General features: G+C 44.2%; 1 protein-coding gene across 1 annotated transcript; it reads right to left on the bottom strand.

Moving 5' to 3' along the window:
• Positions 1-28,114: 28,114 nt before the first annotated feature.
• On the bottom strand, positions 28,115-63,602 carry TEKT3 (tektin 3). The gene is made up of 8 exons (XM_057535361.1): positions 63,525-63,602; positions 55,044-55,651; positions 52,315-52,398; positions 47,439-47,509; positions 43,691-43,834; positions 41,094-41,316; positions 37,039-37,193; positions 28,115-28,438 (listed from the first exon to the last, which is right to left on the bottom strand). The coding sequence occupies exons 2-8, from the start codon at positions 55,620-55,622 to the stop codon at positions 28,225-28,227; spliced, it is 1,470 nt and encodes a 489-aa protein (XP_057391344.1). The 5' UTR covers positions 55,623-55,651; positions 63,525-63,602; the 3' UTR covers positions 28,115-28,224.
• Positions 63,603-64,561: the final 959 nt, after the last annotated feature.

Here is a 64,561-nt window from a genome sequence, read left to right as displayed (position 1 = left end):
CACGTGGCTGACAGTTTGGTTTCATAAGACCGTCACTCTTCTCTACGGGGAGGAGAATCTGAGCAGATTCTGAAAGTGAGAGAGGCAGCCCTTATTTTCTGCACTTACAGTGGCGAAAATGCTGTTTCATATAGTGTCTTATTTGAAGGGAATCATGACCATTTTTCTAGCTGGAAACTGAGGCTTGGAGAATTGACAGTGTTTCCTCCAGGGTCCAGCGAGTACCTGCCGGGGCTGGGACCTGCAACCAGCTCCTCCGATTTCCAAACCTGTGATTTTTTTTTTTTTCCATTATGCAGATTCCGCAAAGGAAAAACAGAGGTGAGTCTCAACTGGGCATTTGTCCAGTGGATGAAGTGGTTGTTGGAGCATCGGCCCGTCACCAGGCACTCGGTCAATGTCTGGGGAATGTTTACTCGACCAGGGAGGACTTTCCTGTCTCATGACAGCCAGCAGCCTGTGTGGGCGTTCCTGGCGAGGCCCGGACTCAGCTGGACTGAAAGGGTCCTCCAAAGGCCGGCTACTGCCCCGTCCAGACCCACCCAGACTCTTCTGAGCAGCTTATTATTAAGAGAGCAAGCAAAGGAGGGGAAAGAAGGCAGACCGGAGGGAAGGAAGGAAGGAAGGGAGGGAGGGAGGGGGGGTGAGGGAGGGATGGGGAGGAGGAGAGGGGAAAGGGGAAGGAACGAAGCCGGTGTGACTTCCGTGAGCAGATCCCGCTAGAACTGGACGTGTCTGAAATTATGTCATCTCCAAGTCCCTGGAAGATGTTCCCTATGAGCAACAGAGAAGCAGGTGAAAAGCAGAATACGAGACACAAACTCTGGTTGGCCCAAGACACAAACTCTGGCTGGCCCAAGGCCGTTCCCTAAATTACACAAATATACAACGTATCATGGGATAAATTGTACCTTTAGCTCCTTCACCTGTGGGAGAGAGAAAGCACAGACTTATCATGTGGAGCCACTGGCATGATACAAAGTACAAAGAATTCTTTGTTCCCAAATGCACTGTTGCTTAGGAAGGCCAGATTCCATAGATGCAAGCAGAGGGGGGAAGGCGGTCTTTTCTCTGACATCTCACGAGCTGGCAGAGAGAGGATGTGGAAACAACTCAAGCAAGAGAGGGTCTGGATGGATTTGTACTTGGGATTGAAAACTCTGAAGCTCTCCTAAAAACTCTTACTCCTAAGGGACATTTTTCTGCTCTGGGTGGGGAGAGGCTCCCGGAGGTGGGGAAGGGGACAATCTTGCCACATCACGATGACGGGCCAGGAGAGGCGTGGATGGACTTTCCAAGCCCCGTGGAGACCAGGTGCGACAATGCCAATGTTGGTAGTTTTTGAGGGAGGTGGGCAGGAAAGTCCACTAAAAGCCGAGGGAATGCTTGATTCAGGCAGACGGGACCACACCCGGCTGTGGGGCATTCATCACCAGCAAAACAAAAAAAAAAGCAAAACAAAACAAAAAAGGTACACCTGAAACTAACACAGTATTGTAAGTTAACTATAATCCAATAAAAAATTTTTTTTAAAGAAAGGGTGCACGCAGACCATCCCGCAGGGGACCTGGGGGGGCACACCCGCGAAGCCTCGCTGCCTCCACGGCGCTTGCTTCTGTTTCATGAGTGCCTCTGAGCTGGAGGAACGAGGTTGCACTTCAAGTGAACTTGAGAGCAGAGGTTTTCCTCTTCACGACTCCTCAAACCACTTACTCAGTGTGAAACCTCAGCGGAAGCCAAGGATGTTCACAGATCGAGGTCAAAACCTTTGCAGAGGTTCAGGGCAGGACCGGGCAAAGCTTCAAGTATTTTGACTCTTTATTGTTGAAGACTAGGAAATTTCTCTCCAGGGGACGTCGGTGATAAGGCCTGGGCTTCATGCGGCAACTACCTTAGAATTCTGATCTAGACATTAGAATTCTAGAAATGTGGATGTGCTACACAAAAACTGCAGCTATATGTTTCAGCACTTTTATAACGAAGGAAGACACGAATGTCCTAAATCTCGAACAATAGGGGGGTGACGGGACAAAAGTCGGTACAGTCCTCAGATGAAATGCTGTGTAGATATTAAACATAACGTTGAGGAAGATGATTTAATGACATGAGGAAAAGTCAACAATGCGTGGTTGGAGGGGGGAGTTACAAAATACCATCCTTATAATTGATCGGCACTCCCCAGGTGCTGTGCTAAAACCTCGCATTTAATACCTACAACGATCCCAGGATGGGTGGACCACCGTGACCCCTGCAGCCCCGCAAGGCTAACCGAGTGCCCAAGGGCACAGAGCTTGCAGATGGTGGAGCCCAAATGTAAACTTGGACCATACGTCACTAAATTCCATCAAATGTGCCACCTTAGACTCATCCCAGGTTCCACAGCGACAAAAATGAAAGACTGCAAATCTTGGAGAAGGACAGCCAACGTCTGTGTTTCCAACTTCTAACATAAAATGGGAAAAATAAGGTTGCATGCAACTGAGCATATCACAGGGTTATTCATGATTAATAATCACAGATCTTAGCCTCGTGCCTCCGTCAGGATGAGCCTCTGACTTTTCTGGTGTCAGTGGAGGAATTTGCACTCGGCCCACCCCAGGGAGGGGTCAGCAGGGCCTCGGGCCAGGCCTCGCGTCATCTTTTGTGCTGTCTCCAGATGGGACTAACACACCCAGGCACGGAGGTGGTAGGACACCGCTGAATTACAAATGAAATACGATGTGCATCTTACAACGTTGATGGTCAAATGGAAGCATTTACATGGACCATGAGTTGGCAACCTTATGTTGTTCATGTTTAAATACATCAGGAGACTCAGAAAAAAAGGGGGGGAGTGGCCTGGACTTCGGTTGCTCCTTAGGGACCCTGAATAAGCCAACAGTTCTTTAGTTTAGCATGTGACTTTGAATCTGAGAATCCCTACAACCCTCAGCAAAAGCAAGGTCAGACATGGTTCAGATGAAAACTGTGGTTCATTCAACCAAGGGGATTAAACTGACCCCCTTGTCTTATTATCTTATTTCTCAGAATCTCTCTCTCTCCCTCTCTCTCTCTCTTTCCCTCTCTCTCTCTCTCTCACCTCATCTGTCCTTTATGCCGTGCAACCATAATGAAATCAAAATACCCTTAATATCTGAATTTCAGTACCTTGTGAGTTCCTAAATCCTTGGAAGACCTCAGGACCCTTTTGAATTTTCCTCCCAAGTGATATATCTTCAAGAGTCTCCCCAAAGGATGCTCTACATGACATACTCACTTCTCTATAGTCTTGGATCACTGAACTTATAACCGTGTCTTGGGAATCCCTAGGAGGGAACTAGGTGATGAAGCATGTTCTAAATGTATGGTACCATGGAACATTTGTTCCCAGATTTCTTCCCGAGACTTAGATTCCCTGGAGCTCACTACTGGAAACTCTGCCCTGGAGCTCACTACTGGAAACTCTGGGCTACGTGACCCTCCCCAGCCCTGACGTTCTAGCCTCAATCAGTGGAGACAAATGGAAGAGATGACATTTCCTCAAACTGGCTCCAGGCATTTCAGGAAAGGAAGAGGCGATGTGAAGGTAGCAGGCATCGGCTAAGGCCGGCAGGCCAGCTAACTTCCCCCCAGCAGGGAAGAGACAGCTTCCACAGAGGCTGTGATCCTGAGTAAAGAATCGGCTGGATGTGGTCTGAGGTCAACGGAGCGACGTGGTTCCCAATCACCACGCAGGCTCTCCCCTGTCATACGTTTATTCTTTTAGGGGGACCACAGCATCTTAACTCGGGGTGGCCTCAGCATGGTCTTCAGAAGAACACCCCAGAACCCAGTTACGGGGTTATAGGAGTGATCCAAAGGTGGCCTCTGGGTATTGGCCCCTCAGTGGTTTATATCTTGAGCATAGGCTGAGACCCATTACCTGAAAGCTTGCTGGCATCTAACGCCAATTTTTACACAGCCAATCAGTTTAAAAATAGCCAGAATGAGTAAAGTTTTAGTTATTTAGAACCTGCCTGCTTTGCATACCCCATGAAACCTCACCTCACATCTGCAGGCTATTGATGAGAGCCTTGTGGTTGGTTGTAAGACCCCCAAACCGCTTCGGTCCTTCAGTCCTCTGACCCAGAGACACCCCACCGGGCAGCTGGGTGGCCTCAACGGGACCCCCCCTCCTGAGGAGTTCCTTTCCCTCTTCCTTTTCTGGATGGTGGTCCCTATGCAGAGTCTCATGCTGTGACGGACCTTGTCTCTCATGCAACCCTGTCCAAGAGCCACTAATGAAGCTTGCTGTGCGTTACAGCTTCTTGTGGTCATATCTTTTTTCCTAGATCAGCCCCAGGCCCCTCTGACGCACCCCAACATATAGAGAGAGGTGACGCACGGAGGAATATTGGAGCTGGTGCACGGAAGCCCAGCGATGACCGTAGGATGCAGGCTGCAGGGGAGGGCGGGAAATCCTCCAGAGAGACAGAAACATCCTGGTCGTATCATCACGCAGACCATCCCAGCTTCCTCAAATGACCCAGCTGAAGAGCTTCTTCCAGAGAATCCAGGGTGAGAGTGGTTGGCATGGGTTGCCAGTGATGGGCCCCCAACTGGAAGACCTTCTGACAAAGAAGCTTCACTCGATCCAGCTGAGGGAAAAGACCTGTTACGGGGCTGGATGCCCGGACCACTTAGCTATGGAGCTATGTAACGGAAAACCTGGTCCGTAAGCCTGTCCGTAAGCCTGGTGGCACCAGAGCCCCACTCTCAGCGCACCAGTGGGTGTGCGTCCACTCACATGACCGCTGGGGTCATTTTTCTTATTTCTTTTTTTCTGGAAACGTGAGGTTTATTAGAAAAGGCAAGAAAACTTTTTCTGCAAGCTCAAGTTTCTCTATTCTTTTTTTTTCTGTTTTTCTAAATTGAGGTATAGTTGATTTACAATGCTGTGTTAGTTTGAGGTGTGCAGCACAGTGATTCTGAAAAATCTTTTTCAGTTTTCTTTTCCTTTCTAGGTTATTACAAAATATTGAGTATAGTTCCGTGTGCTATACAGTAGGTCCTTGTTGTTTATCTATTTTATATATAGCAGTGCGTATCTGTTAATCCCTAATTCCTAATTTATCCTCCCCCCACTTTCCCCTTTGGGAACTATAAGTTTGTTTTCTATGTCTGTGGGTCTATTTCTGTTTTGTAAATAAGTTCACTTGTATCATTCTTTTAGATTCCACATATAAATGATATCTTATGATACTTGTCTTTCTCTGTCTAACTTACTTCACTTAGTATGATCATCTCTAGGTCCATCCATGTTGCTGCAGATGGCATTTTATTTCATTCCTTTTTATGGCTGAGTAGTATGCCATTGTATATATGCACCACATCTTCTTTATCCATTCATCTGTTGATGGACACTTAGGTTGCTTCCATGTCTTGTCTATTGTGAATAGTGTTGCTATGAACATTGGGGTGCATGTATCTTTTCAAATTAGAGTTTTCTCCAGATATATGCCTGATGGAGCCATTTTTCGCCCAACAATTTCACCGGCTGATCCCTACTCCCTATTCTTCATGCACAATGTTATGTGTGAATAGCTGAAACCAGCTGGTGTTGTCTTAACAACCACACAATGAATGAAGATCGAGTTCCCAGTCTACACCAGTGGTTGCTTCTATATAGGAAACAAAAGTCATACAGTTCCTCTTACTAAGGTCACTGGACTTTACTGGCTTCTTCCATGATGACAGAGTAAACAGATGACTAAGCGTTTTTGGCAAACAAGGCCATCGACAGTCAGAACCAGACTCTGGGAGCAGTGTATTTTGAACATCTTAACCTCAAATATGTGAAGAGAAGGAAAACTGAAGGCCTCTTAAAAACATATTCATTCAATAACTCTTTAGTGAGCAGTTACTATGGGCCAGGAGCAAACAATGTCATTTGGTCTCTTCAATCTTGATTAGATGCAAAAATAGCCAGGAAATCTTCCCGTCCCTGTATGCCCGCCTCTTTGCAATGAAGCTTTGCTGTTCCCTCCATGAATAGGTACAGTCTGTTTCTCCACTGTTTGAATCCGGAGCTGACCATGTGACCTGCTTTGGCCAATGGGACGTTAGCAGGATGACATCAGCAGAGGCTTAACCCCCACTTGTCCATTGGGGGTTACTCTCCTGCTGCTGGGCACTGTTCCCCATCATCCCAATAAGCCCAGGGAGGCCTGCTGGGTATCGAGAGACCATATGGAGCATGATCTCAACCATCCCTGCCACCACAGCAAAGGCCCCAGACATGTGAGCCACCCCAGGAAAGAACAGCTGATTCTGGCCCAGACCAGAAGGGATGCCAAACAAAGCCCAGCCAGCTCTCAGCATCGTGAAAACCAATAATGTGTCATTTTAAGCCACTGAGTTTGGGGATGATTTCTTACACAGCAGAAGCTAACTGATACATGAAGAATCACAGGGATGGCGTTTGGTATCAAACAGGTTGTATTCAGAAGCAGGACTCTCTGCCAGCAGAGCAGAGCCAATGTCCTCGGCGGTAGTGGATAGACTTCGTGGCGCTCCTGGTGCTCTGGGGCCTGGAAAATGGGCTTTCATTGCTGGCTCAGTTGCGTCTCTGAAGAAGGAGAGTGGTAAGGTCAGAGAGACTGAGAAGACTCCTGAGCCTCTGTGGGATCCTATAGACACGCCAGATGGACGTGTCCCCTGGTCACGCACTGGATGTCACGCCACGTAAAATTGCTCTGAAACCTTCTAAATTCTCACTCTCGATTTCTACTTACTCACAGCAGCCCTGTACTAGTCTGTGAGCCGGCACTGGTCCCATGTGTGCACAATACTTCCAGCAGCATTGCTGTGGAGAAGGCTGAGCCCGGCCCTGCAGCTGGTACAATCCCTGGCCTGGAACCATGAACTCTCATCTGTGGCATAAGCTTGACTATTAAAGTGTTTTCTTTGAACACCGAAACAAATGGCACTTTTTCAATCCCCAACGCAAGGCCTATGGAAAATCAAAAAACAGGAAAGCTTTTATGAAGAACAGAACCCTTACTTGGGAAGAGCGCTGAATAATGAAAATAATAACTCTCAACGTTCAGCACTTCCTTGGCTAGAAAAAGTAGTTGTACTGGGAAGCATTGTTCTACCACCTGTGAGCCACAGTTCTGATGGCAGCGCTGATCTGAGTGCCGGCCCTGCCCCGAGCGCTGGTACAAGCACTGCCCAGCGAGGGGCAGCTCTCAGGGCTGCAGGAACTGCACGCCAACCCGCAGAAGGCTGCAGCCTGCTTTCTGAGCGGCCACTCCCCTCCACGGAGTCACCACTTTCTTAACAACCTGCAGACACCAGGGCCATGAAGGGTGTCATCTCCAGAGAACTCTGCAAAGTACTTTAAAGAGCGTCCCTTGAAGCATCTTCCTGAGGGAGGGTCTCGCAGCCTTAAGATTTTCCCTTCATGGGTGGAAACGAAGTTTGACATCTGTTGAACTGTTCTTTGGAAGGGGGGAAGATAAGACTTGTCAAAGAGTCAGGGCTGCTGCAGCTCCTTGGCAACGAAACTGCATGGAGCCCCCGGACATTCTAGAGCCAGCTTTCCTTCATCTGGAGAGGATGGTTATCTCGGAGAGGTACCAGCATCCATCCATTGCCAAGGCCAGAAGCTGCAGCACCATCCCAGACTCTTCCCCTTCTCTCAACACCGGTTACCCACTGGCCGCCAAGCGTTAGCAGCTGCACCTTGGAAATGTTTCCACCACCTTCATTCTCACGACAACTACTCTGTTTTAGGCCCTGGTTTACTTTCTCTGAATTACTGCCAAAGCCAAATGCTCTCTCCACCTCCATTTTGTCACTATCTAATTACCATGAATAATAACAATCATCACCAACTTATTATGTTCTGGACATTGTGCTAAGTACTGAAATTTTGACCTGAGATAGAGTTACTATTACTTTTCACCAACATTTTATTATGAAAAAAATTACCAAAAAAATTTGAAAGAGTGGCCCAGTGTACACCCAAATTCCTACCACTTAGAGTCTCTATTTGCTACCTTTTAGCAGCATTTGCTTTGTCACAGAACTATCCATCTACCAACCCATTTAACTTTTATTCATTTAAAAGTAAGTTGCAGATGTCAGGGTATTTCACTCTTAGATAACATGGCATGAAAATCATTAAAGTGCAATACATGTTTAACCTTTTTGAGGTAAGATTTACATACAGTACAATGTGCACATCTCAAGGGCACCATGGATGGAATTTGATGATTGCATCCAACTGAGTAATACAGAACGTTATTGTCAACCCAGAAAATTCCATCAAGCCCCTTGCTAGTCAATCCCCAGCCCCTAGGGGCAACCACTGTTGACAAATATTATTTTTGGAACTATTATTTGTATTTTTTTTTTAACCAATGAGGGAAACAAAGCTAGAAAAAGTGAACAATTTGTTCATAGAATCAGTCAAAAAACCTGGGTCTTTCTATCTCCAGAGACCACTTTCTCAGCCCCGTTTTGTCCACGGAGCTTCAGCCAGGTGCCTCTACCGAGGTAGCACTGCCCACTGAGGGCTCCATGGAACACACTAAATATTTCTTGGGAAAAAAGTCCATTGGAGGATTTCCTGATGGACATGAGCATCTAGAAGAATTCTAAAGGTTCTGAGAAGTCCTGCAATTAAAAAAAATCAAAACAGAGCAAAATGAAAACCTGGTTATAGCCTATTTATTAGCTGACTTACATCCTTTCCTCCTGTAACAAAACGTGCTGTGATGGTGCTTTGAAATATCCTCGACATATTCCGTCCCAGGTGACAGGTGGGCTGCACTTTGCAGTGCCTCTAACGAACATGTGTGTTCTGTCCTGGCTTCCAAGCCCTGGCCTACCCCTTCTCACTGCCTGGAATTCTCTCGGCCTCCTTCTCCTCTCTGACTTGTGCTGTCCTCCAGCTCTCAGCTTATTATTTCTTGGAAAGTTCCCAAACGCCCTGAAAGGACCGGTTAGGAATCCATCCCCTGTGTTGCTACGGTCCCCCGTCACCACCCCCGCATCCCGCCCAAATAGCAGTCTTCTCCGTTGCCTTGGAGATCTCTTTTTATTTGTCCGTCTTCTGCACTGTCTCCGAGTTGGGCCAAAGCACCATTTCTGACTCACAGCAGGTGCTCCGTGGATGGCTGTAAATTTTAACCTTGCGGCTCGGAGCAGGGCTGACCTTGTTGGTGAGGCCCTAGTACATCACAGAAATGACTCTGTGACAAAGAGCTGTTGCTCGGGCTCCTGTCCCACAAAACCACAAATGTCACAGTCCTGCCACCAGCACACTGGGGACCGTGCACAGAGCTAGTCGCGGACTGTAATGGGGGCACCCAGGCTGGCTGCCGACCTCTGTCACGTCTGGCCCTGGAGGATGGGAAGTGAGTGAGATGCAGGGGCCATCGAGTCCCTGAGGCTGCCCGGGACCCTGGTCAGCTTTGATTTCAGCTCAAGTTCTCATATGTTCGTACAAGCAGCTCCTTTTGCTTCCTCTGTCTCTATTTCTGACAACCAAAATAACTACCTGCACATCGAGATTTTTAATACTTCTTGATTTCATTGCTGGAGAGTCCTTCTTTTAGGTTAGGAATGTTGAAACATGCATCAGTTTTATCAGATGCTTCCAAGGGTGGAATCTACTCCCTGGAGAGGACCCCGTGGACAGAGAAGGAGCAGTGCTGGGAGGAGGCGTGGCCTGGGAAGGGGGGAGGGGGAGGTGCAGGCTACTGAAGGGCGTCCAGACAGAGGAGAGCATCGGGCAGCATGTGCTTGGACCCGGGGTCCCGGGAGCGTGCGGGAGGAAGGTGCTAAGGACTTTCGGTGAGCACCAAAATGCACCAGGCTTAGGTGCCTAACACACTATTTCTGTGCTCTTCAGAGCACCCCCATCATCCCAAGCCAACTGAGGCTCAGAGAAATTAAACGAGGTCCCCAAAGTCACACAGTTGCCACGTGCTTACAAAGAACTACAATCACTACTACGTGAGCCCCCAACAAAATCACTCTTTTCCATTCACTAATGATGCAACTTTAGAGAATTCTTTTCCTTAAATCTTTTTTATGCCTAAAGTGGGCCATATCGATGCTCCGCCCAAATACCCTCACATCCCATTTTATCATTTCTCTGCACCTGCGCCCCCAGCTGCCCCCATCACTGTGTTTCCGATGGCCAGTACCTGCAGCTCTTTTTCGAAGGGCTGCCCTTGGGCTCCTGGACCACTGTACCTGCAGGCTCGGAGAGCTGGGGTGCCTGGCGCTCACACACCTGCCCTGCATCCCCACCTTGGTCATTGGCCAGACTGTCCGGTAGAGGAGAATGAAAGCACAGAGCCCTTGCTTTGGGTCGGGGCAACTCGGAGGTGTAACTAGCCCTCCAAGCTTCCCCATAGGGTCAGGACAAGTTACCTTCCGCTGGATTTTGCCTGAGATGGTGGCACCTTTGCTTCGCTCCTCCCTTTTCGCGCTCTGCTTTCTCCATCCCTTACCAACCTGCCCTGGGAGCATCTGCTTAGTAAATCACTTGCTCTTGAAGCCCCATCTCAGCATCTGCTTCTGGAGAACCTGACCTAACGCACGCCTCACATCCTTTCTGGAAGGTGGTGGGAAGGGCAGGGAAGAAGAGGAGGGGAGAGAGAAGAAGGAGAAGAACTTTCGCTTTGGGTTACCTCCCTTGGCTATGACCTCGTACGTTTTAGCTTGAAGTTTCTGAGACATTTATTTCCCCACCACTGATCCCCGTAATTGTTGCCTTTAAGTCTGAAATTAGAATGGTAACAGGACATTAAGTTTGTAAAATACTTAAATAGGCTGGAAGGACCTCAGAGATTGGAAAGTGGCCCCTGATAGGCTGAACTCAGCCCACCGACATGTTTGGTCTACACAGTGTAGAACCATGGTGTTTTCAAGTTGAATACGTCGCCAGCATTTCAAACCTGGAGTCACACGAAAATGTCCATTTCTGGCTTGTTTTGAAAAACTGGGATATTAGGCAACACCAATCCTGCATTATGTATGGCAGCAACCATTTGGCTCAGACTTAAATAGTATATTAGTCAAGGCAGAATGGGCTCTGATGACCTAACATATAAAACCCCAAATCTTAGCAGCTTAACCCAACGAAAGATTAGTGTCCATTCACTCCAAGTCCAGTGAGGGTTGGTGAGGGCTCTGCTCCAAGCAGCAACTAAGGGATCCAGGCTTCTTCCTTCCTGTGACCCATCATATAAATTAGTAGCATCCAAGATCACTGGGGGGAGGAAGGAGAGGTGTAGGAAGCACCTTGGCTGTTGACCACCCAGCTTGACATTTCGCTTCAGAATCCACTGACCAAAACTTATCAGGTGGACCCAACTCAGCTACGAGGGAGACAGGGCAACGTAAGAGCCGACAGAATACCTGGTGAGTATTTTCTCTGCCACACAGGAATGTGTGTTCTCTGTTTTGCTGAATATCCACAGACCCTATTACCTGCTGAACATTGACATTTATTTGCCATTTATCATCTCACAGCACTCCCTTCACTCATTACATTACCTGGGTTAAAAGGAACTGTATCAAGCTGGAGAGCCTCTGGGTCCATAAGAATTCCCCAGTTACCCTTTCAGGGCAGCCCAGAGCCTCAGACAGCCCTCCCCACGGAGGAGCGGGCCCTCAAGTGCTTAGACAAAACCTTCCTCCACTGACCAAAAGACACCTAACTGTTCCCAGAGGCCAGACCTGTCACCCACACCTCTCCATTTCCATTTCAGCAGGCACCTGGCAGCAGGTAAAAGGGCTTTTTGAATAAACATGGTTTCCTTGCTCTTGTCTCCCAAAATCTCCTCCAGGAAAAGTGTATAAAGTGGGGACTGTGTCTTCAAACCAGGCCACAAAACCTACTTAACAGAGAACACAGTTGAAATCCCCTCATGTGGAGGAAACAAGCTTTTGTGGGTTAGCCAGGAATGAAACTACCACTTAAAACTGATGCTATTGGAAACGATATTTCAAGGGCAAAAACAACCAGCTTATGAACTTTTCTTGCCGTGATCACTTTTGTTTGTTTCTGGTCAGCGGTTAAATTCCTATCACCCTCCTTGGCCAGCAACAGAAGTCCCTTTGTTTGGTTTTTGACCAGTATTTTCCAAACAGGCGAGGGTCTTTCTCATCTTTTGATCTTAGTCACATGGTCAGTACATGATTTATCTTCCAAGAATCTGCCCCAAGATCACTCCCTTCGTGAAGCTTAACCTGACACTTTCCCTCTACCACTACACACTTTGTATAGAATAGAGCCTTTCTATTCGTGAGGAATACACTCTGAGCACTTCATGAGTTCCTGCATCAGGGCCCACCGGTAAAGCACCCTTATTCTCTCTAAATGCTCTGTTTTCTGGACAAGAACAGTCGTGTCCTTGGAGGTCTTTCGTTTCTCCTCTTTTCCATCATTGTCACTAGCAACTGGATTTTTCTCAAGGTTGTTTCTCACTATACTGAGATAGTTTTTTATGACACTGTGAAGGTAACTGTGCCAGTCCCCCCATCACCCCCCCCAGAAACCAGCATCCGTTGGTGGTAAGTCAGCTGGTGTCCTCATTAATTTGGCGACTTGTTCTTGCCCGTACACTTCACACTGTGCCCTCAGCCAACCAGGTCATACTGCACCCAGAAAAATTAAAATCACTGCATGTGTGAATAAACTATGGTACATCCCAACAATGGAATATTATTGAACACACACAATGAGCTATCCAGCCATGAAATGATGTGGAGGAAATTTAAATGCATATATGACTTAGTGAAAGAAGCCAATCTGAAAAGTCTACATACTGTTTGACTTCAACGCTATGACATTCTGGAAAATGCAAAACTATGGAGTCAGTAGATCAGTGGTTGCCAGGAATTTGGGGAGCAGTTAGGAATGAATAAGCAAAGCACAGAAGGTTTTTAAGGCAGTGAAAATACTCTGTATGATATAATGATGGGTAGATGTCATTATACATTTGTCCAAACCCATAGCATGTACAACACCAAGTGAACCCTAAGGTAAACCATGGGCTTTGGATGGTGATACTGTGTCAGTGTAGATTCATCAGTTGTAAAAACTGTACCACTCTGGTGAGGCACGTTGATAATGGGGGAGGCTGTGTAAGTGTGGGGCAGAGGCTATATGGGAAATCCCTGTACCTTTCTCTCAATTTTTGCTATAAACCTAAAACTTCTCTTTAAAAATAGTCTTTAAAAAAAATCAATGTATGGCATAGACCTATGTAAGTACTCAGAGACTGCTGACACCATGAATACCAAGTCCATTGGTTGAGAATCTAATTATACTTTATTGCATTTATTTATTTATTTCCTTAGTGGCGTCTTCCTTCTAGGCTATAAGGCTTGGAAGGCTGGGACTTGTCTTATCATTTTCTGATTCCTATGGCTAACTACAGTCCCTGGCATAACATAGGCACTTTATTAATATTTGTTGAATGCATGCATGAAAGGGTTGTTGGAGAAACATACAAATCTCCAAACTTCCGTGTAGTACTAGAAAGCCTGCACATGAACATGGGGACCCCATGTTTATATATGCACCACACTTTGTTAAATATTGCTTTGAGTTGTTTTACAGCTCATTTATTTATGTTACTTCAAGCATTTTAAATTTCCAACCTAATGATTCATCAACTAACCATTCTGTCACTTGGACTTCAAGACAGGTTTAAGGAAAATAGAATCTGGTACAGTAGAATCATAGGGTGTCACAAGAATGCCTAGGGCAGTGATAAACGCTTCTTTGAAGGTCTTTATCATCTCACCATCATTCTCTGTGACGCTTCCTGAATGCTAATGCATATAGAAACTTTGAGAGCTTTCCTACAATAAAGTAGGAACCCTCTTTGCTTTTTAATCTGATTAAAAACTTAGAGCATGTGGGCTTCCCTGGTGGCGCAGTGGTTAAGAATCCGCCTGCCAATGCAGGGGACACGGGTTCAAGCCCTGGTCTGGGAAGATCCCACATGCCACGGAGCAGCTAAGCCCGTGTGCCACAACTACTGAGCCCGCACACCCTAGAGCCCGTGCTCCTCAATAAGAGAAGCCACCACAATGAGACGCCTGCACACCACAGCCAAGAGTAGCCCCCGCTCGCCACAACTAGAGAAAGCCCTTGCACAGCAACAAAGACCCAATGCAGCTAAAAATAAATAAATAAATAAATTTTTTTTAAAAAACACGTTATAAAAAACAAACTTAGAGCATGTATGTGAAGACACACTATTATTATTATTCCCATTTTAAACATGAGGAAAATGGGGTTCCAAGTATAAAGAAACTTCTAAGTCCATTGGAGTTGGACTCTTCTGCCACCAGCAGAAGATCTCAAACTTCAGCTTTCTCCGGGTTCACATTATCTCCAAGGATAAATACTTCACGGCGTTGAGTGGCTCTAACAGTGGATCTGATAACTCTTGACGAGCCGCTCGCTGCCTGGAACAGGCTCAGGATTTTATGTGAACTATTTGGAGGCCTCTGATGAAAGGCCGTGCGGTATGAACATTCAGTCATGGTCAAAACATCTGAGGGACTGAGCTATGTTTATCCAGACCTGGCAGATCTTATGTTCAGAACTGTTTTCCTGGAGCACGCTGGAGGGGTTTGTCTTTGCCAGAGAATGTTCCTATATCGTTTCTCTCGAGTGAGAGGAGAGCATCGCCCCTGCTGTGCACGGCAGGGAGGCAGCTGCCTGCTCTGCGGCCCTCCTAGGGGTGTGGGAACACAGTTTTCAGCAGATGCTTATAAACACTTTGTTCACTACACAGCCCTCCCAGCGCATGCGTGCGGACACCACGGCCAGACAGATATGCGGGACGTCCATGCCAGCTTGTAGACAAGCCCGGGGGTTGTGACGCCAGGTTCAATTGCTCTTTTCTTGGCCACGAACTCCAGCCTCAGGCCACTTGTGGTCTGAGTCCTAACCCTGCTCTCAGCACGTGTGACCACATGGCTCCAGGACAAAATGACAGAGCTGTGCTGTTGGGGATCCCCCTCTGGAGGCAGGAGATGGCAGTAGGACCCAAAGGCATCATCAATCCCTGGACAGATCCTTTTGTGAACGGGATGACTCGTTAGCAGCTTTAAAAGCAAGCCATTTCTTACAAGCTTGATGACCTAGTTTTACCTTAGTTTGGGAGTTTGGTTCCTTTTTGCTGTCTCCCAGACTTTACAGAAGCCTGCCTTAAATGCCTCCTCTCAGCGGGGCTCTAAGACATCAAAGGAAGTCACTTTCCACTCCCACTGTATTAGTTAGCCAGGGTGGCCCCAACAAATTGCCCAGAGAAGACGGCCAACTTCTCCCTGTGCCTTCACCTGGCTTTCCCTCTGTGTGGGTCGGCGTCTAAGTACCCTCCTCTTGTAAGGACCCCAGTCCTATTGGATTAAGGCCCACCCACACGACCTCATTTTAACTTACCTCTTTAAGGATACTTTCTCTAAATACATCACATTCTGAGGTACTGAGGTTTAGAACTTGAACATAGGAATTTTAGGGGGACACACATAACACATCCCTACAGAGAACAGTGTGGTGGAGCCTTGGCGATTAATGAGGGATTCTTCAAAGGGAAGACAAATTTGAGAGGAGAGAATTGCAGCATCACATCTGAACTCCCTTCCCCCCCAGAAAAGAGCAGACTTGGAGTTTCTGGGTTTCTTCCTTTCTTTCTTCCTTTCTTTCTTCCTTTCTTTCCTTTCCTTTCTTTTTTTCTTTCTTTTTAAATTTTATTGGATTAGAGCTGATTTACAATGTTGGGTTAGTTTCAGGTGTACAGCAAAGTGATTCAGTTACACATATACATATATCCATTCTTTTTTAGATTCTTTTCCCATATAGGTTATTACAGAGTATTGAGCAGAGTTCTCTGTGCTAAGTAGGTCCTTATTAGTTATTTATTTTATATATAGTAGTGTGTATATGTCAATCCCAATCTTCCAATTTATCCCACTCTCCCTTGCCCCCTTGGTAACCATAAGTTTGTCCTCTACATCTGTGACTCTATTTCTGCTTTGCAAATAAGTTTCATCTGTACCATTTTTCTAGATTCCACATATAAGCGATATTATACAATATTTGTTTTTCTCTTTCTGACTTACCTCACTCTGTATGACTATCTCTAGGTCCATCCACGTCTCTGCAAATGGCACTATTTCATTCCTTTTTATGTCTGAGTAATATTCCATTGTGTACATGTACCACATCTTCTTTATCCATTCCTCCGTCAGTGGACAGTTAGGTTGCTTCCATGACCTGGCTGTTGGAAATAGTGTTGCAATGAACATCAGGGTGCATGCATCCTTTCGAATTCTGTTTTTTTCTGGTTACATGCCCAGGAGTGGGATTGCTGGATCATAGGTAGCTCTATTTTTAGTTTTTTAAGGAACCTCCATACTGTTCTCCATAGTGGCTGCACCAATTTACATTCCCACCAACAGTGTAGGAGGGTTCCCTTTTCTCCACACCCTCTCCAGCATTTATTGTTTGCAGATTTTTTGATGATGGCCATTCTGACCGGTGTGAGGTGATACCTCATTGTAGTTTGGATTTGCATTTCTCTAATGATTAGTGATGTTGAGCATCTTTTCATCTGTCTCCCACTTTAAATCTCACCCCCTGTATTAAGCTTTCCCAGATCCTAAAAAGAGCCCCCACCTCCATCCTTACCTCCTTACACCACTTCCTTCATGTTTCTTCAATGGCGCTTATCCTACCTTGTCTTCCAAGAACTGCCCCCCATGACCCTGCAAGCACGAGGGCAGCCCTGTCTCCTCTTCACTTCACTGTGAAGTGCCCCCTGCATCACCTGACCTTTGAGGATCCCACACAAGATTAACTGGATAGAGTTACCACCCCTTCTATGTGTGCCTTGACACCACATTCAAGTTCTTTATTGCTACCATCATCTTCTGAGTCAATGTCTTAGTTCGTTCAGGCTGGTATAACAAAATACTGCAGACTGGGGAGCTTATGTACAACAGAAATTTATTTCTCACAGTTCTGGAGGCTGGAAGTCCAAGATCAAGGTGCCAGCAGATCTGGTGTCTGGTGAGAGCCCGCTTCCTGGTTCACACACGGCCATCTTTTTGCTGTGTCCTCATGTGGCGGAAGGGCAGGGGAGCCCTCTACGGCCACATTCATAAAGACAAGAATCCCATTCATGAGGGCTCCGCCTCCCAAAGGCCCCGCCTCCTAATACCATCACCTGGTTGGGGGGGTAGGTTTCAACCCGTGAATTTTAGGGGGACACACAGTCAAACCATCACAGCCAATGAACACTAGTGCCTGAGAGAAGGAACATCTTCCTCTACCTTTTCATATTTTGGTTCACAGAAGAATGGACTTTCTCTCCCCTCCTTATGGAACACTTTTGAAGGGAGCATGGCTGGCCTTTCTCTACCCCCTTCCAGGGCCCTTTCCCAGGAAAGACTGGGGATCACTGACTCACTGCACCGTGAAAATCATCACAGCACTGGGGCCGCTAGGTTCAAGCCCCTGCTCAAGGGCCCAACACTCTTTTTGGTATTACTAGCGACGTAAAGCCAGCTAGCTATCCTTACTCTTGTGCGACTGTCAGTAGCTGAGTCAGGAATTCTCTTGGGGCACGATCTCTCTCCATTGCCATCTGAGAATGTGGTCCCCAGATTTCAATTCTGGGGTAAGAGCCAGGAAATAAGAGACCCCCGTCTTGTCCCAAACTTGAAAACCCTCTTCTAATTTCCCACACTTTGCACTGGGATATTGGGCTCTGAATTGGTAGACCCAATATCCCATTAAAAAGGAAGCATGCAAATGAAAATGCCTCTCTGTTGCTTAGTGAGACCTGTGTTTATAATCAAACAGCAGGAGGAGCGAATGTCCTTCTAAACCTCTATTCACACTGTGGCAATTAGTCAGAAGGTTAAAGGGGGATCAATTAAATAATTGGGGCATCTCTTGCAATAAAGGGAAAAAATAAACCCCATAATTGGTTGAGGGTATTTAGAGGGACATTGTCTGATAGAATGGGGGGATCACATTCTCTGGGGAATCACACACTTTGAACTTTTCAGATTATTCCCATTTCCTGAAAACCAAAGACGGAAGGTTTTCTACATTACCTGTCCCTAGGGATACTGAGTTTTGCTTATACTGCTTTCACAAGCCAACTTTTACTGAATATATATCCATCCTGTACAAGGACATCTATCTAATTCATTTAAGCACTTAGTTTTATTTTCTTTTTAAATTATCCTTTTTCTTAAATTTGTCATGTTTTGGTGTTGTCACTCTCTGTTGTTTTAAATCCCCAGTTCACAGAAAAGAATCAATGGCTCAAAAGTGGTTTGTTAAGAATAAGAGTGTAATGAAAATAGTAATATAAATAGTAGAGCTCAAAATAACATCATAAATATAAATAGGAAAGAGGAATTCAGTCTAGTTCAAATATAAACTATGAACCTGCATGTGCTAGAACAGTGATAGGCAAGTAGATTTCCCGCAAACAACTCCAACTGGAGAGTTGAATGAAAAGTCTGACAAATGAATTTTTAAATTGGATATCACAGTACTTACGAATTTCTTTCTTTCTACTCCAAATTGATTTGTCCTGTTCGGAAACTTTGTTAAATAGGAGTATGAAGATTTTGCATCATTTTCCAACAGTGACCTTTTCTAAATAAACCCACTGAGTATTTTTTTTCTAAATCAACCTCAAAATATTGCTTTCCAGTCTTCAATGGAATATTTTTCTCTAAGCAGTCTAAAACTTCAAAGCCAACATTCAAAAACTTCTCCAAAGCATAAACAGGTTTGAGTCAAAATATTTTCCCAAAGTTTGCAAAACCAATTTCATAGCTTTTGACACACTTATGCTCAGAGAAGAAGTCGAATGAGCATGTGGAAATCATTAGGACCATTCACTACCTATTTCCAGTTCTCTGCCTTCCGTGTGCCTGACAGCACTGCATCTCTCGGCTGCCTTTGAAATCAGGCAGGGCCACGTGACCTGCTTCAGTCTGAGAAATGAGGGTGGATAAACAACTTTCAGAGCTCTCGCTCCCTTGCTGCCATGACAACTTGTGCATGTTCCAACAGTGGCTTTTCCACAAGTCTGGATCCCAGAGTGAGGACGATGTGCAGCAGAGCCTTCAGCTGTCCTGTGTTGGACAGGAACTTTGCTGGGCTAGATCTGGGGGCCATTTGTTACTGCAGCATAACTTAGCCCAACCTGACTGATACATAGTGATGGAATTTATGACGCAGAGTATTAACAGCATATAATGTGGAAGAACAACGTCATGAGGGGTGGTGGTAAGGCTTGTGTTTGTTTTTGGTTTGCGGTTGGGTGAAACCACTGATGTACCGACTTTTGACCTCACTTGGAATATGAGTGACATATATTCAAAGAAGAAGAGGCTGGCCACTTTTTTCTGTTGGAAACTTACAGTACAGAAGAAGAGGTATTTATTTCAGTGAGTAATTATTGTGTGAGTCATGGTGAGGATTGGAAAATGTGCGTAGGGGACACTAGCTAAGTAGGCACTGGGGGAGGAGTTGCCATGAAAATAAACATCAGTCTTCTCAGGATCACACTGTGCATGTCAACTGTGATGCAATAAAGCAGGAAAGATGCTCAAATTGTAAATTACAACCGAGTGGTGTCCATTTGGCATATGTTTTTTCAACACATGGTGTGAAAGTATCTGCAGGAAGCATAAGATTTTATTCTCTACACAGACTGTATTGGGTAAAAGGCACTCAAATGAGCATTTGAATTTAAGAATGAATGAATATGGTTTTTTTTTAAAGCATTACTTGGTGGCACTGATAATATCACTTAAAGCCATTTCAGTGATGTCCAGTGCTTTGTGCGTGTGGGATACCTTAACTATATATTTGGCAATTTATGAAGATTCTTCAAGAGATGGACACTTGGTACAAATGACTTAATAGCAAAGAATTTGACTCTTTCCCGACACTTTATGATTTTTTTTTTCCATTATCAGAAGAAGAGATAGATGGCATTATGGGGTAGACAGTGTTTTAAAACTAGCCAAATGATGCCACAGAATTTGAAAAATTCAAAAGCTCAATGCAATCAAAAAGTGTGTGAGGGGGCTTCCCTGGTGGCGCAGTGGTTGAGAATCTGCCTGCCAATGCAGGGGACACGGGTTCGAGCCCTGGTCTGGGAAGATCCCACATGCCGCGGAGCAGCTGGGCCCGTGAGCCACAACTACTGAGCCTGAGCGTCTGGAGCCTGTGCTCCGCAACAAGAGAGGCCGCGATAGTGACAGGCCCGCGCACCGCGATGAAGAGTGGCCCCCACTCGCCGCAACTGGAGAAAGCCCTCACACAGAAACGAAGACCCAACACAGCCAAAAATAAACATAATAAATAAATAATAAATAAAAATTAAAAAAAAAAAAAGTGTGTGAGGAAACGTTCACTGCTCCTTCCCAGCTTTTAACTTTCATATACTTTTATTGTACTTCTGGATGTTTGAATAGACACAGAGAGTATGTACTTTCATGACTTTTAAAAATCTGTAATCATTTAGAGTTTATATTAGTATATCCTACCAAATTACAATCTAAATTAATTTTTTGGCAAATAGCCAATTATTGAATGCTCCCTCCTTCCTCCTACTATTATGAAGCATTGATTTTATTAGATCCATATATATATATATGGGCCTATTTTTGGACTTTCTATTTCATTGATCTGTCTGCCTATCCCAGTTTTAATTACTATAATTTTAAAATACTGCCTCTGGAATAATATGTAAGAATGGCTGAAAGATTTTTAAGGATATTGAGAGAAGTTTTACCTTACAGTAACTTTAAAATCATTATCAACTAATTCATCTCTTTAGAAGATAATACATGCAGTCTCATTCTTCCAATATGTTTAATTTCTCACTCTCATCACTGGCTTCTTTCCCTATACTTGCAAACATGAACAAGTTTTTTCTATCTCGAAGAAACTTGTATTGACTGCCTTGTGTTTTTCTGGGTGTCGCATTTCTGCCCTTCCTCTCACTGCTGGTCAACTCCTGTTCCCCATGGAACATAGCCCTGTTTCCCTTAAATTCCTGTGTTATCTGGTTACACTGTTCTCCCCAAAGAGAACTATTAAAAGTTATCAGCGATCTCCTTCATGCCCTTCAAGTCTCTTTCTGATCTTTGACCTTCTGTGACCCTTTACACGATGCTACACTGGTCCCCACACTGCCTGGACCCATCTCTGTTCTCTCTCCACTGCCCTATTCTGGACCTCCTCTGACTTTTCTGGAGGCAACTTCTCTGCCTGCACCCCCTACCCCCCGCCTCCTTGACTCCCAGAACAGTCCCTCTCCTTGATGTTCCAATACCACCATTGTTCCCAGCCCCTCTGGACATCTTCTGGGTGTGGGAGAAATGAGCCCCTAAGGGAAAAAACCTCGACACGTGGTTTTCCTTGAAGCCCTTCCGTCTTTCTGCTCTGGCCACCACGAGTCTATCCTTCCTACTTCTCTGGCTTCTTGCTGCCAATAGGTCAAATCTAAGTCTCTCAGCCTGGCACTCAGGACCACCAGTGTCAGTGCACAAACTTAGTTTGCAGCAACCATACCCACTGCCACCCTAAATTAACACTCGGGCCGAAAGGATCTGGATCTCAATCTGGACTCGGACGCTTAGTGGCTGTGTGGGCTTGGGCAGGTTACGTAGCCTCAGTCTCTGCAAACCCAAAGAGCAGGGAGTGGCGTAGGCAGTGGGGTTTACCACACGCAGCCTGTGTGTATCAGGCACTAAAGAACCTGCAGGGTTCAGGACCCTTTGCCTTGAGCACAGACGCAGAACAGGGCCCATTTGTACAACAGATGGCAACACCTCTGGACTTCTGGAGGTAAACACTGGGGCCCTCCCTTTCTCTTCTTTGCTCTTAGAGGTCAACCAAGTGATTCTCTTTTCTCATTGCTCACCCCTTTTTGACCCGATGGAACTATTTTATTTCTTGGCATCCCCCGCAATACTCATGGCATTTAATAGATGCTCTATAAAGCTTTGCAAATAAATGGTTGTTTGAGACCGCCGAGTCATAGCATAGAAAAAAGATCCCTGAGAGTCAGAAGATCTGAGATTCTGTCTGGATTTGCCCTATTCTGATTCTGTGACACTGAACGACCAAATAGCTTTCCTGAGCTTTAGTGCCCTAAGTTTTCATGTGGAACCCTGCTAATGTTCAGTGTTTAATAGCTACATGTGGCAGGTTGCTACCATTTTGGACAGAGAGGATGTAGAACACTTCCATCATTGCAGAAAGTTCTATTGGACAGCGCCGATAGCTAAAACAGCACAAGAAGATGATGACGTGGCTGGCAATAATGTCATGAAATAGTCTTTATGGGAAATGCCTAGAACAGAAGCTTCACCAACGGCAGAAACACAGCCGCCTTAAGTGGAAGAGACAGCAAGTGTCTGTGGGATGTACTCCAGGGCATCGAAGGAATTAGATTAGCAGAGATTCAGACAGGCAACTGAAAAACCTCATCGTAAGCATCTGGGTGTTATCTGAGCTCGCTGCGTCATAGGAAGGAAGAGGGGAAAGCAGCCCTACTTTATGTGAGTCTCCAGCGTTAAGCTAAAGCGACGAGGCAATTCCCCAAAACATTGCGAAGCTTCAAATGGGAAACAGTGGTTTTCAGATCTTTAAGCTTCTTAATCGATTAAAGAAATTGAGCTTGAGTTGAAGAAGCAAAACGATGGTATTTAGCTCAGAGAAAAGAAGACTGGGAGGACCCATGTAAGAGATGATACCTTTCCCAACCCGGAAATTTCACCTGATAACACTCTGCTCAATTCTCAGGATCTGCTTCAATATATTCCTATAATGTGTAACTTTTAAGAACACCCCTTGGCCAGGTTTTGCTGTACCTGCTGTACTATAAGTTCCTAAAGGGCAGTAGCCATATCCCTCCTTCCATACTTCACATCACAACCAGAGCACCTTTTAGGAATTGAGAGGATGTCTCTCCTTGCATCAAGCCCTCCAATGGCCACATATCACATGTAGGATCGAGATCAAACTTCCACAGCCAGGACCACCTACAGACTCTGAGGGACTCAGTGCAAAATGAAAATGCAGGGCTCCTTGTTCAAAAATTATTAAGAATTTCAAGAGGGTAACAGCACATCATTGAACCAAGCATGAGCTCCCCTGAGCCCAAGGCCCTGAGTGACTGCACAGGTCTCATGTCTGCGAAGCCAGTCCTGCCTGTATGTAACTCCTGTATGTAGCTCCTCACATGTTCAGGGTCTTTGAAAATGTGATTCTCTCCACCTAGAACACCTTTGCAGGCTCTCCCACCCCCAGCACGTTGCACATTGATTTTCTTACCATCCAGACAGTTGCTTAAGTGTCACAACTTCAAGAGAGCCTTCCAAGATGCAATTCCTCTCATAAATTCTCATAATTAGCTTAGTTCTTTGTATGATGATTTGTCAGTAGAATCCACTGGACTGCAAGCTCCATGAGGGCAGAGACCGTGTCCATCTTGTCCACTGTATTATCTCCAGAGTCCAATACGGCACAAACACCTGGAAGGGCCTCAGTAAAAATCTACTGATTGAGTCAATCAATAAAGAATGAATTGCAATTTTCCACATATTATATCTTCAAAGAATTGGCTGGTGGGGACAGCTGGGGGGTGACGTTGGAGGACAAGATATCACAGGTCCCAGGCCAGACCCCGGTTCCTAGCACGGTTTCACTCCGTACACCTTGCTCTGCTCTCCTCCAGGGATTCAACCAACCAGCAAACAGGCAGACAGAGTGAAGCTGAGGTTTGGATGACTTACCACTGAACCATCCTGCCATTCCTATTGGGCCACAATATATCCTCTTGCTTGCCACTGGATTTGATCTTCTATCGTGAAACTGACCAATAGTGATGGTCATTATTTCACCACTGGGGATAAGGTCTTTCTGCATTATCCCCGAACATCTGAGCTTTCCCCTCCCTAAGAGATAACCTTTATCATCCTCTTCTTGAAGCTTGAACAATAAACACATCTCAGAACTTCTCTATGAAGGTAAGTTATCCAACCAACCAGAACTCAAGTGACTCTTGAAATTCTCCCTAGATAGCTCTACGTCTGTAGCTTTGGGGTTTTCATTGACTCCTCATCTCTAAATTTCATAATTAGACTCCTTTCAACATTCCCTAACACTGTTACTCCACAATGCCTAGTACTCATCTTACTAATACATTCCTGTGTATCCTGGGCTCCACGCGAGCAAAGAAATGTGACCTGAGCTAAGGGTCTTAAAATCCACAAGATAAGAGGAACAGAATCCAAACCAAGGTAAGAAAAGGAGGCACTTAGTTCTAAATTCTTTTTTTCTCTCTAGAGGAAGTTAGCTATTTCTGTAGCTATAACTCCAGCTCAGAGACAACCCAGAATGCACACAAACGGGAAAGAACCTATTTTAGTTAACTCGCACCAAAATGCCGGTAAGTGACACAAAACACAATCGCTTCCCATTTGGGACTGAATGCTCTTTAGGAGAAATATGGTTCCAAAGACCCAGGCACATGGAGAGCAGACCTACAGTCCATCAGTACCAACGGTTATTGCCAACAGGATGCCAGAAGAGGTTGATTTCTAGAATTGCGTACATTCTGTCAAATCAGAGATTTTTTTCTTCTATCTGATGAAACAGAGTATACACACAGATATTAGCCTTAAATGCTATTTAAAGATAGAATCAAAGACGTTGAGATCTAGGACTTGGCAATACTTTGGTAAAATTAATTCATTGCATTGATGAGATTGATTGTTTGAAATATTATACCCTCACAGACGTCTCTTGGGAAAAATAACACTTTAGTTTTAAAATAATTTTCTTTAAAAAACCACAACCTTTGATAGTGTCTAATTTATTCTTTTTTTTTTTTTTTTGCCACGCCGCAGGGCATGTGGGATCTTAGTTCCCTGACCAGTGATCAAACCCAACCCCCTGCATTGGGAGTGCAGAGTCTTAACCATTGGACTGCCAGGGACATCCCATGATAATGTCTAATTTATTCTGGACAGTTAGATCCCTACCATGATGCCACCAGAGTTGCTTTTTGGTCCTGGTGAGCTCTTTAGAAGCTCCTTGCTAAAAGGAAAAAGTTGGCGGCAGAAAGGGTCTCCCATTAGCTCCCAGCAAAATAAGCAAACAGCAGGGGCCCCAGGGAATGAGCCATTAATCACAAAACAGAATGCTTCTGATGTTGGAAGGGAAAGATCTGGGCTGAGGGAGAATATAGAACTGTTTAGAGCAGAGATCGCAATGTTTGTGCCGCTTCTTCTCCATCCTGGACCCCTGCAGGTTAGATTAGCCTTCCGACGCCCAGATTCTTACCTGGGTGAACTCACACATGTCCTCAGACTCCTCCTCAACATTCCAAATAAGCACTGCTATGGCCTAGAGCTGGTCCTCAAGGTAAAATAGATTTTCCATCCTTGGAGAAGACATTAAGTATTGTCTCTGTTCCCCATGAACGCCCGACTATACAGGGTTCAGAAAATACCACCATGGCACCCTGCCTAGAAGGCTGGTCTTGGCAATCTCACCAATGGTGGGTCCAGCACTGCTGGGAGCAGCTGAAGGGCCAGGGCTAGAAGAGTGGAGACTGGCAGGGAAAATCGGGCGCACATCAGTGAGAACCAACTCCCCCTCCTCCTGAACTGGGTCAGCCCTGCATACAGAAGGAAGGACTCCATCCCCGTTTTCAGGGCAAAAATTATAACCAAGAACCGGACCCCACCACAGCTATTTACAGCATGAACTCAGGGCTCAAAAGTGCCCTGCGAGGTGTTTATGACAACACTCTCCAGGGATGTAAATGGAAATTGCTAAAATTATAGGTGACTTGGTTATTTAGGGGCAGTTACACACATTTCTAAATCTGAATGATGCTTGGGTGGGTGGAGGCCTTTGACATTCCAGCAGCCCTTCTTAAAGCCACATAATATTAAAGATAGTTTGAGCCTGAATATATAAAGCCAGATCACGTGCTGATATTTGCGGACCTGTGATTCTTATGCAAGATCACACTCTGAGTCTTGGCTGTTCATGGATCCCAGTGCTTGAATATCCACCCTCGGAAGTAGCTGTGACATTTTAGACCAGAAACCGAATGTTTATTTGTGGAACTTCGCTTTGCCCACAGTTTACCAAAATAACAAGAAAAGTAGCCTTTTCCTATGTCTGAACTACGTCTTCTTCCCATCACATTCTTGTAATGCTGGGAACATATGTTTAAGTAAAAGGACTCCACGCTCACATATTCCTCAAAAAAAATTATAATTCGTGGAAAAAGTCAGCAAGATTTTCCCTGAAACGTAACAAATAAGAGACACGTGGAATTTATGTTTATTCTAACTATTGTCTAAAAATGATGACCACCAACACTTGATTGCTCTAATTGCTAAGTGTCTTAGTGGCGCTTATATATCTTTGTTTCCATTAGAAGCAAAGGGAGAATGACGAAACCTACAATTTGATGTCTAAAATGATATACTGAGACCACAAAAATAACCCTAGTACAAGCTTATCATGTTTATGTCAACCCTACTAGCATTTTGAGATGTTTTGTGAAGTTGACTGACCAAGGTGTGCTGAAAAATAGCTTTTAAGAAACAGAGAGAGAGATGGATTTGGCCTTAACAGTGGTTAGGACAGAGCAAAGAGAACACAGGCAGAAAAAGATGCTTATAAGAGAAAGAGGTAGGCATACAAGATGCAAGCTGTGAGAAACAGGAGAGAAAAGAGAGAAACCCTTCCCTCCGGTAACTCATCTTCCCATTTCAGTATTTCCAGATCAAAGGATTCAAAGCTAGCATGCTCTCTACATCATATCAAATTGAATTCCAGACGGTTAAGGGTAATTTAAGAAGTCAGGAATGGAATCAGAGGAAATTATAGGTAAATAATCTTGGAATGAAGAAGAGCTTTTCTGGTGTAACTCCAAAGAAATAAATCATCACGGAAGTATTTACACATTTCAGCCTCTGAACATTAAAAACCATAAGCAAAATGTAAAGGCAAGTGGCATGCAAAGAATATATGCTCAGTACATAGGATGAAAGTGTCACATGATTGATATACAGAGAACTCTAAAAAACAAATGGGGCTTCCCTGGTGGCGCAGTGGTTGAGAATCCGCCTGCCAATGCAGGGGACATGGGTTCGAGCCCTGGTCTGGGAAGATCACACATGCCGTGGAGCAACTAAGCCTGTGAGCCACAACTACTGAGCCTGCGCGTCTGGAGCCTGTGCTCCGCAACAAGAGAGGCCGCGATAGTGAGAGGCCCGCGCACCGCGATGAAGAGTGGCCCCCACTTGCCACAACTAGAGAAAGCCCTGGCACAGAAACGAAGACCCAACACAACCATAAATAAATAAATAAATAAATAAATAAACCCAAAGTTTAAAAAAAAGAAAAAAATGAAAAAAGATAAATACTCGGGGGAAACAGGCAAATAACAAGGACAAGCAATTGACAGAAGAAATTCAAGGGTCCAGTGAACAATGTTCTACATCACTATTTACTCCAATACAAACTCCAATACAAACTTTCCTTACCCGGTCATTGCTTTCACAAGGCCATGTCCCTGCACAGACCTGTCCATCACTCCCCCTACCCTTGAACCCACCCACCCCCAACTTTCCAGGGGTCTCACCCATCCTGTTTCTTCATACACACCCTACGTTATGAATCACAGCCAAACTGGTCTACTTACTATTGTCCAAATGCACTCTCTATTTTTCCACCTTCGATTTTGCTCAAACTATCCCCGACTACTACCTTCCCAGAGGCCTTGCCCCTTCTCTCAGAACCCACCTGCTGGGATACCTGCCTCCACAGCCTCAGAAAAAAATACATTTCTCCTTTCCAGCCCATTCATGTTACACAGAGAATAACAAGAATAACACAAATAAGTGTTCTTACCTTGTCTATTACATCGATTGTTTTTCTCTGGCCCAGAAGCCTAGTAAAGCGTCGGGAATTAAGGTTTGGAGGCAAACGAAAGGTTTTCCAAGACAGGACCGCGGCACATATCTATAAATACGATCCTTTAATAAGTGAATATAGATCAGCCCTCGTGTAAGTGCGCGCGTGCGCGCGGCGCCCGGGTTCCGCCTTCCTTGGGGAGCGTCACACCTGGTCCAGGGGAGGGGGCCCTATCAGAAGCCCGCCAGCCGCCGGGCGCTGGGGAAGCTCCTGCGCATGCTCACGCACTTCTCCTGGTCGATGTACAGGGAGTTGGCTTTGACCGCCAGGTCGTGCTCCAGGGTGGCCTTGCTGTGGACCAGCGACTGCAGGGTGTCCTCCGCGTCCCTCAGGCGCTGCTGCAGCGTCTGGATGGTGTCGTCCACCTCGTACACCTCGTTAACCAGGCTGCGTGGGGAAGAGGCACCGGTTAGGTTAGCCGAAGTCACGCTGCTTATCAGCTCCACCGGGGCCGAGTGTGGTTACGGAATTCCCACCGGTCACACCAACCTCAGAACTACTTCACGTTGCAAAGCCGCAAAGCAAACAGGACGATCCAAGAGGCACACCAAGGATATTCGGGGGACACCAGCAAGTTTTCATACATGCATTGTGCATACACGCGAATATTAAACATTATAATATTTAAAAAGAAGGTAAACTTTTAAACATTTGATTTTTTTTAAAATAGTAAAGATGGGAAAAATGGAAACAGCTCAATTTTCATGCAATTACTTTATCATTGAAAGTTGTTTATATAGTGAGGAAGAGGGGAACACCCAACTTTATTCAGTGGCTAGAATTCAGCCCAACCTGTTAACTACAGTGGGGGAGGGGTTAGTTAATGGAGCACTCCTCCAATTATAATGCCCCTCCCCCCAGCAATGCCCCAAGGTTCCAGAGTAAATATCGAAACGTCAAAAACCTTATAGAACACGAAAATGATAATTCATGAAATGAGCTACGTAAACCATGAAACAAGTTGCAGTTCTGATTGCACTGATGATGAAAAACATGACACATTTTTCAAGACAGAAAGGAAAAAAGGCATCATTTCATGTAAAAAAATCTAGCATCTCCTTCTCAAATTATTTTAACCGATATCATTTTCATTTTCATTTCTTTATTAGTGAAACTTTCCTAAATGTCTATTGGGCATTTTGCAGTTTTTCCGTGAATTGCCTCTTCCTGTCTTTTGCTCATTTTTCTACTGGGGTATTACTAACTATCTTAAACTTTGGCAAAGAGCTCTTTAAGTTTTAGGCATATTACATTTTTTTTTTTTTTTTTTGGTCTGTTAAGCTTGTGGCAAATGTTTTCCCTAATTTGTTTTTTACCTTTTAATTTAGCTTATGTTTCGTTATACATAAGATTTCAATTTTTAGTTAGCTAAATCTTTCTTTTTCTTTGTGATTTCTTCTACTGTGTTTATATTTAGAAACTCTTTCTCCCCTCAAAGAGCAATTAAGCAAGGACTCCTTTACCCTCTGATTTGGCCAATAATATCCAAGAGATGGGACCACATGGTCAATCAAGAGAAAGAATATTAAACAGGTTATAAAAGACAACAATAAGGATAATAACTTATCTATTGACGACCTTACTTCATATGTATACATACATATATATATATATATATATATATATATATATATATATATATATATATATATATAATTCTACATATATAGTCAGTTGAAACCACCAACTCCAAATTCATCCAATTTTGCCCAGTGATTCAAAGCTAAAGTTTTCTTTGTTGGGGATGTTCATTTATCAGCAGACTGGGGGGGGAGGGAGGGTGGGTGTGTGCATGAAATTAACTAAAATGTACCATAATATAAAGAGAAGCGTGACAGTGAACGAATAGGGGTGTGGACGTCGCTGGAGACGGAAAAGGATTTCACGATCGTAGAAAAATATCCAGACCATGTGGAAATCATTCTACCAAGACCATTTTACAGCTTCACAGACTTTGCCACTGGAAGATAAATGGCAGAGGTCATCAAGCCCAGCTTCCTTGTTCTACAGACAAGGAAATTGAGCCCTAGGGATTGATGAACTGCCCTCCCCACAGGCAGACGGCCTGCATGTGTTTATACACCGCTCACAGTTATCCAGGAAGCTAAGAAGGAAATCAGGAGTCTCGGCGGCCATAATAAGGAACCCCATTTCCTGCCCCACCCACTCAGCTCCCAGAAGCAGAGACCTGGGAAGTTGGCCTCGGCCCTGGACCCTTTGGGTGAGACCATCTCATTTCTATTTGTCAACCCCACAGCGCAGGCCTCCCAGATGATACACAAGAGACCCAGTTAAATTTGAATTTCAGATAAACATGTATGTTTTTGGTACAAGTATTTTTTTCCCTGCGGGAAAATATAAACAACATAAAATTTTACCATCTGAGCCATTTTTAAGTGTGCAGTTTGGTGGCATCACGTGCATGCACACGGCCATCACCACCCTCCACCCACAGAACTCTTTTCATCTTGCAAAATGGCAGCTCTGTCCCCTTTCGACACTAATCCCTATTCCGCCCCCCGACACCCATCCCCCGGCAACCACCGTTCTTCTTTCTGTCTCTATGAATCTGACCACACTAGGTACCTCATACAAGTGGAATCGTCCAGTATTTGTCCTTCTGTGACTGGTTTGTTTCACTCAGCATAATGTCCTCAAGGTTCATCCATGTGGTAGCATGTGTCAGAATTTCCTTTCTTTTTAAGGCTGAATAATATTCACTACAAGTATTTTTACCTACCGTAAGTGTTCATCTGTGTAAAGATGCCTTGCGGTATTGGGGATATACTAATACTAAAAAATTATTCGTCGTTTATCTGAGATTCATATTTACCTGGCCGCTAATTTGCAAAATCTGGCAACCCTACCACAAGAACCAAAATAGTGTCAGGCCCAAAATTAGCTCTCACAGAATATTCATTTAAGATGGCGCCAAAGCCACAACCTCGCTACTCAAAACCCTCCGCCCCCTGCTTTTCGTAAAGGACAAATTGTAAATGTATTTAAGGAGATACACCAAATCAGCAGCTGCTGGTTGACGTTGGGGGTGGGCTGGGGGGGGGGGAGGAGAGGGCAGAAAAGAGGCTCTTGTTTTTTACTCCATATGGATCTGTACTGTTCGAATTTGTTTTAAAATCAGAGCGTGTCTCTCTCTTACTTGTGAATTTAAACAAAGTGAACAGTTTGACATAAAACGATAAAGGAACAACGTCTTCATTGTGTTATCTTGTATTGAGTATTATTATGAGAGAACAAGAGGAAACAACATCCTGATGATAACGGACACCGTAGCCGGATGATGGAATACTATGCAGGCAATACTTTTTAAAAAAGAATTTGTTGGGGGCTTCCCTGCTGGCGCAGTGGTTGAGAATCTGCCTGCCAATGCAGGGGACACGGGTTCAAGCCCTGGTCTGGGAAAGATCCCACATGCCGCGGAGCAACTAGGCCCGTGAGCCACAATTACTGAGCCTGTGTGTCTGTAGCCTGTGCTCCGCAACAAGAGAGGCCGCGATGAAGAGTGGCCCCCACTTGCCGCAACTAGAGAAAGCCCTCGCACAGAAACGAAGACCCAACACAGCCATAAATAAATAAATTAAAAAAGAATTTGTTTTTGCCTTGGGGAAGGAAACTCAGAATACAATGTTGGTTGAAAAAGTCAGGATATAGAACTCTACATGCAGCGTGATCACAATTTTGTTAATATGCCTGGTGGCAACCATGGTTACCCCTCAACGGTGAGGAGAATTGACGATGATTTTTATTTTTTATTTCATTTTCTGATTTTCTATCACGAACAAACAGATACAGCTCTTAAAGCCAGAAGGAAAACAATAAATAGTTTCCAAAAAGGAAACACAATTTTGAGGGAGTTGAACTCCCTTTGGCCTTGAACTCAGAGAGGTTACCCCAAGTGCCTCGGCTGGACCGACACCGAGACGGGGCAAACGTCACACCTCCATCCGAGGCCACAGCGGACAAATGAAGGGAGTCTGGAGACTCCCCAGGACCGCCCTGCAAGCCCACGTTCTGGACACACCCTCCCTGGTGGGTATGCCCACCAGGGGCTCACCCACGCCGAGGTGGGGTACAGAGCAGATGAATCACCAGCACCCCAGGCCACCTGCCTGTCCCATCTCAGGCCATGGTGACGTCATCCTTGCGGATGCTGAAACCAAAGGTCTTCTGATCATCCCTGACCCCGCCCCCTTCCTCACACCCCTACGTCCCTCAATGTAAAAATCTGGTGCGCCTGTCTCCCCGTGCCCCTGCACCCTTCCTCTCCACTCTGCAGGCAAGTCCTTGAATGTCCCTGCTCTGTGTCTGACCTCAGGGTCTCCACCCTTGCCGTCCCCTCAGCCCACGATGCTCTTACCTCACTCTTCATCCCGCTAATTCACGCCATCCTCAAAGCCCGGCTGGACAGACCCTTCTTAGGGAAGTCCCTCCCTCAGCCCTGGGACTAGTTCGCTGCCCGATGTCGTGTGTTTCAAGAGCACCAGCCCTTCTGTGGCCCTCGGGGTGCTTGTCGTAGCCTGTGTGCTACATCTCCCTGCCGGCCATCGGGTCCGGGAAAGTGACATCCACAGCCCCTCCGGCAGTTGACAGGGGCACAAAACATGCTTGATGGATGGGGACCAACTTCTGTGTCCTAGGAGATGCAGCCCATGATGGGAGGTAGGAAGTTGCCCGAAGTCCGAGTCAAGGGTCTCCCAAGCACGAGGAGCAGACCCCCGGTGATGAAGAAGCAGCGCCGGCCAGAAGGAGCACCTGCAGCCAGCCCGAGGCGGGGAGCACCGCAGAGCACCCCCAAAAGGCTCATGGATGCAACGACAAGCCGTGAAAACACACCCACACCGTGCATCTCCTTTCACCTTAGAGCCTGAACTGTCTTCTTACTTCCAATGGGGGAGGGAAGGAATTAAACTTAAGTGTGGAAGTTTCCTCTGGCCTGAGATCTGTAAACACAGCATCTGAGAACTGAGCTAAAAGCATATTTTGTTGTTGTTTAGGTCAGGTTGGATTTAAAAAGTAAGTTTCTTTTTTGAAGATCCCAGGGTATACAATAGCACTAGCAAAGAAACAGATCTTCAGAGAGGCTGTCGGACACGGCTGGTGATGGGATTTACGAGGGTGAGTTGTTTATAATCACACCGGCCTGCTTCTCGTCTCCCAGCCTTCCCTGAGCTGTTTTCACCGCTTCAAAAAGAACCCTGAATCCAAAGGTAGGGACGGAGCAGGGTGACGTCTGAGTCTTTCTTTACTCCTCACAGCCAAACGTTAGTCTAGTGGAAAATTTATCTGTGAGGGGTCTTCTGAAAAAAGACACATTAAAATACCAATTTTTTTAAAAAGGAATTCCAGATACTTAGAATGCAGGCAGCTAACATCCTGGTTTTCCCATCGCTGCGTGAAGGCAGCTCAGAGATACTACACCTCCCTCAACTTTCGCCGTTAGAAATACGTTTCTCCTCCTCTTTCAAGGCCACGTTCCACTCTCAGTTTCCTTATTCTTGGCAGATGGCAGACAGCCGTTCTGCTGAAACCACTCATTTTGGGGGAAATTACAGAACTGAAAAACAGTTTGCATTCAAATACAAATAAAACTACCGTCTCCTGAAAAAAATATATCAAGATTAAGCAAAGCAGAGCCTGGCCTGGCCTGCCCTCAAGGATGCCAAGAATGTTTAAGATTGCTCTTGAAAGCACCCATTTAGAAAAAGTTCAAATGCAAATCAAGGTCTTGAAATGCAAACAGCGCTTTTTCTCTGTCCTCACTCCCCTGAGTTTATGGTCCTTATGTTTTCTTCATCTAGACAGCCAAAGGGTTGCTTTCTGAATGATCAGTTGAATAAGAAAATAATCCCCTCCTCCCTCAATAACAATCCTAAATTCCACTGCTGTTCCTCTAGGACCATATTTTTGGCAACGCTATTTTAACAAGAAATCTTTACGGAAACAAAAGTAGGTTTTGTCCTGAAGTCAGTAAAGGAGCAGAGGAAATAGACACACTGCAGGGTCGACAGGAAGTCAAGGAAAAGCAAATTCTGTTTAGCCGTGAAGGGGGAGAAAAGAGGAAAAATCATTCAGCTTCTCAGAAGCAGCTGTGAATGCCTCATTGTCTGATAACTGCAAAGTCAAATTCGACCACAACTCAAAACCCTTCTAAAAAGCAACCCTGTGTTGGTCTGATGGCAGCCCGAACAATTCCTCTCTTCCCGTCTCTACTTTTTTTTTTTTTCTTTTAATATATTTATTTATTTATTTATTTTTGGCTGCGTTGAGTCTTCGTTGCTGCGTGTGGGCTTTCTCTAGTTGCGGCGAGCAGGGGCTACTCTTTGTTGCGGTGCGCGGGCTTCTCCTGCGGTGGCTTCTCTTGTTGCAGAGCACGGGCTCTAGGCGGACGGGCTTCAGCAGTTGTGGCGCGTGGGCTCAGTAGTTGCGGCTCGCGGGCTCTAGAGCGCAGGCTCAGTAGCTGTGGTACACGGGCTTAGTTGCTCCGCGGCATGTGGGATCTTCCTGGACCAGGGCTCGAACCCATGTCCCCTGCATTGGCAGGCGTATTCTTAACCACTGTGCCACCAGGGAAGTCCCCCGTCTCTACTTTTGATGACTCTGCAGAAATTGTCGGAGCATGAAACTTCAGCTTAGCTTCTCCCAATAATATTTGCATAAAACCACAATTCATGATCTAATCTAACTGGCCAAATGGGTGTGATCCCACTACCAGGTTCCTGTAATAAACAGATATTTCAGACTGGTTGCCTCCAGAGTGGCAGGCCGCTTCACCTCAATGATGGGCTGTGTGTGAGTAGGGGTTCTGTGGAACCCACTTGCAGAAACATGTGGCCTGGGTGACCCACTCCATGGTGATGGCCCGGATGACAGCTCCACTAGGAGAAACGCAGCTACTGCGGGAGATGACGGCCACCTTAATCTATTCTAGAGCTCACCTCTTAGCATCCAACACAGACAACACACGTGCTGTCCGTGGAGGGTGTTTTCCAGTAACGTCTCCTCTGTGACCCTCTGTTTTATCCTCTGTGAGAGTGAGATGAGGATACTGCTTTGCTGACCCATCCCATGTGGGCATTGAGAAGGCCAGATGAGCTTAGGTACAGGACGGGGGGTGGCAAGGCCCCATACAATGAAATTGCTGCTTTGCTTGAACGGAGCTCAGCAGGGAGATGGGCAAGGATTCTAATTATGTCTCTCCTTCCTCCCAGCAGTTGCCAGCTGGGTCACCGTCACTCAGCCCGCTTCTGCCTCCATTTACTTATTTGTAAATTGAAGATAATGCATGAGGTAAAGTATGCAGGACAGTGCCCGGCACAGAATAAGATCAATAAATGGCAACAGGGCTTCCCTGGTGGCGTAGTGGTTGAGAATCTGCCTGCTAATGCAGGGGACACGGGTTCGAGCCCTGGTCTGGGAAGATCCCACATGCCACGGAGCAGCTGGGCCCGTGAGCCACAACTACTGAGCCTGCGCGTCTGGAGCCTGTGCCCCGCAACGGGAGGGGCCGCGATAGTGAAAGGCCCGCGCACCGCGATGAAGAGCGGTCCCCGCACCGCGATGAAGAGTGGCCCCCACTTGCCGTAACCGGAGAAAGCCCTCGCACGAACCGAAGACCCAACACAGCCAAATAAATAAATAAATAAATAAATAAATAAATAAATAAATAAAGTAGCTAAAAAAAATAAAAAATAAAAAAAAAATAAATGGCAACAGCTATTGTGATTGTCACCATCACCACCTTTATCATCATCTTCCTCATTCTTGGCCTCACAAAGACCACCCTTTCCTTCCCTGCAGGGAATCCACAGCCTCACGCCACCGCTTGTTCCTTGGGTAAGAGCTCAAAGTCGCTTTGTCCCTAGGATATAAGGGAATTCAATCGTGGACCAGGCAGACTGCAAGGCTAGTGGTCTCTCCCACCACTCCAGTTCAAGTGCTGCCACTTCGTTCCTCCAGTTGCTATAAATTTGATTTGCTTCTGCACAAAGTGTTTCAAGCCCTAAGCACAGCAATGATGAAATCCAGAAAGAGGCAGATAGGCAGGTACTGAGAAATTGGAAATGAAGCCAGAAAGGGGGTGGGAGGGTGGCCAATTCCATTCAAGCCCATCCTGAAAGGAGTCTTCCAAGTTAAAACAAGAAGAATAAATACACCTAGTGTCCAGAAGATGAAGTGTAGGGTCAATCCCTCCCACCGTGTACACGTGGGAGATGCTTGATGATGACCAGCTGCTTTCAATTTCTACCATGAACAGAACAAACTGAAATGAGCTGAAACGAGCCATCGGGGTTTAGGGCCTCCTGAGGGTGCTCTTAACGATGAGAGCAGGAATGAAGCGCCCAAAGAGGCGGATGAGAGCAACGGTGAGAGCAAACAGATGGGGTCGGGGGAGGTGGTACCCAAAGACCCTTTTCCGATGAGTCAGGGGCACTCGGACACACACAGCGGCCAACCTCTGTACTGTTTCCGAGACAGGGGATCTGGAGACTCCGGACACTCCAGGGAGGTGCAAAGGAGCCCAACGCCACCTCCACCCCCTGAATGAGGCTAAATGTTAACACTATTCTTGTGTGTAGTGTTGATGTCATTTCCTTTCCGTTTTAGTCGCGGTAAAATAGACATAACACAAAATTTACCATCTCAGCTCTTAAGTTCCTGGCATTAAGTACATTCACAATCTTGGCAACCATCACCACCTTCCACCTCGAGAACTTTTTATCATCCCAAACTGAGACTCCGGGCTGTTAAACACTAACCCCATTACTGACACTTTAAAGAAGGTTCTAGCACCATGACCATCACTAGACCGCTCCACGTCCCCGTGTGCTGGTGGATGAGCCTTAGGAGCTCAGAGCTGCCGGCAGCCTGGGGGTTTCCCCAGAGGAGCCCGAGCTGGCCCTGAGGGCGCCCCCCTCCCCATCACCGTGACCCCCACCTGGTCCTCGCCCCCTCGCCTCTCCCCCGCTCACCGCAGCTGAGCCATGTCTCTGCAGAGCTCTATGTTGGGCCTCCGCGTACGCTCATCCAGCCTGGTCTGAGCCACCTTCAGGAAGGCAGACTTGTCCTTGATGGCCTTCTTGATGGATTCGATGGTCATCTCCGTCTGGAAAATCTCCTGCAGGGTCTGTACCAGGAGAAGCAAACGCGCGAGGCTTTGGTGCCGTGCCCTCAACAACCTGCTCCCCGACCCGTGCATTTGTGGCTGGGCCTCCCCCTCTGATGGGGAGGAGGGTTGTCTGAGGGCCTCCTCCTACCAGCCCCATCCCGGGACCCGCGGTGGGAGGTACGGCACCTGCCCCCACCCTTTGGAGAGCATCTCCTCCCGACTCAAAGTGCGAGCACTTAGGCCACAGAAATGGGTGAATGCCGCACATCCGAGCTCGCTTTCTCCTTTTCCCTCAGATCACCGGTTGTTAGATATTTACTGATACACATTCGTATGTGACTCTGAGCAAAGGGAGGCCAGGAGCTTTGAGGGTCCCCGCTTCTCTGCCACATCGGTGCATCCTTGCTTCTTTATCTTCCTGCTGTCTCTCCTCACTAATCTCAGAGAGGTTTTCCTGCTAGGGGAGGATTTGCCTTGAAGCAAATCAAGGTCAAGCTTTGGGGTGTCTCACTTGCAAGGGAGGAGCACTGGTAATCTGGTAACCCCAATTTTATATTCTTCTCTCCTTAAAGAAGGTCCCCCCAGTTACCTAAACCTGGATCCCTCCCTGGTTCCTCTTCCTCTTCTGACAAGCAAGCCCCCTTCTTGTGCTCTGAAAACCCTGCCTTCTCCTTCACCTATGACCTTGACCTCTGCCCCCCATGTCTCCACACGCTCCCATTAGTCCCCTCTTCTTCAGCCGCTTTCCTGTGGCCTGGAGATGCCCCCCAACCATCACCCAAATTCCTTTGAACCCTCATGCCTTCCCCACCACACTCTCATCCAATCCCACTGGGTCCTCTCCGGCTGGTACCTTCCCAGCCTCTCCTCAAGTTCACAGCCACATGGACTCAGCAATGGCCTTGCCTACTCCCTCCACATGCCACCCACCTAACCTTCCAGCGGCCCCCATATCCTGTCTCTAGCCCTGGTTGCTCCGGTGAGACCACGCGCTCAAAGTCAATGATGAGGCCTCTCCGGAGTGTCCCTCCCCTTGAAACCCTCGCCTTGCTTACTTCTCTGGCCAACTGCTATCCTAATCCCTGATTTTCTCTCTAACTCCTTCTCCCCACTCCAGTGCAAAGTGCTGCCCTTGACCCCTTCTCTGCTACCTCCCCTCTCCCTGCAGAGACCTCCTGTAACCACACAGCTTCAGCACTTGTGAAAGCCAGGAACTCTTACACCTGTCAGTTAAGCTTTGCCCTCTCTTCCAAGCTTTCAACCACCTGCTGAAAATCATTACACTGTTCTATCACCAAGGCCACCCTCAAGGGCTCCCCGCTCCACGAAGCCACCCCCATCTCTCACCACTGGAAATAACTGCTCCTTCTGCTAAACAAACTGAACCTTTTATCTGTAGCTCCAAAGGGTTCTTTCTGCACTTTTCTTTTTTTTTAATTTTTTTAATTTTTAACATCTTTATTGAAGTATAATTGCTTTACAATGGTGTGTTAGTTTCTGCTTTAAAACAAAGTGAATCAGTTATACATATACCTATGTTCCCATATCTCTTCCCTCTTGCGTCTCCCTCCCTCCCTCCCTATCCCACCCCTCTAGGTGGTCACAAAGCACCGAGCTGATCTCCCTGTGCTATGCGGCTGCTTCCCACTAGCTATCTATTTTACATTTGGTAGTGTATATATGTCCATGACACTCTCTCACCCTGTCACATCTCACCCCTCCCCCTCCCCATATCCTCAAGTCCATTCTCTAGTAGGTCTGTGTCTTTATTCCCATCTTGGCACTAGGTTCTTCATGTCCTTTTTTTTTTTTTTTCCTTAGATTCCATATATATGTGTTAGCATACGGTATTTGTTTTTCTCTTTCTGACTTACTTCACTCTGTATGACAGACTCTAACTCCATCCACCTCACTACAAATACCTCCATTTCATTTCTTTTTATGGCTGAGTAATATTCCATTGTATATACGTGCCACATCTTCTTTATCCATTCATCCGATGATGGACACTTTGGTTGCTTCCATGTCCTGTCTGCACTTTTCTGGTGGAACTTATCATGTTCTACGTACGTGTCTTGTCTCACACAAGACACAAGATGGCGGGGTCAGTGAGTCGTCATGTGTGTGCACCCCAAAGCCCCTGGCACAGCACCTTGAATGTAGCTGTTATGAGTTGAATTCTATCCTCCTCAACCTCCCAAAATCCATATGTTGAAGTCCTAACCCCCAGACCTCGGAATGTGATTGTATTTGAAGGTAGAGCCTTTAAACAGCTAATGAAGTTCTTTAATGAGGTCATTAGTGTTGGTCCTAATCCAATCTGACTGGTGTCCTTACAAAGAGAGATTAGGAGACAGACAGGCATGGAGGGAAGACCATGTGATGATGTGGGAGAAGGCGCCCGTCTGCAAGCCTAGGAGAGAGGCCTCAGGAGAAACCAACCCCACTGATAACTTGATCTCAGACTTCAGCCTCCAGGACTGTGAGAAAATAAATTTCTGTTGTTTAAGCCACCCAGTCTGTAGGGCTTTGTTATGGCAGCCAGAGCAAACTAATACAGTAGTAAACAAAAATTTGTTGAACAAAGGGACTCCATCATGTCAGCCTTCTATGGATAAAAGGCCTTTAGATGGCCCCTCACTGCCCAGGGGACGCCTTCCCATCAATGACTTCCACGGTCTGGCTCCACCTGCCTTTCCAAGCTTCTCTCTCTAGGGACACACACCGTCTGTGCCAGCCAGACGGGTCTCTTTACAGACCTGACTCAGCCTCTGATTGGCTATACCTCCCGAGGCTTTGTTCATGATGTTGCTCTACCTGAATGTTTGTTTCTTCCTCCAAACTCCCAGAACAATTTCTGTATTGGTTATTTGGCAACCATGATCTGTAATTTTCTATTGTTTTTCACTGTGCATGAGCTTTTCATATTACGCGCACCTTCTCCACAAATATAAGCTTCCTGGGACAAAAACTACATTTTATCCTTCTCTCTTCCCTTCCCTGGATGTAGAAGCTGTCTGACCCAACAGATGTGTATCACCCAAAGAAGACACCATGAGAAGGAAAGGTAAATTACTGCAGCCTGGGAAAACACAGTGCCCTCAATAGGATAATATCTCCTGAGAGCAACAGAGCCAACATGGTAAGGTTCTTAAAAAGAGAAATGAAACTACTCAATATTCTGCAATAACCTATATTGGAAATGAATCTGAAAAAGAATGAATATGTATATATGGATAACTGAACCACTACACCTGAAACTAACACAACATTATAAATCAACTAGACCCCAGTATAAAATAAAAATTAAATGAAGAAACAAAACCAAAAAACTATATGCAGCATAATCCACAGAAATAATAAGAACTCCAAGACCGATACTAAAAAAAGCAAGAGCACTTTGTTTATCTTGAAACCCACGAATTCTGCCTAACTGTTTCATCTTATTGTCCTTATAAAACACTTACACTTAAAGCACTTTAAAAAGTTCAATATCAGAAACATTTTGAACCACTTAATAGTTTCCTGTATTTGGTTTTGTATTCCAGAAAAAAAGGCCTGAAATAATTTAACAGAAAACATCCCTACCATATGTCCTAAAAATAAACTCACTTCCTAGTTACATACGGTGATTCATTAAACGTTAATAATAATATTTTTGTTTCTATTAAATACTAGGAACCTTTCATGACATAGTGCATTCTTTGTGTTCCCATTTACAATTCATGTTGGATTCCAATTTCATGTTGACACCTGGCTACCTGGCTAAAATAAATGGTGCACTTTGTACCAGTTTTCAGTTTTCTTAGTCTGTATGGCCAGGAAGTCATGTGCCTTATGGTGGAGATGTGTGGTCCCAGGGCCCCCTGCTCTATGTATCCAGGTCAGCTGCGGGGGCCTCCCAGTGCTTGGCTTTACCTTTGCGAGGTGAATCTGAATCTTATTTTTAGCATCTGCAGTCTCAGCAATGCGGCTGGTGAAAGCCAGGTTCACTTTGTTGAACTGATTCCACATCTCGTTGGCTGTCACCACCAGCAGGTTCTGGACGTCGTCTCTTAGTTTCGCAGAGGCAGCTCGCTCGCTCTGGGAGCGAAGAATATTGTCGTCGGTTAATTTGGCCCAGGACTCGGGCACTGAGACCCTGAAGAAAAAGGAAATAGACCCAGACAACGGAAAGAATGACGAATCAGCCTAGATTTTCTGTAGGCGACCGTTCATCCTGAGAAAGGAAAAAAACCCCAATCACTTGATCCTGGTTTTACTGCATGAAGTGTAAACATCAGAGCAAAGCTTCTTTTAAACTTTTCTTAATTGCTCCTTGTTTGACTGCTTACTCTGTCAATCCGCAGGATAAATTAAGTCCTCTGCCAATGTGCGGGGGCAGGGGAAGGGATTGGGGAAGGGTACGAGTATGTCCATTCATTAGAAACGTGTCTCACCGGCCCCATAAGCGCTATACGAAAAAATATTCAACCTCAGGACTAATCAAAGTGGTACTAATGAAAACAACAACATATTAACAACCCTTTGTCAGAATAACAAAGAATGAAGAGAATGATAATTTTCTGGTGAACATGTTTAGAAAAAGATTCTCTCATCCTGCAGGTAGGAAAGTTGAATTGGTACGGCCATGCCGGAGAGCAAATGTGCATAACGCAGAAATTCCACTTTAGAAAGTGTTTTTATTGACATCTAATTGACATATAACATTATATTAGTTTCAGGGGTGCAACATAATGATTTGATTTATGGATACATTGCAAAATGGTCACCACAGTAAGTCTAGCTAACAACGTCCACCATCACACACAGTTACAAACCTTTTTTCTTGAATGAGAATTTTTAAGAGCTACTGTCTTAGCAACTTTCAAATATGCAATAGCGTATTGTTAACCAGCCACCATGCTGCACTTTATATCCCCAGGACGAAAGGTACAGAATGCTTCCTGAATTGGCACACCATCACGGTGCAGGGGTCACGCTAATCTCTGTATCGATCCACTTCAGAAACTGATCCTAAGGAAATAACCCAAAGATGTGTATGTAAGGAGATTCGTTTTTAGCGGTGTTTATGCCAATCCCTGAAACACTGGAAACACCCTAAAATGTCCCAAAGTAAAGAAAAATTTGAGTAAATCATGGTACCTTTTAAAAAGTGATCCATACAGCATGCAAACTCATGCTGTAGAAGAATATTTTCACAGACAATGTTTTTGACATATCCTGAAGTGAAAAATCAGACAGGCTATACAAACAGCACATGTGTAATACCAGTCTTTAAAAATATAAATCGATATCTACACGAGTGGAAGAATATTGGAAGGACTGACAGTAAATTGTTAACATTGGGCCTCTCTGTGTGGTTTCTTTGCTTGATGGTATAATAGGATATCAAATGAGACTCTTACTGTCGATTAAGGTTTTAGCTCAGGCCATGATGACCAAAAATAACATCCTATGTGCTCCATACCCTGACACCCTATAAGAGACGGCTAAGAATTCATGCTGGAAATAGATGAGGCCCTTTAGGAGGACCAAGTGGTCAGAGTGTGTGTGGTTCGATCCCAGCCCACCACCCGCCCCCCCCGCAATGTCCACCCCAGAAGGAGAAAAGGAAGATGCTTCCTGCTCTCCTCAAATTAAGTAAGAGGCACTTCATGGAGACCACTTAGGACCTAGGGTCTGAATCTGATTCACACCTGAAGAATCTGAATGACAAAGTTGGTACCCATTGCTGCTCCTATTACAGGAGAGCTAAGAGGGGGGGCTGCTTTGGGGTGACCAGCCCCAAAGGGAGCTTTAAAGGGAGTCCCTTTAAAAGGGGGAGGGGCCAAGAGTGTGGTCATGGTTACACAGGCATAGAAATTTGTTAAAACTCATCAAAATGTACACTAACGCCAAATACATTTTAGCATAGGTGAATTTCACCTCAATCAAGTTGATTTTTTTTAATGTTCTATGTCACCATTTTCCAAAGAGATGTGAAAGCAACAGGACCATTTTTATAAGATGGTAAAGAAAGATAACAAGGTTATCAAGATGCAGAAAGACAGGTCCTCTCATAGAGAAAAGAGCATCAACCCAAGATCGTATCCAGGGGCCTGGCAAAGAAACCATGGACGGGGCAGGTCTACGAAAGAGTGGAAATAAATTATTCAACATTCAGCTGTTTTTCAGCTTGTACTTCCCACCCCCGGCCCACGTCCAGGGCATCCGATACACTGGTAACATTTTATTTTCTTCGTGCTTAACTGTGTTTTCTAGGTTTTTCTGCCGCAAGCAGGTGCTATTTTCACAGTCAGACATGTAAACAATGAATATTCTTGTACAAAAGGTTACAGGACCCAAGTGTCTGCAGAACACCGTGCTTACTGACGGCCGGTCCATAGCAGGTGCCTCTTACCTTTCCGCATCCTCCCAGCATCTCCGAGTTACCTGTGCGCTGCATCCTTTTGAAAGGAGAGAGAATGAATTAAGCGACATGGAAATCACAGAGGCGGCATGCGCCTACTTACATGGCATCCACCCTCTCCACTCCGCGGAAGTAGCTGACGCCGTCCGACGTGTTTCGCAGGTGGTGGCATTTATCGTCGATGCGGTAGGCCGCCTGTTTGCCACTCAGGTCCTTCTCCAGCTCGTGCTGGGAAGCTCTGTTGGCTCTAAAACACAGAGGGGAGACGGAGCTTCAGGCTAAGGGAACAAGGTCACAGGAGGAAGCATGACGGCCCTTCGGGGTGGGGACCCACCTCCACCCCCCATGCGCACCCGTGACTGCTCTCTGGGTCTCTCCTCCTTCCCACAATGTCCAACTTCTCCATTAAAAGCAGCTCCCCCTGGAGCTGCCCCTACATGTGGGCGATGAGAGCCCTGCCCACACTGTCCCTTCCATGGGCATGAGACATGCAGACACACAGAAATTGGTATCTGGAGCTCCCCCAGGCTGGGGCCCATCTTCCTAGTACCCAAACCGCTCCAGACAGGACACTGGTTTGGAGCAATCTGTCCATATCTGTGCCTCCCTTTCCTTCTTCCTTTTCCTCAGCTACATCCTAACCCCTCTCTCCTCCATTCCTAGAGTGCAATTCCCTGAGAAGTTAGGAGGTATTCACAGCCAGCCTCTCTCCAGCTGTAAATGACCTCACTTTGCAGTTGTGCCAAGCCTGGAGGTAGAAACCGAGGGTCAAAATGGACCTCCCCAGCAGGAGTCAGCGTGTGGAAAGAGGCCAGGAATTGGCAGCCCCCAGGCTCCTGCTCCCGCCAGAACCCTCCTGGGAAGGAAGAGGACTTGGCGAGCTCTGAGATGCCTGGCATTCCTGCCCTGCCATGCAGAGAGAGGACCCAGCAGGCAGCTCAGTCCCAAAGAGACAGGCCAGTGGGGCAGGCGTGGGTGACAGGTGAGCCACGTCTTGACTTGTGGCATAGTCCATTCCACATATCATTACAGAGTGCCTACTCTCCGCCAGGATGCATCACGGACAAAGCAAACGTCTCTTCCCTAGAGGAGCTCACATCCTACAGGGGGGTAACAGGCCATCCCCATAAGGAATAAGCAAATCCTGTGGTTTGTTAGCAGAACAATGCAGAAAACAAAGCAGGAAAAAGGGGGCCAGGAATGTGACCGATGATTCTCAATAGGATGGTCAGGGTAGGACTCTCCTCAAGGAGGTGATACCAAGACTTGCAGAGGGAGAACCAGACCTTGCTGCCCATTGGAATGTGTCAGGTTTTCCTCTGAGTGGAATGAGAGACCACCGACTTGCAATCTTAAAGGATCATTCTGGTGTGGGGTTAAGAACGGACTACAGGGGACAGAGAGACCCCGTGAGCAGACCGGTGAGGCTACCCAGGTGAGAGATGGTGGTGGCTTGGACCAAAGGGGCGGCAGTGAAGGAGGTGAGAAGTGCTCAGATTCTGGAGATGCTTTAAAGATGGAACCAGGACTTATATACACGACCAAATGTAAAATAGATGGCGAGTGGGAAGCAGCCGCATAGCACAGGGAGATCAGCTCGGTGCTTTGTGACCACCTAGAGGGGTGGGATAGGGAGGGAGGGAGGGAGACGCAAGAGGGAGGGGATATGGGGATATATGTATATGTATAGCTGATTCACTTCGTTATAAAGCAGAAACTAACACACCATTGTAAAGCAATTATACTCCAATAAAGATGTTAAAAAATAAATAAATAAAGAGCACAGGTCTGGAGCAAAAAAAAAAAAAAAAAAAAGCCAAAGTTGAGTCATTGGAATAGCAGGATTCCATGAGCAGAGGTGGGCAAATCTATGGGTGGGTTGGAGGGCTGGGGGAGAAGACAGCAGGTCTTGCTTTACATTTGAGTGTCCATTAAACATCCAAGCGGAGGTACCAAGTGGGTTGTTGGAACTGGGGAGAAAGGTCTGGGCTAGAAATAAAAATTGGGCAATCGCATACAGAGAGCATCTGAAAAAGCCAGAAAACTGGATGATCCTAGACATTTCTCCATTCCCGGAGCCCAAAAAAGGTCTTGGCATAGGGGAGCCACCCAGGAAAGCCTGTGTGGAACTGAAGGGGCTAATTCTCTATAACTTGGCCTGTGCCTTCAGGTAAGTCACTTGACCTGTCAAAGCTCTTTGTGTTGTTGTGTGTAAAGTGGAAATGAGGGTAGTGGCACACAGGTCGTCTGCACTTTGTGAATTCTAAATCAGCGTGTGTGCGCAGAGGATGAAAGGAGAGGAAGCTGCATCCCCGCTGCTTCGGAGTTCAGGTTACGGGGTTGAAACTCTGGGATTCTTAGGTCTTTCTCGTCTGTGGTCTGGGACCAAGATGCTCCCCAGGCTTCCTCTCTTGGGCTGACACCCTTGACCTCCTCTGACCTGACCTCAGAGCCTCCTTAGGAAGGCCTTCTATCCATCCACCGCCTTAGAGCCCAAGATGGGAGAGATCTAGGCCCCCATGTTGGTTTCTAATGAGATTCCATTCTCAGCTGAGATCCAAGCCCATCTCATGTTCCTTCCTTAATTGTTCCTTCAAGACAAGTGGAGCTGAAAACCTCCCTCCCATCACCTTTGCTGGACCGAGCCCAGTAACCATGTTAGAGATCCCGGCTCCCACAGACCCTGGAGAGACCACCCCAGGAAATGAGGTGGGCATTTTGCCCACTGTGGATTAAAAAGCAAAGGACATGGAAGATGGACAGCAGATTTTAGATTACAAAAAAAATGAGGATTAGGAACTGGACCAGAAGAAAACAGAACAATCACTGGAACCACCCTAAACTGTTTCTGCAATTTCCAGGGAGCGGAAACCAGAAATGAATATCGGAAGTGGCAGTCGGTCATCCTTAGCCAATCCTCAGCTATCCTCACCGATTTCTGAATTAAGGAGCCCTTCCCATCGCAGCTTGAGAGAGATCTCAGCCATCTGAATCTCACCAACCTTCACAGCATCAATCCTGATGGTCAGCAGACTGAGTGAGAAGAACCGCCACCTTTAGAACAACTATTCCTTTGGCTACATCACACGCTACCCCTGACAACATCAGTATAGGCAGAATCATCATTTCCTCTGTGTGACATATTCAACACTACTTCTTTCCATGGCCGTCACCAAATGAACGTTGACCTTTCTAGTCCTATAAGGTGACAGGCTCGGCCAATATTTTTTCTATGCTGACAGCTGTTATCATTGCTTCAAACCCTCCTCTGACTATTATTCTTTGCCCCCAACCCCCACTATAAATATTAGGTACCTACTGTCTACTATTGCCAAGAGAAGAAGAATTTGTATTCTGCTAGAGAGTAGGACGGGTGAACAATTACAGTGCAATGGATGCAGTGAACGCAGTGGTGTAATCACAGCACCGAGGACCATGTACCAGGGTTGCCGAGAAACCGGAGAAGGCTGAGTTTTTAAGGAGAAGTGGAAAGTAAATAGAAAAGTGTGCCACAGTTCATCGCTTTTCCAGCTGTCGGGCTGCACATGTACAAGTCTATCTCTTATCAAAGAATAAAAGTCTCTTGAGTTAAAAGAAACCTTAGCCACACTTCAAGGTAGGATAAAAATCCTTTCTGAAGCATTGCAAAAATTATCTCTTTAAATAAAAATTTAAAGTAAGTACCCCAAGTACTCGTTTTACCTTCTAAATAAAAATGTGTACGGGCATGCAGATGTGTGTCCATGTATAAGAAATCCTTACATAAGAAGCTAAGAGAAATCTGATTGGGAAGCGTGGAAGTATAGTTTCATGATAGAGTTTCAACTGTATAGAGAGGTAAAAGCTCTTACGCTAGTTGGGCAATGGCCTTGTCCAAATGCAGCTTCATCCTTTCTTGACAACACAGAATAATATCAACCTCCTACTCAAGTGAAAAAAAAAACCCACATTAATGTTTTGATATTGAACATAACATTCAGAGTCAACAATGTAACAAAACATTGATGAAGGAAATCTTTGTTTCTGGGAAAATCGTGAAGTAAAACAAGAAAAGAATTTTATACCCACTTATTTACCTATACGCCCTCATGATATTGCTGTCTTAATATTAGACTGAGAGTCACCCTTTACAGGGCTTTAGGGAAATATATTATGGAACAAGTTGGGACAGGGGTAAAATTTTAGGAGTTTTCTTTATTTTTTATCTCTGGTCTTTAATTGAATCAGTCAATCAATCAATCAAATTCTGGTGATACACAAGGTTGAATTTAATGCATGGCTTCTTCTATACTAAGTATCCTTCCAAGAAAAGTGAATCTGGAAGGGAAAAGGACAGCCTAAAAGGCAGTTCTCTCAGGCAGTGCATGTGACCTCCAAAAGACCCAGCTTTTTGTTCCAAACGGAGGCCAACCTCCACCCTAGGAGGCCAGCTCTCCCCTTGTCCTGCCTCCGCACTGCAGTGCAGCTGCTGTACTCGTATAAAATCTGCACTCTCCACGCCACTCTGCTTGACCACGCACATGGCATTTTGATGCCGCTAGGATGTATCTACTGTTACATGTATAGCAGAGATTTTGTAGATTTTGTGTTGTAGCAGAGATTTTTTAAATAAATATTTACTTCCCTCTGAAATTCATATTCACATTAGAAAATTTAAGAACCCAAAATAGCACCTAGAAGACATTTAAAAAGTGCACATAACCATCGCTACCACTTTTTCAAGTGAAAAGTGATCATACCATCATACTGAACACTGAACATGAAACTTGAACACTTTCCCATGACATAAAACTATACCGTGATGAACAAGCTCAAAAATATTTGGACACCACCAAAGGGGATGCCTTTTTTAAAGGTTTTGACAAGTACAACCAAATTGCCCTTCAGAAAAGTTGTACCCGTTTACAACAATAAATGAGTGTGAGTTTCCTCACCTCACACACCCAGGAGACACTATGATTCCTCTCAATCTTTGCCAACGTGAAAGACCACCCCCCAATAAAAGCACACTTGTTCAGATTTGCAGGTTAATATTTTGACTGGGTATTTGTTCATGATTTGACTTCCTTCTCTTGTGAACCACCTGTTCATGTGCTTGTCTACCTTTTCTGTTATGTTTCTCTTATTTATAAATATTCTTGTATTTAAAATTCAATCCTTTCCCATTATATGACACATATATATTTTTTTTACCAGTTTGGCCCTTGCCTTTATATTTTGTGTGCGGTGTTTTTGATATATAGACATTTATGGTTTCTATGACGTCAAACTATCAAATGTTCCCTTTGGGTTTCTGCCTTTGTTCATTTGATTTTAGAGTCCTCTTCACTCCAATGTTAATTATTACTCAACTATATAGTCTTCTTATTCTTTTATTGTTTAATTGGTTAACATAAAAATATTATGCCTAGAGTTTATTTCAGTAATAACCCTCCTGCCTGATTCTTTGATACTCTGAATGATTGGAGTAAATGAAAAACTAAATTCCCATGACATGTTATCAAGTCCCCCTGCCCTTACAGGCAGCAAGGATTTCTCACACGTTCCACTGTAGGTTGTGCGTGTCTTTGATTTTTTTTGTTGTTCGGTCTTCATCTTTCTCTGTGGCTTGGTGTGTGTGTGTGTGTGTGTGTGTGTGTGTGTGTGTGTGTGTGTGTGAGTGCGCGCGCGCGCACGCGCGCGCGCGCGTAGCCATTTCATGGAGGTGTTGGCAAAGGATACATGGAATACTGCTTAGAAAATACCACTTAAAACCCAAAATCCCAGTGAGCTTTTATGCTATGTGTACACAATTCACACAGAGGGAATTCCTGGAACTTTCAGTGGAAAAAATTACATTTAATGAGACTCTTGCTATAAAAAAACCCTTCAACACTAATTTTTATATTTGAATTTAAATAATGTCATATGGTGAACATCGTTCAGAAGGCTTCCTGGGAATAGGGAATGCCTGAAACCAAAGACTTCTGTAACTGTCCCCAACGCTAACTTACCTACTAATCCGCACTCACACGCGGGGATGGTCTGGAAACGCCTCCGTGAAGTGAATGCAGGGCAAGGGCCTTATTCCCTCAATTGCCCGTGAGAAGAAAGTTTGCCGGAAGGTGGTGGGTACAGACAGAGGGCAGAAGTGTGAGAAGAGACCAGATGTAATCAGACCAATAGCTGCCACCTGACACCCAGGGAAGTGAAGGTCATGGCAGAAAACCCAAGAACCACACACTCGGAGCCTGGCAAGTGGTGCCACCCCTTCTGGATCCTGAACTTGGGGAGGAAAAATAGACCCCACGAATAAAAGAGTGGCAGTGACCTCTCTGAGTTTCTCAGAGTCTCAGTGGCCAAAGTGAATACATTGTGACTTAAGATGGAATGAGAACAAGGAATCACATCCAAGCATTTGAAAAACCTTGAATTAATCCTACTATCTGAGCAGGCAAAACCTTTGCGAAGCATCTCTTACGGTTCTCCTCTTGGGAGCTGTGGTCTTGGGATGGGGTGGCGGAGCAGGGAGGTAGAATAGAGACTTCACAGCCTTTGGCATGCCCTCACCTCAAGCAAACCCCCTCCTGTTGCTTCACCCTCCAAAGTCTTGGGTGGAATAGTGGTTAAAGACATGCCCTGGCATCAGATAGCCCAGCTCCAATGCTGCCTTTGCAAATGCTGGGAGCAAAGGCAAGTTATAGACTAAGGGTAATAACACCTTCCTTTCTATGCTGTGGGGTAGATAGTTTTGTGCCTCGCAGATGGTAAGATCTCTAGTACTAAAGGGTAGGACTTATCCTGTGACACGGGTCATAAAGTATGATTTAGAACTTAATCCTCATGTACGATGTGGGCTCCACCCTCTTCTTGGCTGAGGAATACTGGCCAGGTCACAAGAACCCTGAGCTCTGACCGCACGCATGGATGTGTGTTAACTCTCGGCTGAACTGTGGATATACAATCATTTCTGGGACCTCGTTGTTAAACCCAGACCCTGCTTCCTGGGGTTCTATGTATCCACAGATACATACAAACTGAAAGGCTTAACTGAGCCTTTTGAAGTTTGGGGTAAGTGGGTAAACTATCACACTCTTAACAGGTAGGATAGGCTACTGAAATCACACTTTAAAAGTCAAACTATAAGTCCAAATGGAACCTGGATCATGGCGAATGGCACCTATAGGAGCAAGCACTCCACTTCTACAGACAGTGTGTTTTGAGGACGACATTCTCAAATTCTCACTCATCCCTGAGCTTGGGAAGCAGCGGTGTTTCCTTAAAGATGTGCCTTCTCAGTATTTGCTCCTGAGTCACTTGAAGCTGACCCATCACCCGGCTGGTTGTGAGGGGGCTGGGGTCCTACAAGCCACGTAGAGGCGGAAATCCCAGACGGGGAAGGCATTTCTTGCTACTGGTGGTGAAAATCCACCCAGACATTCTTTGCATGCTGGTATCAGGGTTCTATTCAATACTGTCTCAGAGCAGAACCCTCTTGGGATGGAGTCATAGAACCAGTAACAGTACCATCAATAGGAAGGGGAAGGCAGAAGGCATCAGCGTCAAAGAAAAGTTCACTTTTAAGCTTCATGAATGTGAACCAAAAAATGAGTTACCAACGTACATATGTTTGGCACTTGGGGATGCAGAACGAATGCTTAATAGAGTATCTGGGCTAAAAAAAAGAGACTGGGAAGGGTCCCAGGTACCTAAGGGCTGAAATCTTAAGGAATGGCAGAGATCTTGTGGGAGAGAGCCTAGGAGGTAAAGGTCAGAGAACTCAGAACAAAACCATCTTTAACTGGTGGAAGGTGGGAGAGAGCCTAGTGGAAGGACCAGCACCCTAGATCAGATATAACTATAAGCTCCCAGATGGCTTATCAAAAGCTGTCCGAATGCATATACCCTTTGATGCATGGATTACAGTTTTAGAAATGTATCCTAAGGAAATAATCAGAAATACATACAGTTATCAAAACTGTGCATGTGTGGAGGCAGAGGCCACATGGGAAACCTCTGGACCTTCCCCTCAATTTGGCTGTGAACCTAAAAATGCTCTAAAACATTGTCTTCTAAAAAAACACAGCACTGCCTTTCCACATCTATATTTAAGAATAAACATCATGCTTTTTTTGTTGGGCATTTATCCAACAAAAAAAGCACTATTCAAATGCATAGATACAGTATAATTCTAATCTGGAAGATATGTCTGTGTGTCTTTAAGTTGGGTGGTGTCTACCTAAGTATGATTATTAAAAAGACTGAATACTCTAACATTAATAGTCATTTCTGTCTAATTGGACTTAGGCGATTTTTATCTTTATCCTTTACTGCATTTTTCAAATTCTCTCAATAAATATCTATTACTTTCATAACCCCCCAAAAATGTATCCTTTCTAAAAAAAATAAAATAAACAACAAAGTCCTACTGTATAGCACAGGAAACTATATTCAGTATCTTGTAATAAACCATAATGGAAAAGAATATGAAAAAGAATATACATATATATATATAATGTATAACTGAATCACTTTGCTGTACACCAGAAACTAACACAACATTGTAAATCAACTATACTTCAATAAAAAATAAAATAAAATGTATCTTTCCTAAATGCCATAAATATCTGATACTATAACTCCTTACTGTGTCTTTACATAACATCATTTTTTGTTTCTATACATTAAACATTAAACGCACGTTTGCAATGAGGTTTCTTGTTATTGAAGGGTTTGCCCCATATTTACCATCAGCAACTCTGTTTCCACTTCATCATGAACTAGATCGATTCCCATTCTCTTCTCTCGATGAAATAGACATTCCCGGGCTACCTACAGATACACAAATAATGAAAAACACTAATACAAACTAACTAAAATCAGTGACTAGCACTTCTAATAACCTGTTTCTAAAACAAGTCAATAGATGCTCCCAATACCAACTTTTCAAGCCATTTTGCTGGAAATCCAACAAGAAACTCAGTGTGACAACTAAGTGAATCCCTGCTGCTAGTGAAAAGGTAAAGAGCTTGAAAAAAATTCCTAATTTGGAAAGTTGACAAACTGAAGCAGATGGCCTCTACTTAATCCCCACAAATCAGCATCTGAGAAACTTATTTGGCATCAATTCCTGCTAGAGAAATAGTTCAATAACCCAAATCATAGTCTTCAAGATCTTATTTCCAAATATTTTCTACTGAGAAGAGTGAGGAAGAAACAAATGATTATTTAAAGACCTCAAAATATTTGTGTAGCCAAAAATCCAGGTGATTATTGTTAAAGTACCATGTATTGTTTTCCTAATTATAAAAATAATATGCTTTATCCATTAAAGAGAAAAAGTAGAGAGAAGTCAAAAATGAGTTACCCATACTCCTATCAGTTTTGTTTGTTTTTAACAGAAGTTATAATGCCCTCATAATTTTATGCTTTTTAGGATTGATGTTAAATAGTAGACTTGAAATAGTCTGAGACAAAGTACATTAATGACGCCAATGGAAAACAGCTTAGATAGCCAACAACTAAATTATGCATGAAATAACATTATGTAAATGTTAAAATACTTTTTTCAAAGAGTATTTCATGACATGGGATGACTATAATGTTAAATTTTTAAAAAGCATAAAATATAATAGTATGTACACTGTAAGCTGGATATGATGTCATTGAACAAAATCTTGGAGTGAATCTCTAATTTTTTAATAGTATAATGTACACTGACTAGAAGATGAATGAATGGGTTGAAGGGAACTCTGATTATTTTAATGTGTATTACGAAATTGCTTTCCAGGAAATTTCTACTCAACCATAGTCTACTAGCAATATCCAAAGTGTCCGTCTTCTGCACTTTTGCCAACCCTACACATTATCAGTTTTCATTTTTGCAAATTGGGTAAGCCAAAGATGGTTACTTCATTGACTGAGTTTGCATTTTTATTATTGAGTTTTAATGTTTTTGTCTTCTATACAGTTGATCATCAGTGTTTCCTCTTTTGAGCTGTATCTGTTCATGGGACTAATTCTCATTTTAATTGGGATCTTCTGACACCGTGTTGATTTTAAATGTTTAAACACACAAGATATCTGGACAAAAACTGCAGAAAAGAAATTTAAATTATGCCCATCTCATTGAAAGCAGTCATCACTGAAAGAAGCGTCAAGGGAAGAAATTGAATCTCCTCTGGAAATTAAGTAAAAGGTAAGTGGCCGTCATTTTAAGTGTTCATTAAAGTAAGTGGTGGGTGGGGTGGGATGGGATGTATTGTAGAATAGACCAGGAATCCTCAAAATGATCCAGAGCTCAGAGAAAGTATGGGAGGGCTTCTGATCCCAAAAAACAATTCATGGTGAGTTCTTTTAAAAGAATATCATTAGTGTCCTGTTGACCTTTCTCAGGATTTCTGTGGTCGTGTGTATTTGTGTGCACTTGTGTTTAGTGGGGAGGAGGGGTGCAGTAAGAAGCTACAGTGTGCAGGGGTCTCCAGCAAACCCCCCAAACCACTAGACTTCTAGCTCTTCGAGTATCTAATCTCTTCTACTATGGATGCCATAAAGAAAAAAAAAAAAAAGACCTATTGAAAATGCTTATCACCAGGAAAATGAGTCACACAAACATGGAGAAAAATAGTGTTCGCTTTGCCCATTCACATATACGCAACTTCTAAAATAATCTGCATCATTTGGACATCTTCACATACAGAATGTCTTCTTCCAACGGTGGTGGATAGAATGGGGTCGGGGGCCCATCGCACACTCAGAGGATTAAAGGTAATTTGATCTCCATTCAGAAGCCTGGTCAGAGGTCAGCAACCAACTGAAAGGCTGCCTCTAGGACCAAAACTGGCTTAACTTCTATCCCATCTCTCTATTTAACCAAACTCATTCCATTCCTAAGAAGCTCTAATTTGATCATTTCACTGTGCCTGAAGTGGAATCATAACATACATACAGAAGGCATTTCATGACACAGACTAAAAAAAGTTTTTTTCCTCTCAAACAACGTTTATGTTAATCCTGGGACAGCAATAACGAAGCAGCCTATTTAAGAGATGGGAAGACGGCATTTTCACCATAAAATACTGTGTGTCTTAAGAGTGTCGCTTTAATTAGCCTCCTTTGCTTTGCATGCAGAATTCTCTCTACCTTTTTTTTCTTTCTTGGCCGTACCACTGGGCTTGCGGGATCTTAGTTCCCCAACCAGGGACTGAACCTGCGCCCTCAGCAGTGAAAGCACTGAGTCCTACCGCTGGACTGCCAGGGAATTCCAGAATTCTTTCTACTTAAATGGTTGTTCGGTATAATGTGAGAAAAATGGCAATGGTTTTATCATCACTGAAACCCGGTACAGATTTATTGACAAGGGCTTGGCTTCTACAAGTGAAGCGAAATATAATTCAATAGATAATAACCTCAGAAATTCAACGACTGGCTTATAATCATAAAAATGCAGTGTCCTTTTAATAAGGTCTTATAGTTACCTGAAGAGGGGCTTCTGTCTCCATCAAAGCCCTCTCCAGTTTTTTCTTAATATCGGTTAGTTCATTTGTCTCTCCAATCATTGCATCCAACTCATGAGTGATTTCAGATTTCCAAAATCCTATGTCGTTGACTCGTTCTCCCAGATTTTGGGTGGAGTCTGCCTGGGTTTTTCTCGTTTGTTGATATTTGTCTTGAATCAAGCGAGATGTATCTATCCTTAGTCTCTCTGAATTGTGTCGGGAAGCGTTGGATTCTTGAAAGTTGGTTAAGTTGGACCTGTACCAATCATCGGGAGTATACCTGGTCAAGAGTGTGGTTCTGTTGGAAACAAAGGGAAGCGTGGTGCTCTCGGACACCCTCTGAGATCTGGTGCAGTACGGGTCCAAGGCTGGCGAGTTGGAGGCTGCTTTGTAGTACGTGCTTGGTCTCCAAGGCAGGCTCAGACTACGGGTCAGATTGCAGTGGGGGAAGCAGTCCCTATAGCTTGAGGCCATGGCACTGATGGCTGGTAGGAAGTTGGCTGGTGTTGGTCTAGGGTGGGCATAAGTTGCCGCTAAAGTAGAACCTAGAAGCTCCATGATGCTCAAGCACTATTTGTAAATCTCTCCTGTTTGAAAGGTGGGGGCAAGGGGGGAAGCAAAAATAGACAGCCACGTAAATTAACCTTCGGTGAAAACTCACAGATAAAAAGCCACATCTGACTTACTATAAGCAGCAGTGTTGTCTGTCTAACACACTAGATGTTTGTTTTAATTTGATAACCACCTTTACTTGTGATAACATATTCTGCATTTTTTTTTTCATCTCTGTCTCTAGATTGCATTCAAATTACATTTTTGTAGATTGGCCGTATGAAGTTTTGAAATATTTTTTAAATTATGAGAAGTAACACTGTCTCGTAACAGATTCAAATGAAGAGCCTGAACTATGCTTTTTAACAGATTGGGACTCAGATCTTGGCTCTGCTATTTACTAGCTGTGAGACCTTGTGCAAATGACTTAAGCTCTCTGTCCTCATCTCTAAACTGGGAATAACAATAGTAATTGCTACTTTGGTTTGTTATAAGCGGTATTAGCCGCAAGGGGTTGCTTGCGGCATCCACCCCCGGCCCCCCTGAGTCTTCCTAAATAAACACACGATCAGAGTAACACCGGTGTGGCAGGTAAGCAAACATAACTCAAGGAAGTACCTAGATCCCCTTTTCCTGGCAACCTGCCACCTCTAAGCAACTCCGATATAGACAGACATGCTCTGGCAGCCCCTGAGCATTAAGTAAGGTGATGCTAAGTATTTGGAATACTTAGCACAGTTCTGGGCACATAGTTAATGCTCAATAAATGTTAGCTTTTAAAATTACTAGCTCAGTGGTGTATACAAAGTAAAAGATAAATATCCACTCTCCCCGCTTCAAAATAAACTCCTCAGAAGTAGACACTGTGAATAATTCATTACTAGTTGTATCTTTCCAGATTTTTCCTTTTCATATACCAACATATATATTATTTTTAAATCTATATACATCTCCCTATATACATATGCACAGAGTTTTTTAACACAAAAATTGAATTATCTTAATCATTATATGTATCATCCCAGAACATGCATTTTTGAAAATATATGTATTTTGGACCTCTCCCCCTGTTAAAACATAGAGAGCCACTTTACCCTTTTCTACCAGCTGAAAATATTCTATTGTCCGGAATTTGGGGTCATTGTTAGTCCAGAAAGCCAAGGATGCCATAGACTATGACATACTTTTCAGCATCTGAACGTCATTCTGTTTGGGGGTTAATGTCTATGGACGCATTTACTGAAAAGGAAAAATAATATCAGATCCAATTCTGTAGCCTCCTACTAAGAAAAAAACAAACAAACAAAAACACATTCCATGATTCTTTAAATAGCTGTTTTGACGCCATTGGTACCCAAACCACAAAATAATCTATTTATAGAATTGTGGCCAAATCAAAATCCACTCGGACTACATGTGATGAAACAGCTACCCACTGCCACTGGTGGTATCCCACATGACCCTAGCTCCCTGATTTTTTTCCTTATTCTTCCCTCCCTCAGCCCCCAAACACTTTATACTGGCCTAGCTTAGAGTACGATGGTAAAAACGAAAGCCTTAATAACCACTTGCCGTTCCACACCTAAGTCTGAAACTTAAACATTGCTTTTTGAAAAAGCAAATTCCAAGTAACTTGAGCCACGAGGGTCCTCCTGGCTACTTTTAGTTTCAACCCCTTCCCCAAGTCACATCTAGAAATAATCCCATCAGTTTTCTTTGAGCAAGAAGCTTCGAGTGAGACTGGACCACTCTTGCTTGGCTTTTCTTAATTCCTGACAACAATGAATCTAAAAGCTAATGTCACACTTGGTCCTTCAATCATGGAATTCCAGGTGTAGAATTCCCACAAGTATTTACTCGACACCTATGATGCTGAAATCTTGAGGCAGCTCAATCCATGTTTGTCAAATATCGAACCATGAGTGTTCAGGTTTAACACATGTGTGAAATGCAGGGGTTCACAAGCCAGAGGAGACATATGACTTGAGAAAATCAATATGGTTTGTAAAAGCATCCAGTGATAATTTTTAATTAGAGATGGGATATAATTTAGAATCTGGAATCTGAAGCATAAAGTCAGTTGTTTAAAAAGTTCCCAGATGTAGAGCTCCTCACATATGGCAGTAAGTTTCACATGAGAGACAATATTCCATTGCCATTCCATAGTCCAGGATTCCATGTTCTAGCTCCAGGAGGCCACCTTCTAAGTCTGCCTAAAGGAAGACCCAATAAGAGACAACAGCCTGGCAATGTCTTCTTTTCTTTTTTTTTTTCTTTTGGTCATTATTGGTCAAGAAAATTGAGAATCTCATGGCCTAAGAAACACTTAACTCAAAACAGATTTCTGCCTTCAACCAGGATAGAGTAATGAAAACTAGACCTAGCCTCTTACACCTAAAAAACTAGACAAAATATATGAAACAGCTGTTTTCAGGCTGCACAGGACTCTGATCTGTGAGAGAAGAGAAACAAATAAGGTGAGCCCTCTGATCTCCTGGAGGCAATTTCCAGACTGTGGGGAAAACAGATGAAAACCAAACAGAGCCTGGCAGCATTTGTGAGTTGAGGAGGAGGTCAGAATTTGGGGAGGCTGAGACACCTGGAAGTTGGGACGCAGGATTCTGGAGTAAAATGAGTTATGCAGAAAAAGTGCTCCATAAATCTATGTAGGGGTCCACTTGGGTCTTTGCCGGGTAATAGGTTGTACATACATCAAGGAATGTTCCACAGACCTTGGCAAAGAACGATGGCAGTGTTATTAGCTGCACAATTCCTAGAGCTCACAGAGGGCACAGAGACATTTTGAACCCAGACCAATCAGAGTGGAAAGCTGTTAGTGGTCACCTGGAGCATTTGATGGAAAGCCCAGAGAGGTCACACATTAGAATGGGGCTGACCTATCTTTAGAATGAAGGTACTAAAGACTCTGGAAAAGCTTGAATACAGGCCTCAAAGAGCTCAAACTAATCCACAAGTAAAGTGCCTGCCAACATCAAGAGCTCAAATATATAGCACCACAGTGTCCAGCATCCAATCAAAAACTTCCAGACATGCCAAGAAGCAGAAAAATGTGGCCCATAATTAGGAGAAAAATCAGTCAATAGAAACAGGCATACAAATGGCGGAGGTGTGATGGCACTAGAAAAGTACGTACAAGTATTTAAAGGAAAACAAGAACATAATGAAGAGAGATATGGAAGACTTAAAAAAGAACAAAATGAAACTTTAGGGATAAAACATATAATATATTCTTGCACAATTTCACTAGATTGGATTAACTGCAGATTAGACACCGGAGAAGCAAAGATTAGTGAGCTCGAATCTAACCAAACCAAAGCACAGGCTTTTTAATTAACTGGAAAAAAAAAATGAAAAGAGCCTCAGTAACTTATGGTATAATATCAAGTGGTCTAACATCATGCACTTGGGGTGTCCTATTAAGAGGAGAGGGAGACAAAAATATCTGAAGAAATAATGGCTGCAAATTTCCCAAATTTGGTGAAAACTACAAACCCCTATGTCTAAGAAGCTCCACACACTCCAAGAGGATAAACACACATCCATGTGCGTGTGCACACAGCACGACCTCAAGGCTCATCATAATAAAATTGCTGAAAGTTCACAATCAAGAGAAGAAATTAAAATCAGAGAAAAAAGACACAATAGCTAGAAAGGAACAAAGATAAGAATTAGTGAAGAATTCTTGTCAGAAACTATGCAAGCCAGAAGACAATCAAACAACATCTTTAAAGGGCTGGAAGAAAGTGTAATCCTAGAATTCTATTTCCAGTGAAAATATCCTTCAAAGATGAAGGTGAAGGCTTCCCTGGTGGCGCAGTGGTTGAGACTCTGCCTGCTAGTGCAGGGGACACAGGTTCGAGCCCTGGTCTGGGAAGATCCCACATGCCACGGAGCAGCTGGGCCCGTGAGCCACAACTACTGAGCCTGCGCATCTGGAGCCTGTGCTCCGCAACAAAAGAGGCCACGATAGTGAGAGGCCTGCGCACCGCGATGAAGAGTGGCCCCCGCTCGCAGCAACTAGAGAAAGCCCTCGCACAGAAACGAAGACCCAACACAGCCAAAAATAAATAAATAAATAAATAAATAATTTAAAAAAAAAAAAAGATGAAGGTGAAATAAAAGGATTTTTTAAAATATATATATATATATAAGAGCAAAAGGCAAGAGAATTCAGCAGCAGCAGAACCGCACTAAAAGGGCTGTGAAAGGAAATTCTTCAGGCAAAAGGACATTATACCAGATGGAAACTTGGAGCTACACAAAGAAATGAAGTTTCAGAAATGGTAAGTATGTGTGCTAATAGCAAAAAAAAAAAAAAAAACTTTTCTAACTTTTACATTTCTTTAAAAGATGGCTGCTTAAAGTAAAAATAATAAAAATTTATTGGGAAGTTTATAATAAAAACAAAAGTAAGTTATATGGTAATAATAGCACAAATGCTGGGAGAGCTGAAATGGAAAAGTACTATTGTAAAGGCCTTATGACTAAAATGGAAGAATGTTATTTAAGCATATACTACAGTAAGTCAAAAATGCATACTGTAAACCTTAGAGAGCAGCAGTTCTCAAAATGTGACCCAGGAAAGCATGGGCTCGCCTAAGACCTTCTCTGGAGTGACAAGGTCAAGGTTATTTTTATAGTAAACACCCAGATGTGATTGGCCTTTTTCACTCTCGTTCTCTCAGAAATGTACAATAGAGGTTTCCAGAGGTGACATGATATGCGATATCACAACAGACTGAATGCAGAAGTAGATATGAGAACCCAGCTACTAACAAAAATTTTAAAACTTTACCAAAAATGTGAAACAATGCCACTCTTCTCACTAAATTTGTTTAAGAAAACATAGTTTTTTTAATGAAAAGTATTATTTATGTTACTATATAATAGGTTGTTATGGTTATTTTTAAAAGAGTTAATATTTTTAATTTCTCTATTTTAATTTCTGATATAATAAATATCAATAGATGTAATCTACATAAACTAAAGCTCTACAGAGTATGCTCTCTGACCATATCAGAATTAAATTAGAAATCAATAATAGAAAGGTATTCAGAAAATCCTCAAATACTAGGAAACTAAACAACACAGTTCTAAATATCCTATGGGTCAATGAAGAAATAACACAGGAAATTAGAAAATATTTTGAACTGAATGAGAATAAAAAACAGAACATATCAAAATTGTGAAATTCAGCTAAGAGTGTTTAGAGTGAGGTTTATAGCTTTAAATGCTTATACAAGAAAATAAGAATGAGCTAAAATCAATGATCTATACTTTCATCTAAATGGCTAGGGGAAAAAAAAAAAAAAAAAAAAAAGCAAAGTAAACCCAAAGTAGAAAGAAGGAAATAATAAAACGTCAATGAAGCAGAAAATGAACAAATTTTTGAAAAGCAATGAAATCTCAACAATAAAATTGATAAACCTCTTGCAAGACTGACCAAGACTTAAAAAAGAGAAGACAAATGACTACTATCAGAAATGAAAGAGGGAATACTACTAAAGCCCCTGCGAATGTTAGAAAGTTAATAACGTAGGATTACTAACAACCTATGCCAAGGAATTTGACAACAGAGAGGAAATGGACAAAATTCTTTAAAGATACAAACACAACTGACTAAAGAAGAAATAGGTAACCTGAACAGCTGTATAGGAATTAAAGAAATTGAATCTATAGTTTAACATCTTCCTTCAAAGAAAGCTTCAGGTCCAGATGGGTTCACTGATAAATTCTACCAAAGGTTTAAGGAAGAAATAATATCAGTTTTTAAAAGCCTATCGCTTACTTGGGTGACGTGCCTTTCACAATGTTTAAATTATTCTCTAAATTCTAACTCAGCCTCTTCCTAAGAGGCCATGAGCAGCACATACTATGATCCTTAACTGATGCTATAAATACCTCACATTTGCAAGTAAACGAAACAAATTCTTTGGGAAGATGACTGAAAATAGCTGTGGAAAAATTCATCCCCTAAATCATGCAATTGTTTTTTTATTATGCTTTTAGTCGTGACCAAAAAAGCATTTTAAGAAATGAGACCTGCTACAAAGTCAAATACAGTATTTGACTGTATTCATTGAAGGTGGAGTCAATAGTTATTTATTTACATACTGGAAAAATGCTATAATAGTCTTCTATAAATATTAACATGCTAAAAATATAATTAATCACACAGAGATTGTAAGTACTGGAAAGCTCCATTTAAAACCCAAAAGGTGGCCTCAAGCTGGGGAAATATATTTTATTAGCACATTTAGGCAAGGCTTTAAGATCATAAATATTTCAAGGTATAAAAACCTATAGCTCATAGCCTGCAGAAGGCATGATAAGGGCAGAAAGTTTCCATGACTTGTTTCACACCTTGCCTCAGATCAGTGACCAGCACAGGCTTGAAAGAATCACACAAAACCCCTGTTCCTTTGATCATATGTATTTAATTCCTCACAGTTTCAAACTGCAGCAGAAATAAAACACTGTCCCTGACACATTAATAAGTACCAGACTTAGGAGAAATTATATCAGATTTCAGCGTTTAAGTAATTTCTCTCTATGCATATATTAAATAAGAATGCAGGAAAAGTTGAATAATCTTTCTTTTAAAAAACAGTTTGATAAGGAACTCTCTTCACTGACGGTGAAAGTATTAAATTACTACACGTTGGAGAGCTATGGGGCAGTATCTACTAAAGTTGAAAAAGCACATTCCCTATGACTCAGAAATTATACAATTAGAATGTACAAGAATATGTTTCTAGTGATTTTTAAAAGGGAGAAGCCTAAAAGTCCATCGACAGGAGTATGCATGCGTAACTTGTGATAAATCCATGCAAGAATTATCACACAACAGTTAAAAGCAATGACCTAGAGCATGTATAGAATGATAGCATTATATAAACGTTTAAAATGAGACTATATATTGGTTTCTGGATAAATACCTAAGTAGTAAAAGTATAAAAATATGCAGAGTATAAGTAAACACTAAATTCTGGTAGGTGGGGAAGGAGAAAAAGAGCATGTGATTCCCAAGGGATACATAGGAAGCCTCTTCCGTGTCTGTAACAGTTTTTATGTTTTGTTTTGTTTTAAACAAGGGGTGGGTACCTGCATGCTTGAACACTTTGTTTTGTGAAATATTTCATTTTAAAAAGAAAAAAGTAGAATATTTTATCATATACCTCAATACACTTGGCCTATGAGTCTATCTGTTTGCTTTTTTCACAATAATCAAACGAGTAATTCTACCCATTTCTAAAATGTTTATTTAGCTACGCCACCATAAGCATCCAGGGAGAAAACACACAATTACTTCGTGCAAACTGTCAAAATACAAGTGAGCGCTTCACAGCCAGAGCTGAAGAGAAAAGGCCATGGACAGTAAGGGAACAACTGCTGTGACCTGAATTTCAGCAACTCTTTGAACGGCCAGGGGACTGGTCGTCCAGCCCTCCCCTTGGCTGCATTTGGAAGACCGGGCTAAGTAAGCCGGGGAACAAGGCAGAGGGTTGAGGCACACAAGAACCGCAGAGACAAACACAGCACTGCCAACAGGTGTAAAACGTATTATACGACTTAGGGTCTGGGGTTCTGACACACCTTTCCTGGTTCTGCGTTTAGAAGTAACTTTTCAATCCGCGAAAAGCATCAGAAACGTACATTAAGAAGGCTTGGGGGACTGGGTAAGTGTACCTGTGGGTTTTACGGTTTTCATTTGCAGGGGTGAGGGTAGCGAAGTGAAGATGGAGGCGGGCTGGGGGTGGGGGGGATTATTCCAGGGTTTCCACGACCTCACCCCGAATTCTGAGGCCAGACGTTGGAGTCCTAACCGGGGCGGGGACTCCGTCGGGGTCGTCCCAGCAGCAGGCAGGAGCCCGAGGGACCACTCACCTGTCGGCGGTGCCGGGCGAGGGGCAGGGAAGCGGGCGTGGGCGGGAAGGGGTCGCAGCCCCACAAACTACAACCCGCTGGAGCGCGGACTACCGGCCCCGCCCAGCCCAGCCCCGGCCAGCCTCGCCCTCCTGTGACGTCAGCGCCCGCGGACCACTCAACGACCGCCGTTGCTGGCTCGCCGGCAGCCGATTGGCTGGTGGAGGGAGAGGAGGGCGGCGGGAGCCGGAGAGAGGAGGGAAACCCTGCGGGCAGGCGGCCGTTGCCATGGGCTCTCTCGCGCCTAGTAACCGCAGCTCCGGGGGAGACAGAGAGGTGGAGGGGGTGAAGGGGTGAAGGGTCCCCCGCCTCCCCTGCGGCGCCTAAATCGGAGCTCTCTCAGCAGCGCAGACCTTGGTGGCCCATTCTAAGGCTCGGGATGCTGACAAGCCCCCGCATTTCAGCCTGGCTGGGAAGACAGGCTGACCTTTCCCCACGCCCTGACCTGGCCATACCCATTTGTGCTTCTCCCTGTGACATAGTGGATGCCAGTCTTTTATTGAAGACACGGATAAATCAGTTGTGTCCACATGGCTTTGGAGAATGGCAGCAGTTAACTAGAGATGGACAAGCCATTTTTCTCCAAAGCCACGCGTACATAACTGATTTACCTGTGTCTTCAATAAAAGATTCTAACTCAGTTGTGATTTGATGACAGTTGCCCTTCTATGTATCCTGTCTAGGCGTTGGGGGGTGAGGGTGGAGAGGGTGTGTTAAAGGGCGGCTGGTGGGAAAATAAAGGAAGAGGAGAAAAAAAGTAAGAGAGGTGAGAGGGATATATGGGGGTATGAGTGTGTTGGGATGAGGAGGAATGTTTAGGAAAAGGAAATAGAAAATATTGCCTTTACAGCCAACTGTCTCTAACCTGTCTGTTCCTTCTAAATTTTTTTAATCCCATAATTCCATTTTTATGGCTATTTATACAGGGAAATTGGAAATATGTCACATTGTCAAAGTTGGGAAAGGTGATTAAAAACATTTTTGGTCTAAATTTTAGA

This window comes from Balaenoptera acutorostrata, chromosome 20 (assembly GCF_949987535.1).
Source record: "Balaenoptera acutorostrata chromosome 20, mBalAcu1.1, whole genome shotgun sequence".
NCBI lineage: Eukaryota > Metazoa > Chordata > Mammalia > Artiodactyla > Balaenopteridae > Balaenoptera > Balaenoptera acutorostrata.
Note: the sequence above shows the minus strand (reverse complement) of the source record. Positions and strands in the feature narration are given on the sequence as shown.

What these genes read in the sequence shown, in the direction of transcription:
- TEKT3 (XM_057535361.1), bottom strand. Translation starts at nt 55,622, where the DNA reads ATGGAGCTTCTAGGTTCTACTTTAGCGGCAACTTATGCCCACCCTAGA. An exon ending in TTCAGATTCACCTCGCAAAG is followed by an intron (nt 37,194 to 41,093) that starts GTAAAGCCAAGC and finishes CTCCTGGTACAG; the next exon opens with ACCCTGCAGGAGATTTTCCA. An exon ending in AGAGACATGGCTCAGCTGCG is followed by an intron (nt 28,439 to 37,038) that starts GTGAGCGGGGGA and finishes TTCCCCACGCAG; the next exon opens with CCTGGTTAACGAGGTGTACG.